Source organism: Hemitrygon akajei, chromosome 18 (genome assembly GCF_048418815.1).
Source record: "Hemitrygon akajei chromosome 18, sHemAka1.3, whole genome shotgun sequence".
NCBI lineage: Eukaryota > Metazoa > Chordata > Chondrichthyes > Myliobatiformes > Dasyatidae > Hemitrygon > Hemitrygon akajei.
Genome location: NC_133141.1, coordinates 50,809,675 through 50,881,763, shown reverse-complemented (window position 1 = coordinate 50,881,763; position 72,089 = coordinate 50,809,675).

Sequence of the window (72,089 nt, the reverse complement as noted above, 5' to 3'; positions counted from 1 at the left end):
TTGAATCACAGAATTTTTCTTTCATCAATTTCCCTACGGGGAAATGTATAGTTACATTGACTCTAGAAGGAATATAAATTCTGTTGATTTGTAAATGCAGATGTTTCCAGGATTTGTTTAGATGAAAATAGCTAGTTACTTCCTTTGCTTTAAAATATTTATCATTAGATGTGTGACGTATCATTGTTCACAATTATGTATTCAATGAATAGTGGGCAGTTTCATGTATTCATCATTTTGCATTGTTTTACATTAACTTCTACAGTACCAGTAAACAACCATTAAAAAGACATTAGTTTTATCTCCATTTTTTAAAAAAAACCCTCTATAGTGTACACCTTGTGGTTAATCCATACAAGTTATTATATAATTCATTTCTGTTTCACTCCTTCTAAAATATCCATTAACTTCCATAAACTAGATGTTGTGAGGATTTTGTCTCCATTACCCTTTCAGGCAATAACTTCTAAATGCTTGCTACTGGTTGGATGCCCTGTTATTACCCTTCTTATGAAGGGAAACAGATCCTTCGTGTTCATGTTGTCAAGGCTTCTCACAATTTCGTAAACTACAATTCAATCTCCACTCAGTCTCCTTTGTTTGAAATGAAACCATTCAAACTAAGCTGTCTCTCCTCATAATTATAATTCCACATCCCAATCAAAGTCAAAGTTCAAAGTACATTTATTAGCAAATGATGTATACTACATACAACCTTGAGATTTGTCTCCTTACAGACAACCACAAAACAAAGAAACCCAAAAGAACCCATAAAACAAGACCATCAAACACCCAATGTGCAGACAGGAAAACAAATTGTGCAAACAATAAAAGTAAGCAAATAGCATTCAGAACGAAAGTAAGTCCACAGACACGAAGCCTGGAGCAGCCAGAGCAGGCTGCAGCTTCAGTTCAGCACAGAGCCGAGTAAATGGTGCAGAGCAGTGAGCGGATTTGACCTGACCTCTGCCACTGATCCTGACACACTGCCTTTTCAATATGGCCTGGCATTTAAAACATCCAAACATCCGGTTGCTCCTCGCTCTATGACCTATCGGTTCGATACGCTCTGGACCTGGTACCCGGCACCACATTTCAGTCCATTCCTGACCTTTCCAAAGCAACCTGGCACTTAGATGAATCAAACCTTGGGTCTTTCCTTGCTCTCAGTTTTGGTGGATGAGCCTCGGCCCGACTCTGCCTAGCCTCTGCTCACCTCAACCTTTGACTCTGCCTCACCTCTGCTCGCCTCCCCATTGTTTGTGGTGATCGTTTACCAGAAAAGGTGTTATTGATAAGGTATTTAGTTGCATTGCTGGTTTTGTTTACTGCTGATACGTAGTCACTGGGCTCCACCAGTGCCATCTTAACCAGATGTCTGAATCCAATCAACATCCATTTAAGTTTCCTTTGCTCTTCCCTAATACTTTCACATCTTTAGGGTAGTAACCAGAACTGTACACGGTAATCTAGTTGTATCCTAATGAGGGTTTCAGTCCAGATGAAGGATCTCAACCAGAAATGTCAACTGTCCATTCTCTCCATAGATACAGCTTGAACTGTTGAATTCTTCTGGCAGTTGGCTTTTTGCTCCATATTCTAACATCAGCAATCTTTTTTGACTCCATAGACTTATATTTCTGTAGCATGGCCTCTATTATTGTTTCTAGGCCTTAGCCAATGAAGGCCTTTCTACCCATCCTGCTTTTGAGATTGTCCTTAAAGGATTTACATTGGGCAGGATATTGAGAAGTACTACCTTGTCTATTTTGAGAAGGTTTTGTAGTACCTGGTATACGTATCCATTTATAAGAGCAAACATTTTGTTTAACATCTCATCTAACAGGATGCACCTCAGAGTAACACTCCTCAGTACTGCTCTGAGGTATCAGCAAACATTTGTGATTAATGGTTTGGACTTGAGTCTTAAGAAGGAGGCTAAAGGTTTTTATTCAGTCTAGCCCATTGCAATAATTCTGTACTGCACCAACACGGTTAAAGCTACACACCAGTCTCAACTGAATTTAAAATCTACTCAGTTTTATCAACATAATGATATTCAGCAATTCAAGAAAAAGAAGATTCGTTATCATTTTAAGGGAAACTAGGAACGTGGGTGTATACAAGACCAGCCTTGCCAGCTGTGTACACATCCTGTTGTTTTATCATCCTGGGGAAAAAAAACATTGCTCCTTTAATGACACCTCTTGTTAATTGACATGAATTATTTTGCTTTTTTGGGAATATGCAACGTGTAAACTATCTTCACTGCATTTGTGAATGTGACAATAGTCTGTTTTGCATTTAAAGTTGTGCTTCATGTACAATGATTTGCTTTTGAAACACTTCTTACACACACAATCACACATGTTCACACATGCATGCAGATGCACACAAACACATGTGCTATCAATTTTAGAACATCAATGAATCTTAAGATTTGATTACAGTTAAATCCAGTTATTCTTGAGGGTAAATAACCATGAAAGATCCATTTTTCAGTTTTCTACATAATATTTCAATTCACAAGATGCTATTCACTTAATAGCATAAAATATTGATGCCGTATGGCAGAATAAGGGAGTTGACATTTGTCTCAGATCAACTTGCATCATCTCCTGATATATTCCCCAGAAGAATGGAGAACTGCAAAAGTATATAACTGACAGTTGAAGCAACTACATCTGGAAAAAGGCTTGTAACTTGTGGCTTGATTTATCAGAGTTTCCCTCCATTTCCAAACTCATATAGGGAAAAAGACAACTAAATTATGTTTTCCCTTCCCAATGCTCTGGAGGATAAGTAATCATGAAATAAACTGGCTTGGAATTTTCTCAGTGCCTGCAGAGAAGCACTGCACATTTATTATGTGCTGATTCATTGACAGTTTTGATCATTTGGAAAAGGAATACTGGCCAAGAAAAGGCATCAGTTGTTCCTGAATTTGGTCTACACTGCACAGCAGGCAAAAACTAAAAATAACTTACTATAATTCCTTAGTTTGGAGTTGGGTCAGGGAAGTTGCGTTTTTTGTTACAGCTGTCTTAATATTTGAATTAAGAAACTTTCAAATCAAAGTTTGAAAACGAGAATATAATTCCGTCCTGCCCAATAGAACATTTAAAATTAACACACCCATAGGCTCAAAGTTAAGACTGAGATGAAAAGTTAATGCTGGAAAGTAAGCCGAAGCTCTTATTTTGGGAGGGGGAAGCTGTTGAGTATTTGGGCGGGGTTGGGAGTTGGGTAGGGAAGTTACTGAATGGAATAAGAGAAGGTGATCAATGAATGGGGATGGTTGCAACCATATTAGGCGAGAGACCCATGTGATTGATGAATGAGAAGAATTGGGTCAAATCTAGAGTCATTATCTGGAAGGGCTGTGGAGGGAGGGAGAGAGAGAGAGAGTGAGTGAGTGTGTGTGTGTGTATCTGAAGGAAACTTACAGGGGTATTCACATGAATTAGGCTCTCCACACAGAACTGTTACCTGCTGAAGAAGGACCCCTTTAAATCATGCAGAAGCAAGCTTCACAGTTACGCTGGAATCTGCTTCTGCAAGGAGGACTTACAAACAGCACAGGCATGAATAAAAATCCTGAAAGTTGCATCCAGACATATGGTATGCAAAAGAACACATAAAAAGTCCAAAAAATTCATGAATCTCACTGCAAGCCTCTGGTTTTATTCTTGGCAGTAATTGGATCTAATTGGCAGTAACCATTTTTGTCATGTTGATCAAAAGTGAACAAACTAAACTATTTGAAACACTCCCTCTGATGCCAACACTTTGAAGGTTTGTGGTAGGGGTATTACAAATGCCCTCATGAAATTGACCTTTGCCTTTCACCCCCACTCTTGTCAGTCATACAACAGCACCCTGAGGTGAAGCACACTGCTGAAGCAGGAAAGAAAACAATATGTGACAGGTGAGTTTCCTTACCTTCAACCAACATGTCAAAAAGGAATTTTACAGGGAGCAAGGGTCAGAGAGCTTAAAATATGTTTTATCCATATAAATGGCTAGGATGGACTAAGTAGCGTTTTAACCTGTTTTTTCAATGTTTATTTGCAATGTTATGAACACTGGCATATCAAACCCAGACAAAGGGATGAATACATTATTCCTTTATGGAACCTTCATAGTATGGTTTGCATCCTAGAATAATCAACTGTTATGTTATTGTTTTACTTGATATTAGTGGCATGAAATTATTTATATCAATATGAGAGCTCATCAATGCTGCATTCAAAAAGATGTCACTCCTGACAGTCCTGTACATCTTTAGTACTGTACACATCAGCTTAAATTTCCTGCTGACATTTCTGGAATAAGATTCAGAGCTACAACCTTCTAATTATAAGTGAGACTGCTACAATTGATTTCTGTTATACTGAATAAATTCCGATTTCACCTTTTGTTGAAGTTCATAGCTTCAGAGAGCAAACAAACTAAATGAATTAGTAACAGACACAGTCACTTCTCACATCAAGTAATAACATGTGATGATACGTGAATGCATCAGTCATTAATTTATCAAGTCTTTTTCTGCTTTAACCAAATGGCCAGAAGAAAAGAAACATTAAACCACTTGTATGATTTTCCCATTTGGAAGATGAAACAGCTATGCAGCATTTTCATTACAATTTTAAGAATTATATGATTAATGTTCTTTTAAGATTGGTTTATAAATAACTGCAGGAGAAAAGACAATACATATTGAAAATCATCAGTTGCCACCTCCCTCTTAATGCTTTAATGGAAAATGGAATGTCATAACGATAAATGGTAGAAGCCCTGTACCTCTTCCACCTACAGTATACCCTCCCAGCTTCTTACCTCATCCACTCCCCACCCACCCACCTTTCCCCTCAATTGATCTCACCTATTACCTGTCAGCTTGTTCTCCTTCCCCTTCCCCATCTTCTTATTTTGGCTTTTTCCCTCTTCCTTTCCAGTCCTGATGGAGTGTCTCAGCCCAAAATCTCGATTGTTTATTCCCCTTCATAGATGCTGCCTGACTTGCTGAGTTCCTCGAGCATTTTGTGTGTCAATAAGGATACATAATGCTGGTTTGTATCCTACTCTTACTGTATTAGTTTATCCCTAAGGGTTGAGAAGGATAAGGTCAACACCAGGTCCTGGCCTTGATTTACTTTACAATGGAGAGCTAATACCGTATGTCCAATGTTGGACATTCTGCCGCATCCTTTACACTTGAACAATCTCAGATTTGGTAAGATTAGGTGTCACAGGAATTGGATGAGGGATTAAATTATGACCTCATTACTGAAAGATATTTTCTCACCCACGGAGTGTAGAAGTTGGAATGATGTGTTTTAGTTGTGTAAGATGCTGGTGAAGCCGCATTTAGAATATTTTGTTCTGTCGTGGTCACCAAGCTATGAACCTGGAGAGAGAGCAGAGGATGTTGCTGGGTTATGGAGGGAGGGGTGAGAAGGTTGTGACTTGTTTTCATTAGAGCATAGGAGAATGAGGGATGATCCTGTAGAGGTGCATACAATTATAAGGGACATATAAAGGTGAAGGTGCAGTCTTTTTCCCTAGTTTGAGGAATCAAGAACCAGAGTGCATAGATTTAAGGTTTGATAGGAAACTGAGGGGCAAATTTTTCAACCAGAGAATGGTCAGTATATGGAATGATCTCGTAAAGGAAGTGGTTGAGGCAGGTACATTAACAACATTTAAAAGGTACTTGAACTGATACATGGATTGTAAAGACTTTGAGGGATATGGGCCCAATAGAGGCAAATAAGACTAGCTCAGCTGGGAATCTTTGTCAGCATGCACCAGTTGGGCCAAAGGGCCTCTATCCATGCTGTATGGTTCTGTGACTCGATGACTCTTACTGAGACCTTCCAGGTTACTGTGGCACTGTTTAGACTTCCTGCTCAGTTTATGTTTTCAGGGGTTCTTCCAATGGGACTGTGGTTAACCAATGTGAATAATATGAGATTCTTTTGAGAAACCTAGGTACAAGGGAATGCTTTATGGTTTAGTGAATAAAAAGATACTAATTTTACAGATGAAATGATATAGAGTATTAGTTTTTGTAGCAGAAAACCTGCTTGGAACTTTTGCCTGCATACTTACAGTTCTATACAAGGAGACTCCCAGTGAAAGATTTACAATATGTATGCAGAGCTTTGTTCCAGCCTTGGTGACAAGGAAACTTATACATAGTATCAGAGTTTTTATCATTTACAGTTGTCTGTGAGCAGACGTTTGACATCTATTTATTTATTTGTTGTTTGAGATACAGCACAGAACAGGCCCTTCCAGCCCTTTGAGCCACACCATCAGCAACCCCCGATTTAATCCCAAACTAATCATGGGACAATTTACAATGACCAATTAACCTACCAACTGGTACCGTGGGAGGAAACTCACACATTCTGCAGGGAAGATGTACAAACTCCTTACAGAGGATGCCAGGATTGAACGCCAAACTCCAGAATGCCCTGAGCTCTAATAGTGTTGTGCTAAGTGCTACACTACCACACGGAGCATATTTTTTTTGTTGTACATTGCAGCAAATTTTACTTGGAGTGAACCTGCAACTAGGAATAATCTCCAGATGAAATCATGATTTCACCAAAATTCAGCTTGTCTCTTCTGAATCTGACCCACAACTACAACAAATAATCTTTTCTGGGCTTCAGACTTGCATACAACTCTCCAAAGGTTCACCATTGCATTTTCCCCCTCAGCTTCCCAAACTGGACACGGATCAGGACACCATGGAAACCAGCCTCCCCTCCATGACTCCATGTACCCTTATTGTTGTCTCAGTAAAGCAGCCAGCATATCAAAGACCTGACCCATCCTGGACATTCTCTCTTCTCCCTTCTTCCATCGAGCAGCAATCACATACCACAAGGATCAAGTACAGCGTCTATCTTGTTGTTAAAACCATAAGGCACTGCAGCAGAATTAGGCCATTCAGCCCATCGAGTCTGCTCTGCCATTCCATCATGGCTGATTTATTTTCCTTCTCAGCCCCATTCTCCTGCCTTCTCCCCATAACCATTGATAACCTTACTAATCAAGAACCTATCAACCTCCAATTTAAATATACTCAATGACTTGGCCTCCGCAGACATCTGTGACAATGAATTCCACAGATTTACCACTCCCGTATGGGATGGTCTCTTAGTATGATAAGATGGACTCTTCTCCTCACAGTCAACTTCATTATAACCTTGCACCTCATTGTCTACCTGTTGTGCACTTTCTCTGTAACTGTAACGGTTTATTCCACACTCTTTATTGCTTTATCTTGTATTACCTCATTTACCAGTTTATCAATTTAAAACTCCATGGTCACAATGAAAAAAAGAACTGTACTTGACTAAGACAATCTCCATTCTGAATTAACACTTTACATAAAGCCTTATTTTGCAAAGCAAAAGTTATTGACAGATTAAATTTTGTTTGTATATCTATTGATTTTTATGCACCTGACAGATACCCTAAAGCTTGTCATGAACCCCTTCCCTCTATTTTCCCTCAACTCCTTGGCAACTTTTTAAGTAGTTGATTTCCTGCTTCCAAGGGATCATGTCATTTAATGTCTGAAAACCTTTCCACTCACTAGCACTTGCAACTATGCAGTAACTGAAAGCTTTTCAAGAAGTTCCTAATGTAAAATATGCAGCCAAGATCTTGCAATTTCTTTCCAGGTGGAAAATACAATTGTACATTTTCAATGGACTTTTCACCTATTCCCTGCAAACTATGGCATTTTGGAATATCTAAATGACTCCAATCCAGTTTCTATATATCTGTACTTTAAGGCTGTGAAACCTATCCTTTTCTCTGCTTTCCTCAAACCTCACTACATGCACAAAAGAACAAAATACTCCAGAGTATTATTTTAAAAAAATGGCATTCCGGAGTGAGCACACATTGAAAGGGAGGAAATATGGGTCATTTTGAATTTGCTCGTTTATCAGGAAACAATGCTTTTAGCTTGATTGCCTGACTCATATCCAGAATCTAACAGTGAAATTTATTGGAACAGTAAACCTTCATTTTATCTCAATTTGCACTTTGGACACTTGGATTAAGTTCAAATTATAGCCATTGCCTGAACATCTGATTCACTAAAATATTTACACTGCACCAAAATAAAGACAATAATGCTGCCCCCACCTCCCCCACCCCACAATTGGCAGATCACACTTACACATTCATTCAGGACACCAAAGTGCTACATCTGCCCATTTACCTCCAACCTCACCTCCTTTCAGGGTCCAAAACAGGCCTTCAGGTGAAGGAACATTTCACTTGCAAATCTGCTGGGGTCATCTATTGTGTCCAGTGTTCATGATGTGTGCTTTTCTACTTTGGTGAGACCCGTTGTAGGATGGGGGACCACTTTGTCGAGCACCTCCACTCCACCCTCCAAAATCAGAATTTCCTGGTGGCCAAACATTTTAATTCCAATTCCTATTCCTGTTCCAACATGTCAGTCCGTGGCTTCACCTTGTGGAATGATGAGGTCACCCTTAGGGTGGAGGAACTATACCTTTTATTCCATCTGAGTAGCCTCCAACTTGATGGCATGAATATCGATATCTCCTTCCAGTAAAAAAAAATCCTCCCCTCCCCTATTCTTCTGTTCCCCACTCTGGCCTTTTACCTCTTCTCACCTGCCCATCATCTCCCCCTAGTTCCCCACCTCCTTCCGTTTCTCCCATGGTCCACTCTCCTCTCCTGTCAGATTCCATTTCTAGCCCTTTACCTTTCTTACCCACCTGGCTTCATCTATCACCAGATTTTAATCCTTCTCCTCCCCCCCCCCACCTTCTTTATTCTGGCATCTTCCCCCTTCCTTTCCAGTCCTGAAGAAAGGCCTCATTTCTCATTTCCACAGATGCTCTGTTCCTCCAGCATTTTGTGTGTATTGCTTTGGATTTCCAGCATCTGCAGAATTTCTCATGCAGGATGCATATTTTTAGAATGCTGTACTACTAAGATTGATGGTTAAATACATTGTTCAATAGTTATTTGGAAACTTGGTTAAGGTTTTTTACCCCATTGGAAAATGTTGGATGATATCCATCTCCATCATAAAAACAAAGAAAGCTTAGAGAATTGAAATGAGATTTACCAAGTGTTAATAGACAATATGCCACTTCTTCAGGGGTTTGCATTGAAGTAGTATAATCAAAGGTTCTTGTGTTAAAACCAGAAGTTAGGAGGTTGCAATCATCTTCGCTTCTCAGTAGTATGTTTGCCTTTTACACAATCCTTAATTTGCAACTCCTATTTGGTTGTACACTTAGCTCCCCATGCAATTCGGATTAAAATGTCCTATTATGTGGTGCTTTGTTGATAGTTGTCAGGGTTAATTATTGAGTCTAGAAAGATGAAAATCTGTGAAATCAGATCTATCAGGTATTGCTGAACTGGGGATGGCTGTTGTCACCCCATTGGATGAGAGCCCATAAATATCACAATCAGAGACCCGTCATCTGTAATCAGAGGGCACCATTGACAACGTGCCACACATGAGGTTGCTGAACAAGACAAGAGCCCATGGTATTACAGGAAATAATCTTGTATGGATAAAAGTTTGACTGACTGTTAGAGGAAAAGAGTAGGGAAAAGTGGGCCTTTTCTGGCTGGCTGCCATTTTTGCAGGGTTTGGTGTTGAGCCACTACTTTTCATATTATATGTTAATGATCTGAATGATGGAGTCAATACATTTGTGGCTATGTTTGCAGATGGTACAATGATAAGTGGAGGGGCAGGTAGTGTTGAGGAAGCAGGGAACCTGCAGAAGGACTTGGACAGCTTCGGAGCATGGACAAGTAAGTGGCATATGGAATACAATGTAGGGAAGTTTATGGTCATGCACTTTGGTAAAAGCAATAAAGCCCTAGACTGTTTTCTAAATGTAGAGCAAATTCAGAAAGGAGACTTACTGCAGGATTCTCTAAGGTTTAACTTGCAGGTTGAGTCAGTGGCAAGAAAGGCCAATGCAATGTTGGCATGAGAGGACTGGAATATAAAAATAAAAATGTTTTTATAACATCTGAGGCTTTATAAGGCAACACACACAACACCCACAAAATGCTGGAGGAGCTCAGCAGGCCAGTGGATGTTTCGGACCGAAACCCTTCATGAGGCGTTGGTCAGACCACATTTGGAGTATTGTGAGCAGTTTTGGGCTAAGAAAGCATGTGCTGGCATTGGAGAGGGTTGAGAGGATGTTTACAATAAAGATCCTGTGAATGAAAGGGTTAATGTATGAGGAACATTTGATAGCTCTGGGTCTGTACTCGCTGGAGTTTAGAAGAATGAGGGGTGGGGGATCTCACTGAAACCTACCAAATATTGAAAGGTCCTGGACTCTCCCATTAATGGATGTTTCCACTTGTGGGAGAGTCTAGGAGCAGAGGGCACAGACTTAGAATACAAGGACATCCCTTCAGAACGGAGATGAGGAAGAATTTCTTCAACTAGAGCGTGGTGAAGCTGTGAAATTTATTGCCACAGATGGCTGTGAAGGCCAAGTCATTGGGTATACTTAAAGTAGAGTTTGATAGGTTCTTGATTAGTAAGGGCACCAACAGTTATGGATGAAGTCTTGAGAATGGAGTTTAGAAGGAGAATAAGTCAGCTATGATCAAGTGATGGAGCAGATCTAATGGGCTGAATGGCCTAATTCTGCTTTTTTGTCTGATGGTCTCATGCGTCAGAAGCATGATGTGCGGGTCTGGTGCATTATGATGTTGGTGTGTGTTTATGGTGGGGAAGGAAACTAACGGTTAAGTTAGGACTGGTATTATAGATGCAGAATCCTAATGACAGAAAGCAAGTACATAAATTAAAATTAGTCTTCAAAGATAAGTTCTCAGATCTAGCTGGGACCTGCGCAGGGAAGCTCACTTTAACACTTATTCTTACCAACAAAGCAATAAGATAGAAAATTAACTGGGTTAAGGTTGGCTGATGACAGCTGCACTCAGGACCACGCAGACCATGGGAAATCATATAATTACTATGTATGCAAGTTGATATGAAAAACTTATTGACACTACTTATTGACTAATAACTTACCCATGCACATTGATATGTTGCTCACTCTCACTGCAAAGTAAAGGTGCCAATTAATCTCACCCTCCGCATACGTGGTTTTATTTAATTGATATGTAGTTATAAAAACACAACAAATTAACGACAAGTAGGAACTCGAATGTGAATATCACCAAATCCACTGACAGTTACAAGGCAACAGGATTTGGAGGAAGGGAGAGAGTCAGTGACAGAAAAGAGTGAATCAGTACAGAGAAAGCCATCATGACGCTAACAAAGGGTTCGTGAGTAACATTGGACAGTCAACAGTCAGAAACGCACAACTAGCAAAGCTAAAGTAGAAATAACGTGACGATGGTCTTAGTCAAAAAGTTGGCAAATTTTTGAGTGCTAATGAGGACTGCGAATCATATATCTAGAGGTTGAACTGTATTGTAACATTAATAACGTGGATGAGGAAAAGAAAGACTCCATGCTTCTTAGATTAATGGGTGCTAAAGCATATAGGCTCTTACACAACTCCTGAAAAGCCAGCAAGCAAGATGCTCATTGAAATTGTTACAATTTAAAAAAATTATTTGAGCTCTAAATTGCTAGTAATAGCTGGGAGATTTAGATTTCACAAAAGGAACCAGTCAAAGGATGAACTCATTTCTAAATACACTGCAGAACTGCATAAACCTTCCCAATACTGTGACTTTAGAGATGGACTTTCTGAAGCATTGTGGGACAGGCTTGCATGTGGCATGCATTGTCAAAGCACTCAAAAAAGGCTACTGTTAAAAAAGAGACTTAACCTTAGAACGGGCATTGCCCATTGCAATTTCATTAGAGACTGCTGCAAAAGTTGTAGCAGAACTACAGAAAAAAAGCTTAGAATGCGAAACACACAAAGTGTCCCTGAATGGTGCAAAAAACCAAAAAAATTTTATTGATGTAGCAAATCCTCCCATGATGTTGGTTCAAAGAAAAAGTTTGCAGGAACTGTCACAGACAAGGCCACATAGAGAGAGTGTGCAAGTCAGCGAAAAGCACAACCAAAGAGAAAAATCAGAGTGAAAAGTTTCAAGCACAAAGCCAAATAAGTGCATAAAGTTACTGAATGTGCAACTGAATCAGCCAACACAGAGTCAGACAAAGGTGAGGTGTTCTGCCTAGAAATGCATAGCAATACTGAAGCAGATCACAAAATAATATGGATCACAATAGCTGTGTCTGGTGTAAAACTGAAAATAGAGCTGGATACAAGGTGAGCTTTGTCTATAATTTCAGGGCTGACTACAACAGAGTATTTTCTAAGCTACCATTAGAAAAGACCTCAGTGATGCTAAAGGCCTACAAAGGCAAAGAAGTGCCTCCCAAAGGCAAACTGAAAGTAAATGTGACATACCAAGGCAAACCACAGCAGTTAGAGCTTTAAGTGGTGAAAAGTGGAGGGCCAGCACTTTTCGGATGTGAATGGTGGAGAAAAATCCAACTGGACTGTCACACAATCAAAGCTCTCAATGTGTCATCAGCATGCAACTGCAGCCCAAATGGTAGCACTAACCAGAGACTGTCACGGCTTCTTAATTCCGATGAGAAGGTCTTTGACAAGGGTATTGGTAAACTCAAAGACGCGAAGGTCAGAAATGAACTAGATGAAGCAGCAACACCAAGATTCCATAAATCGCATCCAGTGCCTTACAGAATATGTCCTAAAGTGGATGCTGAGCTTCTGAACTTAGAAGTTTTTCTCATTCTCTTAAAGGTGGAATGGAATGATGGGGCCATGCCCGTTGTCCCGGTGACCAAGAAAGGGAAGGACAGAGCTGTTTGGATATGCAGGACTTCAAAGTGAGCATCATCCCTGTGCTGCATACCCTGCCACGAACAGAAGACATATTTGTCTCTTTGGCAGGCAGAGAGAGGTTTTCAAAGATTGACTTGTCTCAAGCCTATCTGCAAATGGAGATTGAGAAGTTAAGCAGGAAGTTCCTCCCAATCAACACTCATAAAAGACTATTCCAGTATAATCGTCTCGTCTTTGGTGTCACATCAGCTCCAACAATTTGGCAAAGAGCAATGGACCAAGTGCTCCAAAATATGCCAGGAGCACAATGTTATCTTGATGACATCATTGTGATGGGCAAGAATAATGAAAAGCACATCCAGAACCTTGGTACTGTGCTTCCCAGGCTGAGTGGGTATGGTCTGCACGCAAAGAGAAAGAAATGTGTTTTTCAAGAATGAAGTCTCGTAGTGTGGACAAGTCATTGACAAGCATGGTTTACATAAGTCACAAGAGAAGATTGAAGCAGTGCTGCAGGCACCCAAAATGGAAAATGTGTCACAACTCAGGTCATACTTGGGCTTGTAAACTACTACCCCGGTTTCTCCCGAACATTGCTACAATGCTGTACCCATTGAATGTACTGTTTCAGACAGGAGCAAAGTGGGAATGGTCAGGAAGATGTGAAAGAGCATTCAAGGAAACAAAGAGACTAATAACATCTGATAAACTGCTTACCCATTATGACCCATCTCTGCCCATCAGACTGGTGTAGGATGCATCCCCTTATGGTATTGGAACCATTTTGTCACACATTATGAATGATGAAGCTTAGCGTCTGATTGCATCTGCTTCAAGATCACTGACGAGAGCAGAATACAACTACACACAGATTGACTGAGAGGCCCTTAGTCTAGTATGGGGAATTAAGATGTTCCATCACTACCTCTACGTACAAAAGTTTGCTCTAGTAACAGCCCCGTGTCGATTTTCAATCCTAGAAAGGGAATCCCAGTGATGTTTGCTAACTGGTTACAACATTGGGCATTGTTCCTCGGAGCCCACTCTTGTGACATAGATTTCAAGGTTCCAAACAACAAAATAATGCTGGTGGCTTATAACATCTTCAACTATTGGAAGCTGAAGAAGAAAAGTCTTCATACTGTGACCCAACAGAAGTGTTACACATAGCATTGGTGGACCAGTTGTCGATAACAAACTCTGAAATACAAAGAGAAATAACGAATGATCCGCCATTGTCAAAAGTCTATGAAATCACCATGTGAGGATGGCCAACCCAATGTTTCCATAGTTCTTAGCGAGACATGACCAACTGTCGGTATGTCAAATAACCCTGACCTGTGGATCTCATGTCCCTCTAAACTGCACACCAGAGTGTTAGAGAACCTGCATGAAGGACTCCTGGGTACAGTCAAGATGAAGATTCTCACCCAGAGCTATCTGTGGTGACCAGGAATAGATTGACAGATTGAAGATTTGACCAAAAGCAGTTTGGGACACCACAAAGTTCAAAATGCACCCCCAAAGGCACCATTACACCTGTGGAAGTGGGCATCTTCACCACGGCAAAGAGTGCATATAGACTTTGCTGGACCATTCATAGACTCAATGTTTCTGATTGCTGTGGATACTCATTCAAAGTAGCTGGAGGTTATACCAATGAAGTCAACCACATCAGCAAAGACTGTCCTGGCTCTGAGGACTATCTTCGCCAGAAATGGCTTTCCAGAACAAATTGTGAGTGACAACGGATCACAATACATGTTAGAAGAGTTCAGACTATTCATGAAAAAAAATGGCAGGAAACATTTTAAGTCAACTCCTCACCACTCAGGAATGAATGGGATAGCTGAAAGGTTTAACCAAACCTTCAAGAAGTCCATTAAAGCTCTAGACAGGGAGGACAGTTCTCTACAGCACAAGGCGGAGAACTTCTTTTTTTGCGTATTGGAACTCTGTTCGTGCAACGACAAATCAGACACCTGCAATGCTATTCATGAACTGGAATCTGAGATCTCATATAGACCTCCTGAAACCAGATCTATGGAGAGAAGTGCAGAATGAACAGTTCAGCCAGTTGCCAAGTGAAGCAGCAAGGAGCTTCGTGATTAGACAGGAAGTTCTAGTGCATGATTACCGAGAAGACAAGTGGACACCCGATAGGATAGCTACAAGATCTGGACTACTGATGTATACAGTGGAGGTTGGAGATCAGACATGGAGCCATCATGTGGACCAGATACTGGATGCTCAACTGAAGAACACAACTGATATGACTGCATCCAATAAGATGGATGCATTACAGCCACTGGAGTTACCTTTCAGTGATGATCATGTCACTAACAGCAACGTGACATCTGCAACAGAGAAAGTTGTCTTTGATAAGACACCTGTCAAACCTGATGTCACTCCACAGGTCCAGAGGTGCTATCGGGAAAGCAACAGAGAGCCTCCCAAAAGACTGAATCTTTAGCATAGTGAAGTTAGTTATAGACTGTTATTGTGAAAGCATATATATTTGAGTATGGTTCGTTAAAGGGAAATTGAATGTTTTGTTACAGTCTTGAATGTTTTGTTGCATACAGTTTTATGTTGCATTAATCTCAAGGGGGGGTGAAGTGTAATGTATGGATCTATTTCTTTTAGTGCCATGACTTCCCTTAACAATACTTAATGACTTACTTACTTACCCTTGCGTATTGATCTAGTGCTCTCTCTTGCTGCAATGTAAAGTTTCCAGTTAACCTCACCCTCCACCTGTGTGCTTTATATGTCGTTGTAAAGATACATTTGTGATCATCAGAAGTTCCTGACAGAATTTCCAAAGTGATGCAGTTTGACTCAATGACCATAATAATCATGATCATCTCTGTAAAGATATCAATTATCATTCATGTAGCACTGACACTGAAATAATGTTACATGATTAAAACTCGTCATTTGACTGTATTCCTAATGGGAATCATAACCCTGCATTAAGGAGCAAAATATATATCCTCTGATATTTCCAAATGAATCCGAACCCTTTGATATTGAAACACCTTCCTGCATGAATACAGATTATGAACAAACTGTGAATGCCAACACTGGCAGAGTGTTTAGATGCAAACTCCGCTATGAAGAGATTGGATTACGTTCCTTTATCCCAAAAGTAATAGTTTTCTCTATTGTGTTTATTTCTTCTAGAAACTTATAACTATGAACAAAATCCATCACAGATACCAGATTTATTGAAGGAACATTACCATTGAGATACTGTATCTCGCAAGATGCATTGCCGATTCTTTTCCTTATTGAGGAAGGTTAAATAGTCTAATAACAAACACCCTTGAAGCTGAAGAGAAAAGGTGGAAAGGAAATGAAATCATAAACCTTGAGAAATGTTTCTGGATCTGAAATGACAGCTCCATTTGTGTTTCCACAAAAGCTGTCTGGCCTGCACAAAATTTTCAGCTTTTCTGTTTTTGTTTAAGATTTCCATCATCCTTTGTTTATTTTAAATTGACTTTTATTGACTCTGAGATTAGTTTTAAGATTTTCAGGGTTTAAAACATTGGTTTCATAAATACAAAGCTGAATAAGTGGTCAGAAATATGGCCAATGGAACATAATGTAGAAAAATGTGAGTGTATTGACATTAAAGCACAAAATATAAAATAAGTCACTGAAGGTCAATAAGCAGGTAGGCAAATAACATGTGAGGACCAAGAACGTACAGACAAGGGAGGTGCAGGAGTGCTTACAGGACTGCTTTGAATCGGTGGACTGGACTGTATTCAGGGACTCATCTTCAAGTCTGAATGAGTACACCATAGCTGTTACTGACTTCATTAAAACCTGTGTGAATGAGTGTGTGCCTATGAGAACTTACTGTACATACCCAAATCAAAAGCCGTAGATGAACTAGGAATTCCATAGTCTGATGAGGGCTAGATCTGTGGCATTCAAGTCTGGTGACCCAGGTCTGTACAAGAAAAGCAGCTACAACTTACAGAGGACAATTTCAAGAGCTAAGGAACAATTCAGAACAAGCTTCAATGCACGTCAGCTCTGGCAGGGTTTGCAGGCCATTACTTACTACAAAGCAAAACATAACATCATGAATGAGAATGATGCTTCACTCCTAGATGAGCTCAACGCCTTTTATGCGCACTTTGAAAAGAAGAATAAAACTACAGTTATGCAAATCCCTGCAGCACATGGTGGCCTTGTGATTTCTGTCTCAGAGGCTGACGTCAGCTGCCTTTCAAGAGGGTGAACTCTCGCAAGGCAACAGGCCCCAGTGGAGTATCTGATAAGGCTCTGAAAACCTGTGCCAACCAACTGGCAGTGTGATCAAAGACATTTTCAATCTCTCATTGCTACAGTTAGAAGTTCCAACCTGCTTCCAAAGGGCAACAATTATACCAGTGCCCAAGAAGAGTAGGTTGATCTGCCTTAAGGTTTATCATCAGTAGCACTTACATCTATGGCGATGAAGTGCTTTGAAAGGTTGGTTATGGCTAGAATTAATTCCTGTCTCAGCAAGTGGACCCACTGCAGTTTGCCTATCACCACAATAGGTCGTGAACTCATTGGCTCTTCATGTGGCCTTGAATCACCTGGACAAAACAAATACCTATGTCAGAATGCTGGTTTTTGACTACAGCTTAGCATTGAACACAATTATTCCTACAGTTCTGATCAAAAATCTTCAGAACCTAGACCTCTGTACCTCCCTCTGCAACTGGATCCTTGATTTCCTAACCAGAAGACCACAATCTGTGCGGATTGTAAACAACATCTCCTCCTCGCTGGTAATCAACACTGATGCACCTCAAGGATGTGTGCTTAGCCCACTGCTCCACTCTCCCTATACTCATGACTGTGTAGCTAGGCACAGCTTAAATGCCACCAATAAATTTGCCGATGACAACAGCTATTGTCAGAATTCCGGATGGTGATGGGACGGTGTACAGGAGTGAGATATACCAGCTAGTTGAGTGGTGTCACAGCAACAACCTTGCACTCAACATCACTAAGACTAAAGCACTGATCATGAGCTTCAGAAATGGTAAAGCGAGGGAACACACACCATTCCTCACAGAGGGATCAGCAGTAGAGAGTGTGAGCAATTTCAAGTTCCTGGGTGTCAATATCTCTGAGAAACCAACCTGGACCCAATATATCGATGTAGCTACAAAGAAAGCATGGCAGCGGCTATATTTCATTAGGAGTTTGAAAAGGTTTGCTATGTCACCAAAAACACTTGAAAATTTCTACAGATGTACCATGAAGAGCATTCTGACTGCATCGCTGTCTGGTATGGAACGCACAGGATCGAAATAAGCTGCAGGGAGCTGTAAACTAAGTCAGCTCCATCATGGGCACTAGCCTCCGTAGTATCCAGGTCGTTTTCAAGGAGCAATTCCTCAAAAAGGCTGCGTCCATCATTAAGGACCCTCATCACCCAGGTTATGCCTTCTTCTCATTGCTGCCATCAGGAAGGAGGTATAGAAGCCTGAAGGCACACACTCAGTAATCAGGAACAGCTTCTTCCCCTCTGCCATCCGATTTCTGAATAGGCATTTAACCCTGAATGCTACCTTACTACTGTTCTATTTCTGTTTTTGCACTACTTATTTAATTAACTACTTAGCATATAGTTAATTACTGTAATTTACTGTTTTTTCTTTTATTACGTATTGCATCATACTGCTGTCGCAAAGTCAACAAATTTCACGACATATGTCGATAATGCTAAACCCGATTCTGAACCTCATTATGAGAGGAAGCCTTTTTTTTGCAATTGAATAGGGCCTTGGTAAGACTGCAACTGGAGTATTATGTACAGTTGGGTTTTCTAACCTGAGGAAAGATATACAGTACTTGGTATAGACAGAGTGCGGTGAAGATTCACTAAACTAATTTCAGGGATAGCTGATTTGCCATATGAGAAAAGATTGAATAGACTGGGTCTGTGATCTCTGCTATTTAGAAGAGGAGATTCACGGAAATGTACAAAATCTTTAATGGTCTGAGAAGGCTGAACAAATGGAGGATATTTCTCCTGACTGAGGTCTAGGGAACACAATTTCAGATTAAGTAGTAGACTGGTTAGGACTGAATTAAGGACAGGTTTCTTCATTCAGAGGTAAGTGAACCTTTGGAATTCTCCACCCTTGAAGACTGTGGAGGCTTATTTATTCATTCAACATGGAGAATCATCGATTTCTTGGCATTGAAGGAATCAAGGAATGTGGATATAATGCTGAGATATGAAGATAAAGTAGAAAATTATCTACGAATGAATGGTGGAGCACATTTAAATGCCAGATGGTTTACTTCTGTCCCTGTTTTATATGCCAACTTCCTATATTATTTAAAGATGCTAGCTGGTACATGAGAAATTGAAGCATAGAGATCCAGAGCCAGGTGATTATGAACAAGATGAGCAGATGGAAGATCTCCTGAATTGTTCCTATTCTTAAACAAATGAAGAACATTGGCTACTCTCCTCCAAGATCTCACCTGTGGCTAAAGAGGATGCAAGGATCATTGTCAAAGGCCCTATCAATCCTTTCTCGTGCTGCTCTCAATAACCTGCCTAAGGGTTAATGTTTTCGCCCAGAGGGTGGCCAATATATGGAATGAACTGCCAGAGGAAGTGATTGAGGCAGGTGAATGGTACATTCAGCAGTATTTAATAGTAAACTCGAACAGGTACATGGATAAGAAAGGTTTTGACGGATGGGGACCAAAGCAGGCAAATGGGAACTAGCTTAGATGGAAATCTTAGTTTGCATGGACCAATTGGCTGAAGGATCTACTTCTGTGCTGTATTGCTTTATATCTCTATGACTCTATATCACAGCACTGCATCCACAGCCTCGTCTATCATGTGAACAGAAGAGGCTTTTCATACATATTCAGTTATCCAATCCAGTCCTTTATGAACTTCCATATAAAAGAGAAGAGGCAATGTGGAACAAATGAGTCATCACATCATGTGACATTAGTCACATTTCTCTTTATCTCATAGGTGTTTCTCCTTCACAGGAAGCTGTTACAAGTACTGTAAGAGCAGAGCAAACAGGAAATAAAATCACAAATGTAATGAATTACATATTGAGGCTGTACTGTAGGTAAACACTGCAAGAAAAATATAGTAGTTAGGCATGAATCTATTTACTTCACAGTCAATTTTACTAATGTTGGCACCAAAAGCAATTATGTCACCTGAACAAGAGAAGGCTCGATGAGGCAGGCGACCTACTCTGTCTACAATTTGAAAACTTTTACACTCAGTGGCTACTGAGTGTATTTCTGTATATTTGTGGTTTTCTGCTGCTGAAGTTTATCCACTTCAACGTTTGACATGCTGTACATTCAGAGATGGTCTTCAGCATGCCATTGTGGTAATGTGTTATTTGATTCACTCCTTCCTGTCAGCTTAAACCACTCTGGTCATTTTCCTCTGACCTCTGTCATTAATAAGGTGTATTTGCTCACAGAACTGCTGCTCATGGGATTTTTTTTTGTTTTTTGCACAGTTCTCTGTAAACTACAGAGACTGTGCATGAAAATCCCAGCAGATCAGCAGTTTCTGACATACTCAAACCATTTCGTCTGACAGAACAATCATTCCACAATCAAAGTCACTTAGATCACATTTCTTCCCCGTTCTGATGTTTGGTCTGAACAACAACTGAACCGCTTGACTATGTCTGCATGCTTTTATGCATTGCATTGCTGCCAGATGATTAGCTGATTAGATATTTACATTAACGAGCTGATGTACAAGTGTACCTAATAAAGTGGCCACTGAGTGTATTTTCACATCTGACCGAAGAAAAAGTGGATAACAAGACTTTGAGCACAGGGTGGGAAAGTAGGATAATGTGTAAAAATAGACAAAAACAATGTGAGACATTGGATACATTTTTTTTAAAACAACCTTTACCATTGACTGAATTAACTAAAATGGAATTCTGCAGTAAAAAAAGAATATTTCTGTTTAACTCTGAATAAGGTGTGATGAATTTTTATTTTAGTGCTTAGTGGGTGCTAGCAACAGTGAGCACGAAGACAGACAAACTTTGAAATTAGGATTAGCTGTCCTTTGAAAAACCTCTATATTTAAATATCCTGAAGACATGTGATTGTGTTTTCCTTCACAATTAAAAAAAGTATTGCTTTTCAAAAAATCTTTCAATTCAAAAATTCTCTGTAGTATTGTTTTCCACCTGTCTCTCATTCCATTCTATTCAATGATGGGATGTTTCACATTCCTGATGATCTCCATTTACCACCCTTATGGACTATATATCTGATCAACTGACGGTCAGTGACCTCAGCAGGATTCATTAAAAAAAAGTGCGGCATCAAAGTTCCCTCAGTACTTTCCTTAGCACATTTTCACTGGTTAGTAACTTGATGGAGAAGATCCTGAGAGGCAGGATTTATGAACATTTGGAGAGGTATAATATGATTAGGAGTAGTCAGCATGGCTTTGTCAAAGGCAGATCATGCCTTACAAGCCTGATTGAATTTTTTGAGGATGTGACTAAACATATTGATGAAGGAAGAGCAGTAGATGTAGTGTATGTGGATTTCAGCAAGGCATTTGATAAGGTACTCCATGCAAGGCTTATTGAGAAAGTAAAGTGGCATGGGATCCAAGGTGACATTGCTTTGTGGATCCAGAACTGGCTTGCCCACAGAAGGCAAAGAGAGGTTGTAGACGGGTCATATTCTGCATGGAGGTTGGTGACCAGTGGTGTGCCTCAGGGATCTGATCTGAGACCCCTACTCTTTGTGATTTTTATAAATGACCTGGATGAGGAAGTGAATGGATCGGTTAGTAAGTTTGCTGATGACAGAAAGGTTGCAGATATGGATAGTGTGGAGGACTGTCAGAGGTTACAGCGGGACATTGATAGGATGCAAAACTGGGCTGAGGAGTGGCAGATGGAGTTCAACCCAGATAAGTGTGAAATGGTTCATTTTGGTAGGTCAAATATGATGGCAGAATATGGTATTAATGGTAAGACTCTTGACAGTGTGGAGGATCAGAGGGATCTTGGGGTCCGAGTCTATAGGACACTCAAAGCTGCTGCACAGTTTGACTCTGGTTAAGAAGGCATATGGTGCATTGGCCTTCATTAACCATGGGATTGAGTTCAAGTGCAGAAAGGTAATGTTGCAGCTATATAGGACCCTGGTCAGACCCCACTTGGAGTACTGTGCTCAGTTCTGGTCACCTCACTACAGGAAGGATATGGAAACTATTGAGAGAGTGCAGAGGAGATTTACAAGGATGTTGCCTGGATTGGGGAGCATGCCTTATGAGAATAGGTTGAGTGAACTCAGCCTTTTCTCCTTGGAGCGATGGAGGATGAGAGGTGACCTGATAGAGGTGTATAAGATGATGAGAGGCATTGATCATGTGGATAGTCAGAGGCTTTTTCCCAGGACTGAAATAGCCAACATGAGAGGGCACAGTTTTAAGGTGCTTGGAAGTTGGTACATAGGAGATGTCGGGGTAAGAATTTTACGCAGAGAGTAGTAAGTGCATGGAATGGACTGCCAGCGATTGTGGTGGAGGCAGATACAATAGGGTCCTTTAAGAGACTCCTGGATGGGTACATGGAGCTTAGAAAAATAGAGGGCTATGCGTAACCCTGGGTAATTGCTAAAGTAAGTACATGTTCGGCATAGCATTGTGGGATGAAGGGCCTGTATTGTGCTGTAGGTTTTCTATGTTTCTATGTTTCGATTTCTGATGGCCTGTATATGTGATATATTTCTTGGTGAAATGGGGAAATTTGTTTGGGCATCTCTTGTAAATATTCAAAATTATTTCAATACATAATTATCTTAAGTTATCCATAAGTTGGCAGAGATCATTTTTTTAAAAATGTAATCCATCTCCCAGTGTGTTGCAAACAGGATGCTTTGGCCAAGTAAAATACAATTATCCTGGTGAGTTTAGTCTACACATACTGCAGACAAAGGAAATCAGTTTTACTAACTCCATAATCAAGTTCGCAGATGACACCACGATGGTTGGTCTGATCAGAGGGGATGATGAGATGGCCTATGGGGACGAGGTCCAGCACCTGACCCTTAACATCCAGAAGACCGAGGAGATCATTGGGGACTCCAGGCATGCTAGAGCCACACTCACGTCCCCATCTACATCAATGGAGCTGTAGTGGAGTGTGTATCAAGCTTCAAATTCCTTGGTGTCCACATTTCCGAGGATTTCACCTGGTCCCTGAATTCTTCCATCCTGATCAAAAAGGTGCAACATGTCTTTATTTCCTGTGGAGCATCAAGAAAGCTCACCTCTGTCCCAGGATACTGACGGACTTTAACCGCTGTACTATTGAGAGCATACTCACCAACTATATCTCAGTGTGTTATGGCAATTGTCCCGTATCAGACCGCAAAGCATTCCAGCATGAGGTGAAAACTGCCCAGCAGATTATCGGCAGCCAATTTCCCACCATAAATGCTGCCTGGGCAGGGCGAAAAGCATTATCAAGGATGCAGCTCACCCTAACTATGGACTTTTTACTCTCTTCCCATCCAGTAGGCGCTACAGGAGCCTCCGCTCCCGCACCAGCAGGCACAGGAAGAGCTTCTTCCCTGAGGCTGTGACCCTGCTGAACCTCACATCACAGCGCTAAGCAGTATTGCACCCATATTGTACTGGCTCAGTACTTTTATATTTGTGTGCTGTAGCACTTACTTTTTATTCGCAGTTATTTTGTAAATAACACTATTCTTTGCATTTCTGGTTAAATGCTAACTGCATTTCATTGGCTTTGTATCTGTACTCGGCACAATGACAATAAAATTGAATCTAATCTGATCTAATCTAATGTTGAAGATGAATTCCTGGAGAGGATATATGATAGATTTTCAAAGGAAACAACCATGGAGCTGTCCTTTGTATATCTAATACTAGAAAACAAGGAAGCTAATTAATAAATACAAGAAATTCTGCAGATGCTGGAAATCCAGAATACCACTCGTAAAATGCTGGAGGAACTCAACAGGTGAGGCAGCATCTATGGAAATGAATAAACAATCGACATTTCAAACCGAGACCCTTCTTCAGGGCAGAAAAGGAAGGGGAAAGACGCCAGAATAAAAAGTTGGAGGAAGGGGAAGGAGGCTAGCTGGAAGGTGATCTGTGAAACCGGGTGGGTGGGAAAGGTCAAGGGGCTGGAGAAGGAGAAATCTAATAGGAGGGAAAAGTTGACTAATAGAGAAAGGGAAGGAGGAGGGGATGCAGGGGGAAGTAATAGGCAGGTGAGAAGAAGTAAAAAGCCAGAGTGGGGAATAGAAGTCAAGGAGAGTGGGAGGGAAATTTATTTTAATGGAAAGAAAAACCGATATTCATGCCATTAGGATGAAGGCTACCCATACAGAATATAAGGTGTTGCTCCTCCACCCTGTGAGTAGCCTCACCTTGGCACAAAAGGAGGCCATAGACCGACATGTGAGAAAGGGAATGGGAATGGGAATTAAATGTTTGGCTACCGGGAAGTTCTTCTTTTCATGGATGGAGCAGAGGTGTTTGACAAACCACCTTCCCAATTTACGACAGGTCTCACCAATGTCAAGGAGGCCGCATCGGGAGCATTGGGCACTATAGACAACCTCAGCAGATTCGTAGGTGAAATGTTGCCTAACTAATGATATTGGTGTAAAGGGGGACCAGGAAGGAGTGAACATTATCTAGTGCAATTTTATATTAATTTCAAAAGGGGTGTAGTTCCATCTGAAGCAATGATTTTGAATTTAAGAAAAGTGAACCATATAAGCATGAGGGGCAGGTTGGATGGAAGCTCAGTGTGTGAGGAAATATTCTAAGTGGAGATCTGGGGAGGTGGAAAGAAAACAAAATTCAATGCTATGTGATATATTCCTCCTCAGTGAAGTTGGAGAGGAATGATATAATGCCTTGGGGTGAGGTAAATATTTGTTTGTATTTTGGTTTCTCAACCTGCCTAGTTTTGTCTTAAACTCTTATACACCTTTAGACACTTGATTATCACATGTCAACACTGAATACTGAAACCTGGACTTATATTTGTTCTGTGGAAAGAGGGTGCATTAGCTCTGACATTTCTTTGGCAGGAGGATATTATTGCTCACAGGATGATTCCTGAGGACACAGCGTGCAGGATTAGAATTGGGAGGAGCAGGATTCACATTGTTTCATCCAGATTTACTGCTTTGTTTGCCTTTTGAGATCTCTAATTTCAAAGAAGTGACAGATGCCATGTTTGCTCCTCAGTAATCAGCAATCCTGGTAAACCCCTTATTTACTTCTTTGGTATTCTGTTTCCTACATTATCTCTTCCTTTATTTGGTTTCACAACAATTTCTCCATTTAACTCAAGCATGGTGTTTATTCCACAATCACACGTCTCCAGTTCATTTTCACTTACATAACAGAGCAGGTATCAGTTCTGGCTCGGCTATTTGGTAATCTGAGTTAGTGGTGTTGATTTAATTCCTACTCTTTAGATTGGAGTGAAAACATGAGGCAGCCAGGCAGCTATTTTTGAGTCTTTCTGATGAAATGTTAAACTAAGGGTTGGCCTGCCCCTCAGGATGCACGTACATTATCCATTTGTACAGTCATAAAGAACTACAGCACAGAAACAAGCCCTTCGGCCCATCTAGTCTGTGCCAAACCATTTAAACTGCCTGCACCCAATGACCTGCACCAGGACCATAGCACCACCATATCCCTACTATTCATATTACATGGAAATATAACATGGGCAGGGTACAAAAAGCAGCACAGCAGCAACAGGAGGATACTTGAATCAGCTGTTGAACAACAACAACAGGCTTTCGGTCTCCAGCTACAGTGCCATGTTTTGATTAAAAGGTTACACTACACTGTATTTCTATTTTGCTCTGTTTTTCGATTTTAGGTAATTGGTTTTAGATAATGTTTTTGGATTTCAGAGGTTTTTGGATTTTGGAACTAAAGATAAAGGATGCTCAACCTACAATTCAATACCTGCAGTCGCTGAAATGAAAATGCTGGACACGTTTATTAGACCAAGTTGTTTAATTTCTCTTCTGGCCATGTGTTCACCTTTCAATTGCCTGGGTGCATGAGGTCTACCTGGGGAGGAATTCATAAAATGCATTTAAGGAGTTTTCTGAAGCAATCTGTAGAGAATCCTACCAATGAGGAGCTATACTTAAGAATGATCTCATAGAGTCATAGAGAAGTACAGCACAGAAACAGTCCCTACGGCCAATCTAGTCCATGCCGAAAACATCTAAACTGCCCACTCCCATTGAACTGCACCAGGACCATCACTCTCCATGCCCCTACCATCCATGTACCTATCCAAAACATTGAAATTCAGCTTGTATGCATCACTTGTGCTGGCAGCTCATTCCACACTCACACAACCCTCTGAGTGAAGAAGTTTCCCCTTGTGTTCCACTTAAATTTTTCAACTTTCACCCTTAATCCATGACCTCTGGTTATAGTTCCACCCCAAAAAAATCAGTTGCAATTTCCCTATCAATACCCCTCATAACTTTGTATACCTCTTTTCAAATCTCCCCTCAATGTTCTACATTCTAAGGAATAAAATCTTAACCTATTCGATCTTTCCTTATAACTCAGGTCCTCCAGACCTGACAACCTCCTTGTAAGTTCTCTCTGCATACTTTAAATCTTATTTACATCTTTCCTGTAGGTAGGTGACCAAAACTGCACACAATTCTCCAAATTAGGCCTTACCTATGTCTTATGCAACTGCAACATAACATTCCATTTCCTGTCTTCAATACTTTGATTTATGAAGGCCAATGTGCCAAAAACTTTCTTTACGACCCTATCTACCTGACCCGCCACTTTCAATGAATTATGGATCTGTACTCCCAGATCCCTTTGCGCCATCGCACCCCTCAGTGCCCTACAGTTGACTGTGTAAGACCTACCCTGGTTGGGCCTGCTAAAGTGCAACACCTCACACTTGTCTGTATTAAATTCCATCTGCCTTTCTTGAGTCCATTTTTCCAGCTGGTCCAAATCCCACTGCAAGCTCTGACAGTCTTCCTTGCTGTCCACTACACCCCCATCTTGGTGCCATCCACAAATATGTTGATCCAGTTAACCACATTATCATCCAAGTTGTTGATATAGATAACCCAGCACTGATCCATGTGGCACTCCATTAGTCATAGGTCTCCAGTCAGAGAGACAACTATCTACTTACCACTCTTTGGCTTCTCCCACCAAGCCAATGTCTAATCCAGTTTACTCTCATCTTGAATGCCAAGCAAGTGAACCTTCCTGACCAACATCCCATGTGGGACCTTGTCAAATGCCTTGCTAAATTCCATGTAGAAAACATCCACGGCCTTGACTTCATCCATTTTCCTGGCAACTTCCTCAAAAAACTCTATAAGAATGGGTTGACATGACCTACCACGCACAAAGCCATACTGACTATCCCTAATCAATCCCTATCTAAATACTAAACATTTGGTCTCTTACAATACCTTCCAATAACTTTCCCAATCCTGATGTCAGTCTTATCGGCCTATTTATTTTTCGGTTTTATTTTTAGAGCCTTTCTTAAACACTAGCTGTCCTCCAATCCTCCTCTACCTACCTGTCACTAAGGATGATTTAAGTATCTCTGCTAAGGCCCCTGCAATTTCTGCACTTGCATCCCACAGGGTCTGAGAGAACACCTTGTCAGGCCCTGGGGATTTATCTACTCAAATTTGCCTCAAGACTGCAAACACATCCTCATCTGTAATCCAGAGGACCAATTTTCATGAGGAACAGTTGCTGAATTGCAATTATGTTTTATTTTATTTAGAGATACAACACACTCTGCTAGTGTTTAGCTCTTGATCAAAAGCAATTTGGTTATGAGTACATAGTAGTGGGAGCTTGCTGTGAAAATGATGGCCAGAGATTTCCTGCGATATGCATTAGTATTGGCTTGGCTATGAAAGACAAAGGGTAGCAGTAGAGTGTGTTGTTCTGACTGGAGGTGTGTGATCACTGATGCTGTGCAGACATCAATACTGGAACTTCTGTTGCTTGTAATAAGTGATTTGAATGAAAAGGTATACAGGTGGTCTGATCAGTAAGTTTGCAGATAACACAAAAATTGATGGATTCTTATTTGTTGTTTCCATAACAATTTTGTTTTACCAGTGAGGATTGTTAGCCCTGAGCTGAATCCCTGAACTTGGAGGACCAGTGAACCACTTTTTGTCCTCTACCTTTGACCTGTTTGGCATGGGTGAGCAGACCAAGAGCCAAAGCCCTAACACCAGCCAACATAGCTCTCTGAAACATTGAGGCATGCAAGCCTCCACAACTCCACAAAGTTGTCGTCCTCTTGGAGGAATGCTGTTAATAGCTCTACTAATTAAGTTTCAACATTGAGTCATTTTGGAAGCTTAATCATCGCTTTGATATTCTTAAAGCATTTATTTACTCATTCATGTGCATCTTGGATGCCTTAGTTCACAACTGTTTTCTTCTGAAGACTAAAGCATTACAACCTCTATGTTAGGCAAGAAAGAACAATGTAGTAAAAGATTGGTAGAACTACCTGCAATGCAATTTGCAATCCTGAAATCCTGTGAGTTTAATATGCACAACCAAAACTACTGTGGCTAGTAGGATGTTCCTGCTACTGCACTGATGATTTATCTGTAAAGAAGGTAGGCACTGTAATTACTTTGACATTGCCTATGTGACTCACAAGTGAATAGCAATGGGTGCGATTTAAGATTAAGAAAGCCATTTAAACCATATTGTTGAATAAAAAAAAAATTCAAATCAAGATGTTTATTTAGTTACTAGGCATGGTCAGAAATCTGAATTAAAATCAGACATGAAGTAAAATAGTAACAACAGCTTGAACTATAACAGTAATTAACAGCTTATCGGTCTACTCCTCTGCAGTATGCACCTTAGGGAGGTGCTATTTACTTTTGGTATTGTAGTTAGTTCTGAGTAATTGCCTCTCAGTGAGCTGCAAACTACTGTAAGGAACATCTGTTTTGTGTCCAAAAATTACCAACATGATCACTACAAGAGGCAATTTTACAGTTCACCATGCAGGTAATGGATATGAGAAATAATATTTTTCAGTTAATGCCCAATTTCAGGGAGTAAAATGGAGCACTGCACTTGTAACTGCACCGGTCCAATGAAATGACGACCACGCAGCATACAGATGTCCTTGAAGATTTATTTTATTTCTCGCTCTCTTTCTTCAGTAGACACCGTGAAAACTACAAGAAAATAAAGCTCATAAGTTTAAAACATACATCTCTCAGTCTTTTAAAGTCTCTCAAGCTAGTGTCCACTGATAAACAGGCCCAAACGTGTTAGCACAACAGAAGTGTGCTGAAATCAAATAAATCACTAAAAACATATCACACTGTCCATTTACAGGCACATTAACAACATTGTACAGAATATAAAAAACAATTACCATGTGCACCTCTTGAACCACGTGCAGAATAAGGTTATTTTAGGGCCACGTGTCTTACTCTGCTTCCATGTTGGTTCTGACCCATAATACCACGGTCATGCCTTTATTAAACTGTGGTCATGTGACCCATTAAACTCTGGTCCTTAAATAAAACCTTAAACTAAAACCTTACATAAAATATTTTAAGATGATAAAATAATCATGAATTTGTGCCAAAAACAGGTAAACATCTCAATGAAACCTGTCTCTCAGACAGTTACAGCACTGAAAAGGCTTATTCACCAGTATATACCAGATGCAAGACCCTTTGCACCTCTGATTTCTGAATTCTCTATTTAGAAAATAGTTTATGCTTTTACTTCTTCTAGCAAAGTGCACGACCATATATTTAACCTGCACTGTATTCCATCAGCCATTTCTTTGCCCATTTTCTCAGCCTAAGTCTTTCTGTAGACTCCCTGTTTCCTCAACACTAACTGCCCCTCCACTAATCTTTGTATCATCTCCAAAATACCACAAAGCCATCAATTCCGTCATCCAGATCACTAACATATAACATGAAAAGTATCAGACCCAACTCCAACCCCTGTGGAACACCACTAGTCACCAGCAGCTAGCCAGAAAAGGCCCACTTCATTCTCACTCTTTGGCTTCTCCCAAACAGCCAAACTTCTATCCATGCTAGTATCTTTTCTGTAACAACACCATGGGCTCCTATCCTGTTTGGCAGCCTCACCTTGTCAAAGTCCTTCTGAAAGTACAAATGAACATCCACTGATTTTCTTTTGTCTATCCTGCTTGTTACTTCCCTGAAGGAATTGCAACAGATTTGTCAGGCATGATCTCTTTTAAGTACCCCAAGACCCGATCCTTAACAATGGCCTCTAAAACCTTAACAACCACTGATGTATAATTAACTTACATAAGACTATAGTTTCCTGCCTTTTTGTTTCTCACCCTTCCTAAAGAGAGACACATTTGCAATTTTTCCATTCCTCTGGAACTATTCCTGAATCTAGTGATTCTTGAAAGATCATTAATTATGCCTTCACAATCTCTTCAGCCACCTCTTTCAGAACCCTGGGGTGTAGTCCCTCTGGCCCTGGTGACTTATCTACCTTCAGGCCTTTCAGCTTCCCAGGAACCTACTCCTTAGTAATACCAATCACACTTCTGCTCCCTGATTTTCTTGAATTTCTGGCATGTTACTGGTGTCTTCCACACTTATGACTGACACAAAATACTTATTCAGTTTTTCCACCAATTATTTGCTCCATATTACAACTTCTCCAACATCATTTTCCAGTGACCAATGTCCACATCTGCCTCTCTTTTGTTCTCTATATATCTGAAAAATCTTTTGGTATATTTTCCTTCGGGTTAAAATAACAATTTATCTTTTCTTATCTTACCTTATCTTATGTAACCTCATCTTATTTTACCAAGAGAAAAGGATTAAGGATTAAAAGGGGAATTTTGAGGACATATTTAAATGAGTGGTAGAGAAGGTCCTATTCACACGGGAACTTAAAATATAAGAAATTTGGTAAGAAGTTGATCACAAGAGAAAAGATGGGATACAAAATTATGCATAAAGATTAGAATTCTGGACTAGGGAAAGAGGAAACTTTTGTGAGGATTATCCTTTTGAGCTAAAAGAAAGGTAGATAGCAGCAGTCCAGGCAGCCATATTTTTGTACTCCTTCATGGAGGAAACTGTGTGAGAGGTTTGTCATGACTGCTTGTTGGAAAGAGAAACTGAAAGTTACTTTTCCATTTCCACATGATACTGAAATAGTGACCAAATTTCTGTGCACTAGGGGGGCACACAATAAAATAGGTGGAAGTCAGCATGGTTTCCTTAAGGGAAATCTTGCCTGAAAAATCTGTTGGAAGGATGAACTGGTATTGGAGAGGGTCCAGGGGAGTTTTACGAGAATAATCTCAGAAATGAAGGTTTAGCATATGAGGAGCATTTGATGGATCTGGGCCTGTACTCATCGGAGTTTAGAAGAATGAGGGGGGATATCATTGGAACCTACCAAATATCAAAAGGCCCAGTTAGAGTGGATGTGTTTCCAATAGTGGGAAGGTCTAGGGCCAGAGGACACAGCATCAGGATACAAGGACATCCATTTAGAACAGGAATGCTGAGGAACTTCTTTAGCCAGAGGGTAGTCAATCTGTGGAATTGTCACAAGCAGCTTTGGAGGCCAAGTTATTGGATATGTTTAATGCAGATTTGATAGGTTCTTGATTAGTAAGCACGTCAAAGATTATAGGGAGACATTAGGAGAATGTGGTTGAGAGTGAAAATAAATCACCTGTGATCAAATGGCAGAGAATATTTGATGGGCCAAGTGGCCTAATTCTGCTCCTATGTCTTATGGTCTAATAGTTTAATCTTTTACAAACAAAATTAATGAACATTTCCTTCTCTTCAGAAGATCCCTGATTACATTGACAAATGCTCCCTGTCTCCAAGCGTCAGAGTCAAGTGATTCAGGGAGTCCCTGAGTTATGAACGTCCGACTTACGGACAATTCGTACTTACGAATGGAGGGAGGAGAACACCATCCGCCATTTTAAGTCTTTGCCGTTAACCCTGTGTTGAGTGTGTAACTTTGTTTTTGGCTTAAATATTTCTCAGCAAGATTCACCCTGATCCCCCTTTTCCAGTCAGCACCTGTCCCATTTAACCTGTCTTAGTGCGGGTGGACTTTAGCACCGGGAGCAACCTGCCATCCACGGCTGCTGCTGTATTTTTTTTTATTAAGAGAGATTGTGAACAATAGCCAGATCGGAAATGCTGATCAAGTCAACTAGTTCCTAAAGAGGACTCTGATAGGCCAGTCAGACGATTCACTGCTGCTCAGCGATAGAACATAAAATCCGCAGTTTTCTGTTTCATTGACAGAAAATGATCACGATTGAAAAAAAAGTGGAAATAATAAAGCGATTGGAAAGAGGTGAAACGCCATTGGTCATTGGAAAAGTGTTAGGCTACAGTCGGTCAACGATCGGAGCAATTTTAATGGAGCATGCTTCAATGGGCCTTTTGGCCAAATTTCCTGGACTTCTTGATGGTTGGCAGGGACGCAGTGGATCAAAGCGTCTATTTCCACTTGTATGTTTCTGACCTGAGTTTCTGAGTTAAGCAGTTATGGAAAAATGTAACCCCAAGATACAATCATGACAGAGAAAGTGTGGCAATAACAGGAGATATGCGCAGACACTAATTTTAATGTTGCATTGTGTGCTGATTTTTTGAGATAAATGTAATCTTTAGAAGTTCGTGGTCTGGCATAGAAATAGATCAGGTGTGTAATTCAGCTTTTGTCTATAATTGTAAAGACTTTGAGCTTATTTTTTATGATATTTAATTACATATTGTTACTAGGTATGCAAAACTTGCAATAGTTTAAGAGAGCTGTAAATGTTGCTATTTTTCAGAACAGATGTCTCATTGAGGCCTGTTGACAATTCCAGGTGGATGTAAAACATCCCATTGCACTGTGTCAAAGAACATCAGGGCTACCTCACCTTGCATCAATCAATAAAGCACATTTTCAGGTCATTATTATTTTGCTGTTTATGAGAGAGCTTGTTGTGTGCAAAATGGCTGCCATGTGTTCTATAAAACAGTAATGATTACACTTAAAATGCAATGCTGAAAAAAGATGTGGAAGTCACTTTATAAATATAAAGCATTCTATCCGAGTTCCTCTGCACTGCATGCTCAGAGCTGTGAGTAAGGTATAATTATAGTTGACATGTTTACGTAGCAGTTTCCTATGATAATGCAAACATTTCTGAAGTTATTTTAACAAAAAATAGTGTGACAAAGATGTAATGCTGAAATTCTGCAGACAAGAAACACCTGTAAATGCAGTAGAGGATATTTTCTCTTCTGTTTTTAGAATTAAATGCCTTCTATCTGGTTTGTGAATGGAATTATTTTTCAGTTTATATACAGCAACTGTTGCTTAGCATTATACCTACAGCATCCTGGATCTATACTGATGGTGCAACAACTATGTGCTACTGATTTTCTAAAATTAAACTAGATAGGCAAAAATAATTACAAGCTCAAAGATGATACAGTGCAGTTTAGCAGGAGATAAATTTCAATGCAAACCAATAAAAGTCACAGAAAAAATATTCTGCCTGTTTAGTAACCTATCTCTGTTGCAGTTGTTACCTTATTTACATTTTTGCCAGACGGAGAAACTGTCCAACTCTCAAACCGGCTGTCGCCTGAGCTATCAAATGATTTTATCAGAGCCCTTATCTTTAAGTGGTGAACCTTCAGAACCCACAATTATAGTTCCGTTTGACAGATGCAGTGCATCTCCTCTACTCCTTAGTGATATAAAAGCTCTCTGAATTGAGCCATCCATGAGTAATTGATTAGAAATTACCAGGTCCACTTGCTGCCTCTGGCTTGGCAGAGTTTCAGAAGTATTAAAAATCTGGTGGTAAGGCTGATTTGAAACAACCTAACAGCAAAACAGAATTATTTTTATTTTTATTGCTCCCATTATCATCAGTCATTCTATTCCAATGAGTGCACATTTCAAGCATTAGTAATCTCCATTTCCAGCAGTGAAGAACATGTAACTCCTGGAGCATACTTTATATCCAGTTCATTAATGTATTCAGAGGTGAAAATTAGAGTATATACCAAGTACACTTAACAATCTCATATAACACATGCCCCAGCTATCAAGGAATCTTTATTATTAATTTATTCAAATACCCACAGATACTTAACTATTCAAACTAATTTAAATAACTGTCAAAGTTTTTACAATTAAAATATAGTATGTATTTACAATGCAATAACATTCCAACATATAAATCAAAGGATTAAAATTAACTAAAATAAGTCAAACACTATGTACTTCTGATTTCCTACACAGTCAGCAGTGCTTTTGAAGTGAATGGGGCTCCCATCTATGCCTCAGTCCTCCATTGTGTACAGCCAGGGGCTGGATTTGATGCGCTAACCAGTATTGTTGCAGTTGTAGAAGATGAAGTAAAAGGTGAGAGTAAGCAGATTTGAGGGCTAGACACTTTATACAGAGCGTGATTGAAATTTTGAATGTGCTCCTAGAATAAGTAGCAGAATCAGATGTACTTACTTATGCTTAAGGGTTATTTAGACAGACACTTATATGGGTAAAGCACTCGTGAGACCACACTTGGAGTATTGTGTGCAGTTTTGGGCTCCTTATTTTAGAAAGGATATACTGACATTGGAGAGGGTTCAGAAAAAATTAATGAGAATGATTCCAGGAATGAAAGGATTACCGTATGAGGAATGTCTGGCAGCTCTTGGGCTGTATTCCCTGGAGTTCAGGAGAATGAGGGGGGATCTCAAAGAAACATTCCAAATGTTAAAATACCTGAACAGATTAGATGTGGCAAAGTTATTTCCCATGGTAGGGGAGTCTAGGACAAGAGGGCACAACTTCAGGATTGAAGGACATCTATTTAGAACTGAGATGCGGAGCAATTACTTTAGTCGGAGGTTGGTAAATCTGTGGAACTTGTTACCATGAGTAGCTGTGGAGGCCAAGTTATTGGGTGTACTTAAGGCAGAGATAGATAGGTTCTTAATTAGCCAGGACATCAAAGGATGTGGGGAGAAGGCAGGGGAGAGGGGATGACTGGAAGAATTGGATCAGACCATGATTGAATGGTGGAGCAACTCGTTGGGCTGAATGGCCTACTTCTGCTCCTATATCCTATGGTCTTATGGATATGGACCTAATGTAGGTAAATGTGATTAGTGTAGAAGGCAAAAGCTTGGCTGGAGTTTCAAAGTTTAAAGTACATTTATTATCAAAGTATGTATACCATATACAACTGTAAGATTTATTGTGACTGTGATCAAAGTCGCTGAAGAGACACGGAAGTTGGTGATACAGAATTCTTTCTTCATCACGATAGGCAGGCATTCTCATAGAGACACTCATGGTAGATTTTCACAAACTCAATGTGCATCACATTTTTATGCCCTTAAAGTCAATGGAAATGGAAGGCAGCTCAATACAGTTTCAATAGTTGCAATGATATTGTTTACTTCAATACTTTAGGTTGACATTACTTCCATTGAATTACAGATCTATAGTGGGTGACGCCTCTGATTGTTCCAGCACCTTTGTCACAAAATTATTCACACAAATAGTCTAAAAGCTTCAGAAGACAGAGAACCAGACATCCAAAATGAACGTTGTCAGGGCTGCCTCTAAGTACACAAAAGCTGTTGGTTGCCTATACCTGTAGCCATGTTTGATATGCTAAGTGATGTTAGCCTGGTCTGTCAGCTTGAATTTAAGTCACAATGGTACAAATAACTTAGCCTACGTTATCTGGCTTGATGTGAGCCAAGTAACACAACCCCATTGAATTAATGTTTGGCTGATGCGTACGCAAACGTCTCATGTTCACCATTTTGCTAACCATATGTCTTAGTCTGTGGGCCAGCCTGTTTATTTGTAAAGGTGTGCTTTTAACTTTAATTTACTGCTTGCAATTTACATTAAGAAATGAAAAGTGGTTCTTGCTTGAATTATTACCTGCTATATTCACATAACTCCAGAATACTTCTGAACAAGATTCATCTTGTGATGGCCAAAGGGTCTAATTTGGTGTTGTACTACTTTATGAAGTAACTGGGCCTTCATTTTAGTGAACCATTGGCCTGCTGCTCATCTCAAAATGCAAGATGTGCTAAGGTATGAAAAGCATGTCTTCTCTTGCTTCCAGCTTCTGAAAATTTTTGTTGCACTATCTATCTTAAACTGGGATCAAGAGGTATCTGATTTGCATCTGGACCACGATGTTAAGGTATATTGTTAATGTCTGTGATATTAGCAACTTCATTTCCAGTACTGGAGTCATGAGTCACAATTCCTGATGTACATTTTGTACCGGATTCATTAATATATTCAAAAATGAAAATCACTGTAGAAGCCAAGAACACTTACTAATGCTTAATAGTAAAGTCAAAAATCTATTTATAGCATAAAAATCTAGAATGATGGTAAAACTTAAAATTGATTTTTAGAGTCACATTGCTTCTACAGGCTAACAAACTGGCTCATCCTAGAATGTTAAATAGCACGTCAGACTTGTGTTACACTATTCAAAGAATAAATGTTAACCAAGATAAAGAGAAAGACTATGGTTTGTTGAATACATATTCAGTTTGGAGTATGAATACTGATCAGTTTGGAACACATCCAGGCAGTTGCAAAACCGACTTGTCAACATGAATCAGTTCTATTCTCCAGGGTACAATGTGCTAAGTAAACACAGTATGAAACACACCCAAAGCCTGACATTGAAAATCAGCCACTGATTTGTGTAACAGGAAGAATTGTTCTTGTTAATGAATTCTTCATAATTCTGAGGACATGAATTCCAAAGATCATTTGTTTTGGATGGAGTGGACAATCTACATACTGTATGGATGGGAGGGGTATGGAGGGCTATGGTCCAGGTGCAGGTCGAGGGGTGTAGGCAATTGGAATATTTTGGCGTGGACTAGGTGGGCCAAAGGGCCTTTTTCTGTGCCATACTTTTTTATGACTCTATGATTCTATCATAATCACATGGAACAAGCTGAAGTCTTTTCCCATCTGTTTATTGCTCAAATGTCATTTCAGTATCTGTGTCCATCTCAGCTTGACACTTTATGTTAATCAGGCACAGTAGATTGGGAAAATATTGTCACATCTTCTTTGAAGCTTGAGCAACTTGCCCAATACAAAAAAAAATCTCCATATCCAAAAACACAGGAAAATAGGACCAGTCCTTAAAGCCGGGCTCACCATTCAATATGATCGTGGCTGATCTATGCTGGCCTCTATGCCAGTTCCCCATAACATTCCATCTTAAATATATTTAATGATGAAGCCTCCACCACCCTCTAGGACAGAGAATTCCAGAGACTCACTACCATCTGACAGAAGAAATTTACACACATCTCAACTTTCAATGGCCGGCTCTTATTTCAAAACTATGTCCAGACTCTGCTGTTAGTAAGAATATCTTAATATTTCCCCTGTCAAGCCCTGTTAGAATCTTGTGCTTGAATAAAGTCACCCACATTTTACTTAACTCTGTTCCAAACTGTCTAGTCTCTTGATAGGTCAACCCTCTGATCCAAGAAATCATCATGGTGAATGTTTTGTCAATTAAGTTATAATATATTTTATTAGGTAAGAAAGCAAAAAGATGTGCACAATACTCAAGGTGTGGTCTCACCAATGCACTGTGTAAGTGTAACAAAAACTCCCTATTCTTAGACCCTTTCATAATAAAGACCAACATGCTGTTTACCTTCACAACTCCTGGGTGTATCTGCTTGTTAACTTCTTCAGATTCATGTACCAGAAATCACATTTGCAATTTAGATAATAATCCACCTAATGATTCTCAGAAATTCATAACCTCACGTATCTCCAGATTAAATCCTATTTGTCAGGTTTTAACACCATCACTCAATCTGTCTACCGTATATTCTGATGCAGAATAACAATGTCTTCAGCACAATATGTCCTTCTCTTGAAGCCCTCTCCCTTTCTATTTAGCTTAAACCTTTGTCTACAATTCTATTTATATGATTCACTCAGATACCAGTCCTAGCATAATTCAAGAAAAGCTCATAGCCATGGAATAACATTCTCCTTCCTCACCACTAGTGCCAGTTTTTGATGAATTAGAACTCATTTCTACCACAACATTCGCCTTTCTAATCTCGTTTAATTTTTACATGTTGTTCAGGTATTAACAGGGAAATTATCACCTCTTTTCAATTTTCTTCCAAACTCCTCATAATCGCCCAGAATAACCTCCTTTGAGTGAAGCTAGAGAAGGAATCAGATGCACATCTGTAATGGCAGGGTTTGCAAGCCATAGTTTCCTACAAGGTGAAATGAAACATCGTAAGTGGCTGTGATGCTTCACTCCCCGATGAGCTCAAAGCCTGTTATACACAGTTTAAGACGGAGAATAAACCTGCACCTGTGTGAACCCCTGCAGTATCTGGTGACCTTGCGATATTTGGGTCAGAGGCCGACATCAGAACATCTTTCAAGAGGGTGAATCCTCGCACGGCATCAGGGCCCAAAGGTGTACCTGGCAGGACACTGACAACATGTGCTGACCAGTTGGCTGGAGTATTTAAGATCTTCAGTCACTCACTGCTGCAGTCAGACGTTCCCGTCTGCTTCAAAAAGACAACTATCATACTGGTGCCCAAGATGAGCAGGGTGAGCTGCCTCAACAACTACCACCCAGTAGCACTCACATCGACTGTGATGAAATGCTTTCAGAGCATAGTCATGGCAAGAATTACCTCTTGCCTAAGGACATGCATCCACTGTAATTTTTCTACTGCCACAACAGGTCTAGAATGGATGCAATCTCACAGGTTCTCCACTCGGCCATGGACCATCTGGACAACAGTAAGATCTACATCGGGCTGCTGCTTATTGATTACAGATCCATCATCTCATAGTACTAATAAACAAACTTCAAAACCTGGGCCTCTGTACCTCCCTCTACCGCTGGATCATTGACTTCCTTATTGGGAGACCACAGTCAGCGTGCATCAGCAATAGCATCTCCTCCTCGATGACAACACTGGAACGTCTCAGGGATGTGTGCTTTGCCCACTGCTCTGCTCTTTCTACACTCATGATTGTGTGGCTAGGCACAGTTCTGAAGCCATCTACAAATTTACCAATGGTATAACTGTTGTTGGTAGAACCTCAGATGGTGATGGGGAGGCATACAGCAGTGAGATAGATCAGCTGCTTGAGTGGTGTCGCAACAACAACCTTGAACTCAATGGTAGTAAGACCAAGGAACTGATTGTGGATTTCAGGAAGGGGAAGTCGAGGGAACACATACCAGTTCTCATTGAGGGATCGACGGTGGAAATGGTGAGCAGCTTCAAGTTCTTGGGGGTCAACATCTCTGAAGGTCTGCCCTGGGCCCAACATGTTGATGCAAATTCAAACAAGGCATGCCAGTGGCTATATTTCGTTATGAGTTTGAGATTTGATGTGTCACCAAAGACTCTACCGTGACTGGCTGTGTCACCCTCTGGTATGGAGGAGCCACTAAACAGGGCTAGAAAAAGCCACAGGGGGTTGTAGACTCAGCCAGCTTCATCATGGGCACAAGCCTCCCCACCATCCAGGACATATTCAAAAAGCTCAAGAAGGTGGCATCTGTTATTAAGGATCCTCACATGGCCTCTTCACATTACTACCATCAGAGAGGAGGTACAGGAGTCTGAAGACGCATGCTCAATATTTTAGGAACAGCTTCTTCCCCTCAGCCATCAGAATTCTGAATGATCCATGAACACTACCTATTTTGCGTTCTTTTTACTTACTTATTTTTTAAAATTTCTTATTTCAATTTAGTATTTTTTTAATGTACTGCTGCCAGAAAATAAATTTCATAACACACATCAGTGATAATAAATATGACTCTGATTCTGATTCCTGGTAGACTTAATGCCAGTGTGGAGGCACCAACACTGGATTTCCCCCCACCCCACTTCCATTTTAATTTCTTCTCCAGCCCAGAAGAGATATTTATAACCCTAGCACCAGGCAGGCAATTTGTAATTTTCAACCATCAAATTATCACAAGTATTACTCCCATTATTTCTGTAGTGCTTTACACTTGCCTTCACATCACTTCTTCAAACAAATACATCACAACTGTGCATAACATGGATGGACATACGGATATAAGAAACAGAAACAGAAGGACGCAATTTAGCCTCTCAAGTTACCTTGCCAAACAACACAACCACAGCAGGTTAATGTCACGTTCCTACAGAGACTCTAATGTCCATATATCAATTTACATCTTGAATGTATTTTGCAACTGAGTTTCAACAGCCTTCTTGAACAAAGAAGTTTCATTACACTCTCAGTGAATAAAAAACCTCTTTGCATCTCAGTCCTGAATGACTGAGCCCTTATTCTGAAACGGTGAACTCTGATTCTAAGCACTCTAGCCAGGGGAAATATTGTTAAGCCCTGTAAAAACTTTGTACATTTCAATGAAATCACCTTTCAGTCTTCTGATCTCAAGTCTGCTTAACTTCTGCTTTGGGACAAATCCCGGTTATAAGGATCCTCCTGGTGATGCCTTATTACATTCTCTCTACTGCAAGTATCTTCTTTGGATAGAGTTAGCATGCTTATAAACAACATAGGCACTGATAAGTAAGAAATTGTCTGCAGTAATGAAGCGATCATTTTCAATTATCATATCAAAGCATCATCCCAGAATATCAGAAAATAATTAATTTTAACGAGAGTTATTACTTCTGAGAGGATACAAGCCAAACCAATTTGTGTTTTTTTTTGCTTTCAGGCTGCAATCAAGACTTTGTATTGTAATGGAGAAAATATCATAAAATGTCCACAGCAACGTTATTGATGCATTGATGCATAGAGTGGAAAGCTTATCCAAAATGTCATTTCTGGTCACTTTCTATTTCATATGGATATAGGAAGGGGTTGAACAACTCAGTTGTTCAACCCCTCAGTTCTGTCTGCTTCATCGTTAAATTGTTACTAGGCTTTTCCTCAACTTCATTTACCTGCATTTAAAGGTTCAGAGGTTCATTTAATATCAGAGAATGTATACAGCATACAACCTGAAATTCTTACTCTTCACAGACATCCATGAAACAAGAACCCTATCAAATGAATGAATGAAGCATTGAAGTCCTGAAGACCCCTCCCCTCCCTTCGCACAAGTAGCAGTAAAAACATTGACCCTTCCCCCACTCGCACTAGCAGAAACTCCGAGCCCCCCCACCATGCAAGCTACAGCAGAAGCCCCCCCCACAAAGAGACCTTGTTCTAGAGCCCATCAAAACTACAGTCCACAATCGAGCCCTTCAATATCTCAGACAGGCTCTCTCTTTCTCTCCATCAAGGGAGAGGGAGGTCGCTCCTGCAACAGCAAGAGCGGAGATCAACAACTCACTGTTCTGATGTTACAATCTTCCATGTCGCTTCTCCAGGCCCCCCATCATGAGGACCAACAGGCTCTCACTCTCCAACAAAAGAGAGGGGGGGGAGAATCAATCAAGTAGAGGAGCTTATCTCCGACAGTGGCTGGCGATTAGCAAACATACCGCCTGCTGCCTCGCTGTTCCAGTCTCAATGTTTAGGTCTCCTGAAAGGTTTCAGTCAGCGAAATTGGTGAGGAACTAAGTTGTCCACAGGGCTGCACCCTGACTGCTAACCTCCCAGCCCTGAGGGCACACATCTTCCAAGCCATTTCTGGAGATGGTGAGACACTAGGCCACACAGTTGGTCCAAAAACCTATTGCTTGCAAAGAACTGTAGTTTGAACTGAAGGTCACAGCCTCTGATAGAACTCCAACCATATTTAAAAGAAATGAAAGACGTAAGAGAAGAAAAATTAGCTGTTTCATAGACGAACTGGAAGAAGTCGCCAGTGTCTACAAAATCTGCTTGCGCCATCTTTCCTCGCTCCTCCCATATGATCCATCTTCCTAATAACCATAGCTAAAGCAAATATATCAGTCTTGATCTTAATAATTTAAATTGACCTAATGATAATTGTTTAGTTGAAACAACAATATTATAACAAAAATATTTTTAAAATAATGGATTTATATGGAAAAATGTCATTACAGCAAATGGTCTCAAAATTAGACATCGTTTGAGCTAAATTGCTTCTGACCTCTGTCACAAGTTTACATATCTGAGAATACATTTTAAGAAGGACTTACATGGCAATTTTCATCTTCTGAGAATATAGGGTGGGGCAGATAGAGTGAAGCTTAGTCAACCTGTTAGGGTGCCTCAGACAAGGGGCCAAAATTTGAGACGGGCCATTCAACAAATGTTGGAAGTACTTCACACATAGGGTCAAAGGCTCAAAGGTTCATTTTATTATCAAAGTATGTATGCAGAATACAGCTCTAAGATTTGTCTTCTCCAGATAGCCATAAATATAAAAAACCATTGAAGGAGATGAAAGAAAACATAAATCCTTCCCCCACTGTATGAAATTAAAAAGAAACAAAAACTTGCAAGCTCCAAATCCCCAAACCCTCCCTCACACAAAAAATAACAGATTACCCACATGGAGAAACAACAAGAACATCAAACCACAAACCCCCATCCCACCAATCAGCAACAAGAAAGAATGGGTGCGAGCACGAGAAAAACATAGAACTTAAAGAGGCCAACGTGTACTACAGTCCAATCCACAAATCTCAAAATTTTGATAAGATCTCTGAGAGCATCAGAACACAGGAGCCACACTGAGGGAAGCGAAGCGAACAAGCAGCACCTCTGAGGGCAGCGACTCGAACTAGTGGCCTTTCTGAGGGCACTGACTCAAACCTGTGGCCCCTCCGAGGGCAGCAAATTGAACCAGCAGCCCTTCGAGGGTATTAACATGAATCAGTGGTTCTCTGAGTGGCCTCCGAGCATGAACCAGCTGCTTCTCCGAGGGCAGCAACATGAACCAGCGGCCTCTCTGAGGGCACCGACTAGAATGAATGATCCCTCCGAGGGCAGCTCCTCAAACCAGTGGCCCCTCCGATGACAGCGTCTCTAACCTGTAACCCCTCAAAAGGCAGCGACTCAAACCAGTGACCCCTCCGAGGGCAGCAACACAAACGGGCAGCCTCTCCAAGGGGAGCGACTCGAACCAGCGACCTCTCTGACAGCATTGACATAGATAAGTCGTCTCTAGGAGGGCAGAGACTCGAATCAGCAATCCCTCCGAGGGCAGCAACTCAACCCAGTGACCCCTCCGAGGGCAGCAACTCAACCCAGTGACCCCTCCGAGGGCAGCCACTCAAACCAGAGGCCCCTCTAAGGGCAGTGATTTGAACTAGCGGCCTCTCTGAGGGCAGTGACATGAACCCAAGGTTCCCTCCAAGAGCAGAGCCTCGAACCAGCTGCCCCTGTGATGGCAGCAACTCAAACCAGTCGACCCTCCCTGGGCAGCAACATAAACCCAGTGGATTCTGTGAGAAACTCTTGCTCTCCTTTTGCCTCGATGTTTCAATCGTTCTTGGCCCCTCATCTCAACTCTGAGCTTCTCCACGTGGTAGCTCGCACTTGCATTTCTCTCCTGGAGTTCTCTCAGGGACAGCGGAGTGCTAGCTCACTCCATCAATTTACAGACTGTCAGTCCCAGGCTCCAACAGTTTTAAAAACAAAATTAAGATAAAAAGAATCAGTCAAAGATGAAGAAAAACTGAAATGATTGACTATCTGGAAGATGTCACCTGAGGAATCGTTTGCTGACGCCATCTTGACATGTCAATAAGTGGTGGGAAAAAATAACTCTCCTGCATAATATAAAGGTGCATTCCTGTAAAATTAATAATATTATTATGCCATCAGTAGACGTTTAGGAAGTCCCTCCATTATTATTGCAGTAGTATACCACCCCAGAGTGCCACAAGAGTGTACAGCAGAGCTACTGATATGTACGAGTGCAATAGAACAGCAGACAGAGCATTGACTCTGAATGTAAAGAATGAAAAGGCATTGAACAGATTATTCTTCTGAATAATTTTTTATCATGAATAAAGTTTATTTTGTTTAAAAAAGATGTTTATTTCTCAAGGCAATGAATGGATATAGAACCAAGTTGGGAAAATGGGATTAAGACGAAGGCTTCAGGGACTGAATGTAAAGTCAGATACCACTGAAATGGTCTCTTTAGTCCAACTCGTCCATGTCGACCAGAATGGCCATCTAAGTTAATCTCATTTGCAATATTTGGTCCATGTCCCTCTGAAACTTTCCTATTTATATACCTGTCTAAATGTCTTTTAAATGTTATTACTGTACTTTTCTCAACCACTACCTCTGGCTGCTCATTCCATACATGTATCACACTATGCATGGTAGAAGTTCTCCCTCAGGTTCCTATTAAACCTTTCCCATCTCCCTTTAAACCTAAACTCTCTAGGTCTTGATTTCCCAGTCCTGAAAAAAAAACATGTTCAATTACCCTATTTATGCACCACATGTTTTTATATACCTCTGTAAGAGAATGCCCAAGTCTCCTACACTGCATGAAATAAAGCCCTAGCCTAAACAAATTCTCCCTATAACCCAGCCTCTTGAGTTCTGATAACATTCTCACTGGTCTTTTCTGCACTGCTTTCAGCTTAATGGCATCTTTCCTACAGCAGATTGACCAGCACTGAACACAATATTCCCAGAGTAGACTCACCAACATCTTGTATAACAGCAATATAACATAACGACTTCTATACTCAGTGTCTAAACTGATGAAGCTCAGTGTAGTAAAAGCCTTCTTCATCACCCTACCTAATGGTGACACAACTTTCACAAAAGTTTGTACTTGTACTCCTGGGTGCTGTGGCCTTACAACACCACCGAGGGCCCTGCCATTCACTGTGAAAGTCTTAGCTGCTTTGACTTCCCAAAATACAACACCTTACTTACACTTAAACTCTAGTCATTTGTTCCAAAGCTTTTAGATCCAACTAATTACATTTATCATGTAGTTACTATTGATGCAATTATAAAGAAGGCAAGACAGTGAATATACTTCATGAGGAATTTGAAGAGATTTGGTATGTATAGATGTACCGTGGAGAGCATTCTGACAGGTTACATCACTGTCTGGTATGGAGGGGCTACTGCACAGGACCGAAAGAAGCTGCAGAGGGGTGTAAGTTTAGTCAGCACCATCTTGGATACTAGCCTACAAAGTACCCAGGACATCTTTAGTGAGCGGTGTCTCAGAAAGGCAGCATCCATTATTAAGGACCTCCAGCACCCAGGGCATGTCCTTTTCTCACTGTTACCATCATTTAGGAGGTACAGAAGCCTGAAGGCACACTGTCAGTGATTCAGGAACAGCTTCTTCCCCTCTGCCATCCGATCCCTAAATGGACATTGAATCCGTGAACACTACCTCACTTTTTAAAAGTATATTATTTCTGTTTTTTGAATTATTTTTAATCTATTCAATATACATATACTATAATTGATTTACTTATTTATTATTATTTTATTTATTGTTTTTTCTCTTCTATATTACCTATTGCATTGAACTGCTGCTGCTAAGTTAACAAATTTCACGATACATGCCGGTGATAATAAACCTGATTCTGATTCTGATTCATCATGCAGGAAGATTGTACCCAGTCAGATCCCACATCTGGCAAATAAGATACACAACACCGTAATCTGGTTTGTTGTTTTGTCAGGGATGAATGCTAGTCACAATATCAGAATTCTTTAAAGTTTCAATACTTGCCTGATATTTTATGCAGTGACCTGAACAGGCAAGAAGGGGCTTGTATGGATGTTTTATTTGCAAGACAGCCTCTTGATCAATAACGTCAGAACAACACCAAAGTGCTGTCCTTGATCCAATACCAGAGAGGTGCTATAACCTACAAACTTTCAAGTCAGAGATAACAAAATGTGAGCATCAAGGGAAAGCACATGTTTGCTGTCATTGTGCGGTGAACTGATGTTGGAGCTTCAGTAGAGCAAGAGACCCCTTAATGATATTCACTGGAGCTGCTGAACGAAAACCTCCTGACTCACACGTCACAAACCAGTGTCTGAACACGTTCTTTACCTGAATGCTAAGTGTGCCCAACAGAGTGATAAGCAGAGATTTCAGGAGCAAGGCGACAATATAAACCTGTTAGACCTTGGCAGAACAGGGACCGAAGAGAAACAAGAACAGAAAAACAAATTGTCTAAGGTTAACTTTCATTGGAACTCACAGTCATATAATGACTGTATAACTACAGGACTCCTGTAATTGAAAATAATGTAAAAGTTGGGTGTTGATTTGAATTCACTCCAAGTAGATTACTTCTTGATTGCAGATGAAAGGAAGACAACCAATGAGATCAGCACCATAACATTACCAAAGAAAACACCACAGGCCTTGGCATGCCTACCTGCAAATGATCTTTGATACTTGCTTCTATAGACTCTTGTTCAGTAAAGGCTCATTTTCAGAATTCTGTATGATGCATTAGCTTATGAGCCATCTCTCACCAAACAAAAGCAGTTGTCAGTAATAACATTCACTACCAGCTCCAGCACATTACCACAAGCTTGCAGAAGAGTGTTCAGAAACCAAGATTTAATCTCAGCAGGAAGCTTATGATCTATCAAGTAGTAGTGACCCCAGTCCTCCAGTAGGTAAGCTATACCTGGCATTTCAGATTACTAGACTGGTACCACCAGTGATATGTTCACAAACTCTTCCAAGTCCATTGGGAGGATAGACAATGTCAGTGTCTTCTTGCCATCCAACATATCCAGCATTATGGTTCTGATCATTAAACTTCAGTAGGAGGGCCACACGATCTGATTAGCAAGAGATTTACAAAAGGACAGTGAAAACACTCTAAAGACATTCTCAAAGTATTCCTGAGAAAATGTAACTGCACCACTGACATAAGGAAAGTTTTGGCTCATGACTGTTCAGAATATCCACATATCCACACAGCATGAATAACTTCACTCATCACAATTCTGAATTGATTCCACAATCTACAAACTCACTTTCAAGGACTCTACAACTCATGTTCTCAGTATTATTTCTTTCTTATTTGCACAATATATCTTCTTTTGCACATTGGCTATTTGTCAAACTTTGCTTATACATAGCTTTTTATAAATTATATTGTATTTCTCTATTGTCCTGCAAATACCTGTAAGAAAATGAATCTCAGGGTTCTATATGGTAACCATATACACACGTTGATAATAAATTTACTTTGAATAAAGAGGAGCATCCGAGAAGGCACTGACAATGAGATCATGCAGACCCGACACACAAAAAGTGAAAGGAGTCCACAACATAGTGGACAATCCATCCACTCATCGGGTAAGGATAACTGCCCCACCTCTGCTGGAGACTGTGAGTACTATTAAGTAATTCACCCTTCCTAGAGTTCCCAGAAATGCAGTGGGAGCAAGTCATCATTGATCTTGAGGGACAGCCCAAGAAGGAAAAAGCACTGCCATATTAAGACAGAGTGTCCTTGCACCCATTTACAGAAAAGCACAGTCTTTACCAAAGGATGAATATAGAGTCCAACACAGAACTGCACCTTCATTCAGCACAGATTTCAGATAATTACTCTGCAGCAGAAATGCATTCTTAGTTGGGTATGAGTAGGTCGCTTTAATAGATGTATATTGCTTATCAGATCTGTCTTTGATTATGGATGTGTTGCTTATGGGTCAGCCTCACCAGCGGTCCTAAAGCCCTCTGGATAAAGTTCAAGCTCAAGCATTGAGATAATGTTGTGATGCTATTAAATCATCCCCAATTTCGGCATTCCTGGTAGAAATGGGTGAAGTGCCTTTATATCTATGCAGATTGTAGTTAGCAATGGTTTAGTGGGTTAGTGGGGTTAGTGTAAGAGGACATCCAATATTGGCAACATCAGTAGAGTGTTGGGAGTACTGCATTCATAAAGTCTTCAGTTTTGGGTGGATGGGAAATGAATGGGCACAAAATCTTGAGTTGTTTAATGTGGAATATGGCCCCAGTGAACTCCTTTCTGTTGCTCCACGATGGTTTTTCCCTTTGCCTGTGGTTGATTCAAGCCTTCAAGAAAAGATCAAGATGAAGAATAATTGTATATCAGTACCACAGGTATTCAGCAATATATGCAAGGCAGATATTGTGGATTCTTACCTATCTACACAGATGGTTCAAAGGATCCAATGAAAGGTCGTTCAAGAGTTTTATTTATGTTCCAAAATTTCAGGTGACTATTAAAAAAATTATCAAAGTATCAGTATTTGCGTCTGAGATGGTTGCTATAACTTTAGCCTTGGAATGGGTCGAAGAAGTATGCACTGATTATGTAATTCTGTGCTCTGATTCATTCTCGGTTTTGACATTCTTCTTGAGATTGGATAACATCTGTGGAGGCTGCGGGGTCTAGGGTTGTGCATATACTTCTTATGGGTCCCTACTCATGTTGTGGTTGAAGGAAGTAAGGTGGCAGACATTCGAGCCAAACAATCACTAAAAGTTAAGGATGTACAGTACATGATGTGGTGTCTTTGCATAAAGGGAAGGTGAAAGCCACTATTTAAAAATTCTATTCGATCACTGTGGCCAACAAAGTTGGGATAAGGAAAAGAAAGGATGGCATTTATATAAAATTCAAAGGATGGTGGGAACTCAAATGGGAGATGAGTCTTAAAGGAGGGAAGAAGTTATACTTCCACATTTACATTTTGTACATACTAGATTGAATAGTTCTCTGTTCAGAATTAACATGCATGATACAGGCATTTCTGGAGACTGCACTTGTCAAGAAATGGTTGAGCATTCATTGTGTGAATGTAGTTCCTATCAGGTGCAAAGGAAACATCTAATTGCTAAACTGAGATCTTTGGGACAGACACAGTTTAACCTGGAAAGTTTATTAGAATATCACTGACATTATAATGTATATAAGTGTATATCTGGCTTTCTGTAAAGATTAGACTTCTTGATATTATTTAAGTTTTTTTGGGCAGGGGAAATTTAGTGGGTGTACTTCCTGTCTCTTTGCTCCACATTCCAACTCAGTAGGCCCCTCACTAACCCTAACTTGTACATCTTTGGAATGTAGAAGGAAACTAGATCACGCTGAGAAAACCCTCATGGTGATGGGGAGAATATACAGACAGTGGCGAGAATCAAACCTGATCTTACAGCTGGCACTGTAAAGCATTGCACTAACCACTATGTTACCTCAGGCTTAGATCTCAGCTTAGATCATTATGTGCAGCAAAGACAAGAGGATCAGACAATATCCCAGATGTAGCATTGAAAACATTGGGGAAATTAAAAAATGACAAATCAAATCTGATTCATCAAAGTTCAATGTCTCTTCAGTAAAGTGATTGAAGAAATCATTGACTTGCTTTCAAGCCACATTGACTCAGACATATCCTGCTCACCAACGTACATTTTGGTTTTCACCAAGGCCATGTACAGACAAAGAATTTTCAGATTCTATCATTACCTTAGTCCAAACATGGACCATAGAACTAAATTCTAGAACTAAATACCACACTAAATCCAGTGTGGTATTAAGAACTAGACTCAATGTATAATAATCTAACTGTTCTAGTTATTCTTTGCACAAATGAAGAAGACTGTTGCCCTTGGATTTCAATCATCCCACCCTCAGAACACCCTTACAGTTCAGTTATCTTGGCCCAACCACTTTCAGTTGCTTTATCAGAGACCTTCTTTCATGATAAGATCGTAAGTGGACATGCTTACAAAATGTTGAATTCTATTTTGAATCTTCCAGTCTATGACATGCAGCAAGACCTAAACAACATTTTGTGTGGCTTGTGGGTGACAGACAATGTTCACACCACAAAGGTGGCAGGAAATAACCATCTCCAACAAAAGAGTATTTAACTTTATGGCCGTGACACTCAATGACATTGGCAATGCAATGTCAAATCCTCCATCATCAACCTGGAGTTTATATTGCTTAAAAACTAAACTGGCCAAATCACATAAATCCATAGTAACATGTGCAGATCAGAGACTGGGAATCTTATAGCGAGTAATTCACATCTTGACATTCCAAACCCTTTTCACTATTTGCTGAGCACAAGTCAAAAGTGTGACAGAAGAGTCTCTACCTGCCCTAACAAATCTCAGGAAGATCAATATGACCCAAGGCAAAGGAATCTGCTTGATTAGCACTCTATTCACCATCCAAATCATTTTTTTCCAGACCTGTACATAGTCACTGCAAAGTACGTACATACCTACAGACTCACCGTGATTACTTGCCCAGGCCAGTTAAACAACTCCTTCCATAGCTGCAGCAATGATCACCAAGAAGAGCAAGGAAAGAAGCACACACACACTATTCCAAGTCACACACTATTCCAACTTGGATATACATCATCAATTTCTCAATATAATTAGCTGTAAATCCTAGAACTCTCTACCTAATAGCTCTGTTGGAGTAACTTTTGCAGTGGTTCAAGGCAGAGCAGAACAAACTTCTCAAGGGAATTTAAGTTCTGTCCTGGCCAGTAATGTCCTGATCCTGGAAAGTAAATAAATGCTATGGTCACACTTTAATGACTAAGGGACAGCTGGCTTTTAATGTTGCCATTCAGTTTCTCATGGCTGGTTACAATGGGACAGTATGATCTAGGAGAGATGATATCTCCCGTGATTTTACATGCATTTTGCAATTTAGCTTCCAGCTACGAAAATTTAAATTGATGTAAAAAGAAGTTGCTTATTCTGCTGCATACAAATGAGGGAAGTGGGCCTGGTTTCAAAATAGTATTGATAAAGGACTACTGTAATCGGTTTTGTTGTAGAACAACTCCACAGACTCGTTTAAATCCACTTCACTAGGTGGGACCATGATTTAACACCTATCTGAAAAGTAAACTCCAGAAATGTAATGTGCATTTATTTATAAATATCTGATTAATTTAGGTACATAATATCTGGAGCATTTCTTAGACTTATACCCTCACAAATTGATACAGAACTCAGAGAGCAACCATTGAACTCTGAAAGACAAGATTCTCAAAGTGCTCTTTTAATCCCAGTTTGACTCCTGTTCTGGAGCTGGTGCTAATGCAATGTCAAATTTAACCAGGAAGTCTCACACCACACCCTATGGGATCAGCTTGGCATGAAAGTCTAGAGTTATATTGTAACTGAAACAATGGTATACTAATATTCCATTTTTGTTTTATAACAGTTTAAGATCCCACTGAAATAGACTGCCACTGCCTTCCATTTTATATGTAAACTGGAAAGAAAATGTAAAATAGCATAATTAGGCCATTTGGCCCATCTAACTGCTCCACAATTTAAAACAATCATCACAGACCTTTTATCTCAGCACATTTACCTGAAGTTAACCACATCCCCCAATTTCTCTAATATATAAAAATCTTCCCATCTCTGTCTTGAACAAATTAAGTGACTGAATTTCCATCACCATCTTGGATAAAGCATTTTAAAGACCCATTACTCAGAGTGAATAAAATTCTTCGATCTTTTTCCCGAATGACTTACCCTTTATTTTGGGTCTTGTGTACAGCTAAACAGGTTTAGCATTAACCTTGCTCTCAAGACTGATAAGAATTTTCTTAATTTCAGTAAGGCCACAGATCCAGTCTACCTAATCTCCCTCACTCACTACTAGAGGAATCAATCTGACGGACTACTATCGCAATCTCTCAGCTGTAATGTGTACCTTCAAAGTATTCCATAAGTGGTTTCATGAAAACGTAATATAATCAGGGAAAAGTGTACATTTGCAATAAAGGGTAACATACTATTTGCCTTTCCAATTGCTTGCACTACCCTCGCATGATTTTTTTCATAATTTGGTTTTAGAGTCAGGCACTTCTGGCAAGATCACCATTTCTTGCCCATCCCTAACAGCCTTTGGAAGGTGTGTTGAGCTTTCTTCCTGAATTGTTGATGAAAGGTCTCAGACTGAAACGTTGACTGTTTTCCCCTCTCCATAGATGATGCATAACATGTTACATACCTTCAGGATTACACATGCATTGCTGCAAGTTTACAACATCTCTTTGTTCTTGAAGTGTTGTGGATTTCTTGCAAAAGTTGTCCTAATGTGTGCCACTCACAATGGTGCATAACTCAGGGGCAAACTACAACTGGTGGAGCACCTACCAATCTTGTTCATCTTGGTGGTAGAGGTTGCAGACTAGGAAGGAGCTGTCTTCACAGCTTGGACATTTTATAGATGGTACACACTTCTGCCCTGTGTACTGGTAGTCAAAAGAATGAATGATCAGGGTGGCTACTGAGGAACCAGTCATATGAGCTGTTTTGTCCTAGAAGATGTCATGCTTATTGAAAATTCCTATCAACTAGGCAACTGGAGAATGTTCCATCATCATAAACTTGGCCACAAGAGCCATCAATTCCATCAACCAAATCACTGACACACAATGTAAAAAGAGGCGGTCCCAAAACAGACCAATGCAGAACACCACTAGTCACCGGCAGTCAATCAGAAAAGGCCCCCTTTATTCCGACTCTGCCTCCTCCCAATCAGCCAATCTTCTATCCATGCTGGTATCTTCCCTGTAATACCAAGGACTCTTAACTTGTTAAGCAGCCTTATGTGTGGTGCTTTGTCAAAGGCCTTTTGAAAATTCAAGTACACAAAATCCACCAATTCTCCTTTGTCTATTCTGCTTGTTATTTCCTCAAAAAATTGCAACAGATTTGTTAGGCAATATTTTCCCTGACGGAACCCACGCTGACTTTGACCCATTTTATCATGTGCCTCCAAGTACTCTGAAGCCTCATCCTTAACAATCAACTCCAACATCTTTCCAACCACTGAGATCAGACTAACTGGCCTATACTTTCCTTTCTTCTACCTTCCTCCCTTCTTGAAGAGTGGAGTGACATTTGCAATTTTCCAGTCCTCCAGAACCATGCCAGAATTAGTAATTATTGAAAGATCATTGTTAATACCAATGTTTATCCAGTCTATACTACATCCCACAGAATTAATGGGAATACTATGAGATCCAGTGTAGACTAGATGATCTGAATAGTCTCCTGTGTTTATTTGCTTAGAGACACATCGCTGAATAGGCTTTATTGGCCCTTCAAGCCATACCTCCAGCAACCCCTGATTTAACCCTAGCCTAATCATGGGAGAATTTACAATGACCAATTAACTTACCAACCTGTACATCTTTGGACCATGAGAGTAAACTGGAGCACCCAGAAGGAACCCACATGGCTACAAGGAGAATGTACAAACTCCTTACAGAGGACGCCGGGATTGAAGTCCAAACTCCAATGCCTTGAGCTATAATGGAGCCACGCTAAGCACTATACTACTGTGGCACTCCATGAGCATATTGTATCAAAATATGACAAGGGAATGAGTAAAAATGCCCTGTTAACACTTTCTTAATAAGAGTCCAGCACTTTTTGTTACAATGAGCGAAGGAAGCGAACGAACTCAAATGCAGGGCACAGGCACGGAGATTCGGTTTGGATGTAAATGCCGAACAGCAAACAGGAGGGATCTTGACACGGAGCCCTGATATGGAGCCTTGACTCACTCAGAGCCTTGACTCAGAGACTTGACACGGAGTCTTGACTCAGAGAGACGGAGTCTCATAGGTAAACCTTGAAACTGGAGCTAAACTTAAACTTAGGTCAGGAAACGTAGTTATCTCACAGTTATCCCAACAAACTGGTGACTAGTGGTTGTGACGCTGGGGTTCTTATACTATAGTTCTAGATGGAAACCAAGTGTGCTGTCATCAAAGTGAATTAGAAGTAATTGGGAAATAAATGGTGGAACCGTGGCATAATCAATGGAAATTAGGAGCAAGATAGGGAAATAAACGATCAGGACCATGACAGTACGAGCCTCCAGGCGATCCACCAGGCTTGTCCGGATAGTCCTGATGGAAATCCTGGATGAGGGAAGGGCCCAGGATGAAGAAGCGGGGAATCCAGGAACATTCCTCCGGGCTGTATCCCTCCCAATCGACCAGGTATTGGAGGCCCCCGCTTTGGTGGCGCCCATCCAGTAATCATCGGACGGTATATGCTGGGTGGTCATCAATGACCCAGTCAGGAGGAGGGGGTTCAGCAGGAGGGCACAAAGGGCTGACAGATACCGGCTTCAATTGGGAAACATGGACTGTAGGATGGATGTGCATAGATCTGGGCAGTTTGAATCTGACCACCGAGGGGTTGATGACACTTTCAATCTCGAATGGTCCCAGAAAGCGAGGGGCAAGTTTCTTGGGCTCGTTCTTGAGGGGGATGTCTTTAGCAGAGAGCCAAACCTTCTGCCCAGGCCGATAATCAGGTGCAGGAACCCAATGGTGATCGGCAATCCTCCGGTTGCGGTCGGCTGAGCAGAGCAGGGCTGTGCGTGTGTTCTTCCAAATCTTGTAGCACCAGCGGATGTGGGCCTGAACAGAAGGCACAGCAATATCATCTTCATGAGCGGAGAACGGTGGGGGGGTGGTAATCGAGGGAGCATTCAAAAGGAGACATTCCGGTGGCGGTGCTGACCGGGGAGTTGTGGGCGTACTCCACCCAATCGAGATGGGTGCTCCAGGCAGACGGGTTGTTGGCGGTTACACAGCACAGTGCTGCTCCCAAATCCTGGTTTGCCCATTCTGTTTGACTGTTCGTCTGCAGATGAAAGCCGGATGACAGACTTACTGAGACACCAAGGGCTTGACAAAAAGATCTGCAGACTTGAGAGATGAATTGGGGACCCCGGTCAGAAATAACGTCTGAAGGAATCCCGTGAAGGCAGAAGATGTGATGGATGAAAAGGTCGGCTATTTCACGAGCTGTGTGGAGTTTGGGAAGGGCTACGAAGTACACAGCTTTGGAGAAGCAGTCCACCACGGTGAGTACGGCTGTGTTTCCATGTGAAAGGGGGTAGTCTCATAACGAAATCCAGTGCAATGTGATACCAAGGGCGGCTAGGGACAGGTCGGGGATGAAGGTGGGAGGCTTTTCCATGGGCACAAACAGAACAGGCAGAGACAAAGCAACAGATGTCAGCGTCCACGGAGGGCCACCAGAAATGTCTCTTCAGGAGGGACAGAGTCCAATCGATTCCCGGATGGCAGGCGAAACGAGACGTGTGCCCCCACTGGAGAACCTGAGATCGAACGAAATCAGGCACGAGAGGTGATTGGAGGGTCCGTTGCCTGGTACAGGTTGAGTCCGTTGCACCTCTTTGACTATGGATTCCATCTCCCACGTAAGGGCAGCCACTATGCAGGATGGAGGAAGAATGGTCTCGGGGTTGGGAAGGCTCTCCTCGGAAATGTATTGATGGGAGAGAGCATCGGGCTTCCCGTTTGTGCCTGTTTTTCCCAGATGACAGCTGAGTGTAAATCTGAACCAGACAAAAAATAATCCCCAATGGGCTTGGCAGGAATTCAGGCGTTTAGCGGTTTGGATATATGCTAGATTTTTCTGATCGGTCCAGACGATAAACTGATGTTCTGCTCTCTCCAGCCAGTGCCTCCACTCCTCCAAACCAAGCTTGACTGCCAATAGCTACCGGTTCCCTACGTTGTAATTTCGTTCAGTGGGGGACAGCCGGCGAGAAAAGAAGGCACAGGGATGAAGTTTTTGGTCAGGGCCTGAGCGTTGGGAGAGGACCGCTCCCACCCCAGAGTCGGAGGCGTCGACCTCCACAATGAATTGACAAGAGGGGTCTGGTTGGACCAGGATGGGAGTGAAGGTGAGACGCCTCTTCAGCTCCGAGAAGGCAGCGTCCGCTTTGGGGTCCCAGTGAAAAGGGGTCTTAGGAGAGGTGAGTCGAGTGAGGGATGCTGCCACCCAGCTGTAATCCTTGATGAAATGGTGATAAAAGTTTGAGAACCCCAGAAATCGCTGGAGTTGCTTGAGTGCTGTGGGCGTAGGCCACTCCGCCACTGCCCGGATCTTTTCGGAATCGGCCCTCACTTGCCCGCTCTCAATGATATATCCTAAGAAACTGACAGAAGGAACATGAAACTCACATTTCTCAGCTTTTATGAATAGTTTGTTCTCCCAAAGCCTCTGCAGAACCTGACGGACATGGTGAATGTGTTCCAGAAGACTGCTGGAGAAGATTAAGATGTCATCCAAATAGAAAAACACAAAGTGGTCAATAAAATCTCTAAGGACATCGTTTATCAGGGCTTGGAAAACGGCGGGGTTATTGGTGAGGCCAAATGGCATGACCAGGTATTTGAAGTGACCAGACGGGGTGTTGAACGCTGTTTTCCACTCATCTCCCTCCCTTATCCTGACCAGATGACAGGCACTTCGTAGGTCCAACTTGGAGAAGATGGTGGCTCTGTGAAGTGGTTCAAAAGCAGAGTTGAGAAGGGGCAGTGGATATTTGTTCTTTACGGTTATGCTATTTAGACCTCAGTAGTCAATGCAGAGATGCACAGAACTGTCTTTCTTCCCCACAAAGAAGAAACCTGCGCCAACAGGGGAGGACAAGGGTCGGATAATGCCTGCCGCAAGAGATTCATTTAAGTAAGCCTCCATTGCTTCCCTTTCTGGCTGGGACAAGTTATACAGCTGACTGGTGGGTAGAGGAGCACAATCATAAGAGTGGTGTGGAGGCAGGGAAAGAGCCCGTTGTTTGCTAAACACTTCCCCCAGTTCCTGGTACTCTGCTGGAACCTTGGATAAGTCCGGGGATTCAGCGGCCAACAAGGCCACGGTGACTTTCACAGGGGAAAGGACCGATTGAAGACAAGTGGAGTGACAGAACAGGCTCCAACTGGCTATCTTCCCGATGGACCAGTCGATGTGAGGATTATGGTGGACCAACCAGGGATACCCAAGAACGATAGGAGCTTGAGGAGAGGAAATTAGTTTAAATTGTACCTGTTCCCGATGGTTCCTAGAGAGAATAAGAGAAAGGGGTGGTGTGCAGTGTGTGAGCTGGGTTAGAAGTCTACCGTTCAGTGCCCGTGCTTCCAGAGGGATACTCAACGACTCCCGGGGAATTCCAGCCTGGGAAGCTATGTCTTCATCCAACAGGTTTCCCTCAGTGCCAGAGTCCACTAGAGCTGACAGAGGCAGGGACTGTTGGTTATAACTTAAGGTTTGGGTGACAGAAGGGAATATTGTCTGGCTCACCAGGATCCCCCTTTCTACTGGTGAGCCCTCCCTTTTAGCCGGAGGGAACAGGTTGCACGGAAGTGGCCAGACTGGCCGCAATAGAGACACTCCCCCGCTCTCAGTCTCCGGAGCCGCTCTGTGGGAGAAAGACGGTTCTGTCCCAGCTGCGTGGGTTCCTCTCTGGGGTGGTGGAAACGGCCAAGCTGGGAGCTACTCCAGGAGCAGGCAGAGAAGAGAGGCTTGTGGGCTGGTGGGAGACGGTACAGGGTGCTGTGGAGTGGCCAAAGGGGGTGGATGACCGGTTCTCTTCCTCTGGCATTCTCGAAGACGATTGTCCAGCCTAGTGGCTAGGGAGATCGATGAATCCAGGCTGTCAGTGTCATCCCTTGCCACCAACTCGTCCTTCACCATGTTGCTGAGGCCATTCCGGAAAACCCCTTGGAATGCCTTATCGTTCCACCCCGAGTCGGCCGCTAACATCCAGAACTCCACGGAATATTCGGCGACATTGCAGGAGCCCTGACGGAGGGAGAGTAGACGCTTAGCGGCATCTTTTCCACGGACGGGTGGTCAAAGATCTTTCTCACATCTGTGGGGAATGAAGAGTAGATTTCCGGCTGATTATCCCAGCCTGCCATACCCAAGCTAAGACACTTCCCCGCAACAACCCCATGATATAAGCTATCTTTGACTTATCCATGGAGTACGTGGATGACTGCTGTTCGAACACCAAGGAGCATTGCAGAAGGAAGGCCCGGCACTTCCCCAAATCCCCAGCATAGTGTTCCGGTTCAGGTATGTGTGGCTCTCTTGGCAGGGGAGTTGCTGACATGTAGGGGTTTGCCACTACAGGCTGTCTGGGCTGGTTAGACAGAGTTCCAGGAGAGGATGGGGTAAGATTAGTGGATACACGGTCCACCTGGTCACCGATCTTCGTTACGTTTGCGGACAGGGAACGGAGGTTCTCCACGACCACCCAGAGAAGTTGATCATGCAGACCCAGTAGGGAGCCCTGGCTGGCGAGGGCTTGTTGCAGGGTATTCGTGTCCGCTGGGTCCATTTTTGGTCAGTTCATTCTGTTGCAATGAGCAAAGGAAGCGAACCCAAGTGCAGGAAACAGGCACGGAGATTGAATTTGGATGCTTACACAGAAGTAAACACCAAACAGCAAACAAGAGGGATCTTGACAAGGAGCTCTGATATGGAGCCTTGACACTGAGTCTTGACTCAGAGAGACAGAGGCTCATAGATAAACCTTGAAACTGGAGCTAAACTTAGACCAAACAGTTCTAAGTGGTCAGGAAACGTAGTTATCTCACAGGAAAAAGACCAACGAACTGGCGACTAGTGGTTGTGACGCCAGAGTTCTTATACTGTGGTTTTAGATGGAAACCAGGTGTGCTGTCATCAAAGCAAATTAGAAGTGTTTGGGAAATAAATGGTCAGAACCGTGGCACGATCAACAGAAATTAGGAGCAAGATAGGGAAATAAATGATTGGGACCATGACACTTTTCCAACTATGGATATTAGACTAACTGGCTTCTTGCTCCCTGCTTTCTCTCTTCTTTCTATTTTAAATAGTGTTGTTAGAAATACTATCTTTCAAAGTGCAGGAACCATTCAAAAATCTATGAGATTTTGGAAGATAAAGATAAGTACACTTATTACCTCCATAGGTATTTCTTTCAAAACATGCCATCATTAACTTCTGGCAATATATTGCTTTTCAGTTCCATTAATGTATATTGATATTGGTTTATTATTGTCCTATGTACCAAGGTACAGTAAAAACATCTTGCACGCTGTTTATACAAATCAAGTCATTTCATTACACCATGCATTGAACTAGAATAATGTAAAACAATAACAATGTAGAATAAAGTGTAAAAGCTACTGAAAAAGTGCAGTACAGGTAAATGAAAAAGTGCGAGATCATAATAAGGTAAATTGTGAGGTCTAGAGTCCACCTTATAACACACGGGGACCATTCAATAGCCATATATCAGCGGAATAGAAGCCTGCAGCTACATACTTCCAGGCTTTTTAACTTCTCCCCAATGGAAGAGGAGAGAAGAGAGAATATCCATGGTGGATGGGTTCTTTGATTATGCTGAATCAGAATAGTGAGGCAGTGTTCAAGAGTTCATGGACAATTCAGAGAAGCAATCACAAAGGGGAAGATCTTGTTTTTAAAATATTGGGTGAGTGTCTTCAGGCTCCTGTGCCTCCTCTCTGATGGTAGTAATAAGAAGAGAGCATGCCCTCGATGATAAGGGCCTTAATAATGGTTGCCACCTTCTTAAGGCATTACCTTTTGAAGTGGGGAGGCTTGTGTCCATAATGTAGCTGGCTGAGTCTACAACCCTCTGCAGCTCTATCAATTTTGTGCATTGAAACCTCCATACTAATCGATGACGCAGCCAGTCAGAATGCTCTCCACAGTACATCTGTAGAAATTTGCGAGAGTCTTTGGTGACATACCAAATCTTTTCAAATATCTAGTGAAGTATAGTCACTGGCAGACCTTCTTCATGATTGCATCCATATGTTGAGCCCAAGATATATCCTTTGAGATGTTGATGCCCAGGAACGCGAAACTGATCACCCTTTCCACTGCTAACTCTTCAATGAGGACTCGCGTGTTCTCCTGACTACCCCTCCTTGAAGTTCATCATCAGTTCCTTGGTCTTGCTGATATTGAATGCAAAGTTGTTGTTGGATGCCACTAAATCAACTGATCTACCATACTCCTGTATGTCTCCTCACTGACGTCTGAGATTCTACCAACAATAGTTGTGTTATCAAATTTATAGATGGCATTTGAGCTGTACCTAGCCACGCGTCATGAGTGTAGAAAGAGAAGAGCAATGGACTAAGCACACATTCAAGAGGCGCCCTTGTGTTGATTGTCAGCGAGGAAGAGACGTTATTACCAATCTGCACTGACCATGGTCTCTCGATGAAGAAGTTAAAGGTCCAGTTGCAGAGAGAGTTACAGAGATCCGTGTTCAGAAGCTAGTTCATTAGCACTGAGGGGACAATAGTGTTGAACACCAAGCTCTAATCAATAAACAACAGCCTGAAATAGGTATTGCTGTTGTCCAGGTGGTCCAAGGCTGAATGGAAAACCAGCGGTATTTTGTCACTGTAGACCTTTTGTGATGGTATGCAAACTGCAGTAGGTCCAGATCCCTGCTCAGGCATGAGTTAATTCTAGCTCTGACCAACCTTTCAAAGCACCTCATCACAGGAGATGTGAGAGCTACTGGGTGATATTCAAGGACGTCCTTTAGAACAGAGATGAGGAGAAATTCCTTTAGCCAGAGGGTGGTGAATCTGTGGAATTCATGGCCAGGCAGCTGTGAGGCCAAGTCATTGGGTATATTTAAAGCTGAGGTTGCTAAGTTCTTGATTGGTAAGGGTGTCAAAGGTTATGGAAAGAAGGCAGGAGAATGGGTTGAGAGAGATACTAAATCAGCCATGATAGAATGGTGGAGTAGACTTGATGGTACAAATGGCTTAATTCTACTCCTATGTCTAATGTTCTTATTGCTAAACTTAACCTGCTCTTTTGGACACAGGTATGGTGCTATGGAAACCTTCAACATTTGTAATGTGAAATTGAAGATGTCCGTTAACACTCCACCAAACTGGTTAGCACAGGTTTCCAGTGCACAGTCAAGGCCTGACACCTTGTGAGGGCTCACCCTCTCAAAAAACAGGCTGACGTCAGCCTCCAAGACAGTGATCATAAAGTCACCAGATGTTGTGGGGAGTTCCACAGGTATAGTTTTATTCTCCCTTTAAAAGCATACTTAAAAAGCATTGAGCTCATTGAAGAGTGAAGCATCATAGCCATTTATGCTGTTTACTTTTGCCCAGGGCTGTGTGCTCAGTCCACTGCTGTTCACTCTGCTGACCCATGACTGTGCAGCAATACACAGCTCGAATCACATCATCAAGTTCGCTGATGACACGACCGTGGTGGGTCTCATCAACAAGAACGACGAGTCAGCATACAGAGAGGAGGTGAAGCGGCTAAAGGACTGGTGCAGAGCCAACAACCTGTTTCTGAATGTGAACAAAACAAAAGAGATGGTTGTTGACTTCAGGAGAGCACGGAGTGACCACTCTCCGCTGAACATTGACGGTTCCTCTGTTGAGATCGTTAAGAGTACCAAATTTCTTGGTGTTCACCTGGCGGAGAATCTCACCTGGTCCCTCAACACCAGTTCCATAGCCAAGAAAGCCCAGCAGTGTCTCTACTTTCTGCGAAGGCTGAGAAAAGTCCATCTTCCACCCACCATCCTCACCACATTCCACAGAAGATGTATTGAGAGCATCCTGAGCAGCTGCATCACTGCCTGGTTCAGAAATTACACCGTCTCAGATTGCAAGAGTCTGCAGCGAATAGTGAGGTCAGCTGAGAAGATCATCAGGGTCTCTCTTCCGGACATTACAGACATTCACACCACACGCTGCACCCACAAAGCTAACAGCATTATGAAGGACCCCATGCACCCCTCACACAAACTCTTCTCCCTCCTGCCATCTGGCAAAAGGTACTGAAGCATTCAGGCTCTCACGACCAGACTGTGCAACAGTTTCTTCCCCCAAGCTATCAGACTCCTCAATACCCAGAGTCTAGACTGACATCTACATCATTTATTATTATATTGAAATTTGCCCTCTACTGTGCCTATTGTCTTGTTTGTTTGTTTGTTTGTTTATTTATTTATTTATTATTGTATTGCCCTGCTCTGTTTTGTGCACTTTATGTAGTCCTGTGTAGGTCTGTAGTCTAGTGTAGTGGTCCCCAACCACTGGTCTGTGGCCTGGTGGTTGGGGACCACTTGTTTAGTGTAGTTTTTGTGTTGTTTTACATAGCCTTGAGCTGTCTCACAGTCTAGTGCAGTTTTGTGTTGTTTCATGTAGCACCATGGTCCTGGAGGAACGTTGTTTCGTTTTTACTGTGTACTGTACCAGCAGTTTATGGTTGAAATGGCAATAAAAAGTGACTTGACTTGACTTGACTTTACTAATACAAAGTAACGGCATGCAAACCCAGAGTTGCTGTGCCTCCAATTGTGTCTCAAATTTCATGCAGCCTTTTCGCTTTCACAATGCTCATACCTGGACTTCTTCTAGAGTTCTGGATTCGCAGTCTGGAACACCATAGATCTAGGCTTCAGCAGACTGTGAATCTTCCGGTTCATCCAAGGCTTCCGGCTTGCATATGTCTGGTATGCTCTCAAAGGTACACATTCACTCACACAGGTCTTGATGAAGTCAGTGATCATAAGCCATACAGGGACAGGTGCAAAATTTCAGCAATGTCAAGTTATTTTCACTCATGGTTTTAAACTAATTGGTTTACCTAAGTGCTCAAGTTTTGTTCAATCCAGAATATATATGTTTAACAGTTTGTTTTAATTCTCCAGTTCAGTATCATGTCATCATGCATTGTACGTTCAGAAATGTAAATATATTACCTGTGCAGGGTGCTTAATTGATATTGTGTACCCAGTGTGTATCTACTGTAAGTTCTTAGAATGTAACCATGTTCACAGGTTGATATTTTAAGTCCAACAACCTTGACAATCAGTATGTGCTGACTTATCGGTTTACACAAGTTTCATCTGTTTGTACAGCATGTTTCATTTTTTTTGGTAAATGGGACAAGTGTGGTTTATATCTGTTGGCTGCTTAGGGAAACACCATGTTAAAGCTCAGTTATTACTTGTTTAAAAGCCAGTCCCATGTTTTTATCTTCTTCTTGTTTACTCTAATCTTTGCTTTTCATTTGAAGATTGCAAGAAATGTTGATGTTCTCAGCCACAGTGGATTTAAGTAAATCTCAACTGTAGAATTCAAGAATATACTACATGGCAAATGACTATAATAACGACAGCATGTTCAAGTAAATTGTGTGAATTTGCTGTCAATGCAAACCTTAGTCATTAAGAATTAGCAAATTGGTAAATTAGCTTATTATTGTCATTGTACTGAAGTACATGCAAAACATTATTCTTTGTGCCATCCACACAGATCATTTCATTACTTCAGTGCATCGAGGTAGGGCAAAGGAAAGACAGTAACAGCATGCAGCATAAGGTGTTACAGTTCAGACAGAATGCAGCGCAAGCAAACAATAAGGTGCAAGGACATTGCAAGGTCGGCTGAGTTCAAGAGTCTATCTTATTGGCCTGGAAGATCATTCAATAGTCTTATAGCTGTGGGATAGATTCAAAATAATGAAAGGAACCAGCATGAGCCACACGTATTTCTGAGGTCGGAAGATTTGCAACAATATTGTCATTTAAATTTGATCCTGAACCATTCAGAGAAATGAACATACACAAAAATTAACTTTCAGAAATTAACCTCACTGAATCGAAGTGAATTTTCACATTGTACATTTTCTATAAGGTGGTCTCCAACTTTAGCCCTTTGCTATAAGGCCATCGACCATAAGATATAAGGGCAGATTTAGGACTCTCGACCCATCAGGTCTGCTCCATCATTCAATCATGGCTGATTTATTTACTCTCTGAACCCTATTCTCCTGCCTTCTCCCTGTAATCTTTGACACCATTACTAATCAAGAATCTATCAATCTCTCAGGTGGTGGGGTGGAGATACATCCCACCAAAGGAGGTGTAAAGGTCTCGTTCCCTCCGTTAGCCTGCAGGTCACCCTTGGGCAAAGTGTAGCGCCTACTTAGCCTCCCAATCAGTGTCCCATGAGGCCTTGGGAGCAGGTGGTGGATGGTCATATGAATAGCTGGTGCATATCACGTCCTGGTTATGCAGCCACTGACACCTGGCAGACAATCTCTGAAGAGTATTGATAATAGCTAGGGTTGCCCATCTTGTAAAGACGCTGCCCAGAAAAAGGCAATGGAAAACAATTCTGTAGAAAAATTTGCCAAGAACAATCATGATCATGGATAGAAAAAAGAATAAGAACCAAAGTGTGAAGGGGGGTCTTTCCCACAGACAACAATCAGATTAAAGACAGATGGAAGACCATGGTCGCCCATGTCATACAACACAGCACATAATAATGATGATGTGTACCCAATGACTTGGCCTCTTCAGAATTCCACAGATACACCACCCTCTGGGTTAAGAAATTCCTCCTTGTCTCGGTTCTAAAAGGACAAGCTTGTATTCTGAAACTGTGCCTTCGATCCTAAAACCTTCTACTATTAGAAACATGTCCACATCCACTCTTCTAGGCCTTTCAATATTCAGTAGGTTTCAATTAGATCCCCCATCATTCTTTTAAACTCCAATGAGTACGGCCCCAGAGCCATCAAACACTCCTCAACCCCCTCCTCATCTGATATTTCTCAGCCTGGTGAAAACTTGTTTGATTTTACTGCTCTTGACCATTGGCCAGGAAATGAAACTACCCTGATTCAGCTGAGATTCCACTGAATGTTATAATGAAAAGAAATTGACATTTAAATAAACAGGGCTACCAAATTCCAATTCCAAAACTCTCTGAGTTTGCACATTCCAGGTTGTTCTGCCCTTTACAAAACTAAAGCCATGGATTCCCCATTTATGTTTTCCTCACCCCATGTAACTTTAGGTGTAGATCATTGCTGACTATTCTGCAGTTGCCTGCAATATATTTCATGGTTTTTGGTATCAATAATACTCCATGTTAAACTGTCAAAGGATGCACTCAGTAAGCAGATAACAATTCAGATCTGTGAAACTGCCTGATTCTGACCCTGCTTCTGATCATTGGATATTGAAGCTTTGTTTCTGCCTTCATTATCTCTGGTTGTGAATATTCCATTGAACTTCTGCCTTTTCTTGTTCTACTCTTGCAGACCCAAGGTCATCCAAAATGTTATTTTCCAAGCTCATATCCCAAGTCCCAATCCCGTCATGTGCCCACTCACCTTCATTTACATCCAAATACATAATACCTCAATTTTTCAGATTCTATCCTTGCATTCTAACTGATTTGTGGCTTTGTTGCTCCCTATCTCTGTAATATCTTCTAATTCTACAAACCCAGGATTCTTTTGCTTCTCTGTTCTTGCACCTGAAGCATCTCTACTTTTACTGACTCCGTTGTTAGCAACTGTATTTTTGATCCTATGACCTGAAATTTAGTGAATGTGTATATTTGAAAGATAAGCATTCCAGTGATATTGATTATAGAAAAATTGTGTTGATTTATTAGCAAATTCTTCGTTGATTATCCCTATGATTGTCTTGATTCTACTTCCTTGCACAGATAGCAATTTCCATATTTCCTTATGACCTGGAAGGAAGCCATACAGCTCATCAAATCTATACTACCTCATTGAGCAATCCAATTCCCCTCACCTATTTTCCCTGTAAACTACTTGTCTCACAGACTCTACTCCCCACCTTCTCAGGGAGCAATCTGCAAACCCATGCATGTGTGAACGTCAACACCTGGGGTTAGGATTGAACCAAGGCTGATGGAGCTGTGAGTCTGTGGCTCAACAAGCTTCACTGCTGTACTGCTCTATGCCTGTGCAAATTCAAATAGTCCATTAATAAAGATTTAAGAGGGACCTCAGGGGCAACTCTTTCATGCAGATGGTGATGAGTTTATGGAACAAGACGCCGGAGGAAGTGGTTGAAGTAGGTATAATAGTACCATTTAAGAAGCACTTGGATAGGTACATGGAGAGTGGGGTGGGGGGAGCCATAGAGAAATATGGACTGAGCACAGGTAATCGGGACTAGCTGAGTGGGCACCATGGTCGGCATGACCTCATTGGGCTGAAGGGCCTGTATCTGTCCTGTATTTTGATCAATGACTCTGTAAATCTCTAAAGAAAATGATCAAACAATTTTCTACTGTTAGCATAGTCAGTACTCTTCCTTCTGTTGGGAAAGCAATTGATATAAAAGGGTATTATCTGATGGCTGGCAGCGTGGCACAGCAGTTGGTGCTGCTGCCATATAGATCCAACAATCTGGTTTCAAAACTGATCTCTAGGCTTGTCTATGTGGCACTTGCATATCATTCCTTCTTTTACCAGATGTTCCAGTTTGTCCTCCATCATAAAGAAATCCTGGTAGGAGTTTTAGTTACTGTAAGTTAATGCAATGAAGTCGAATGAAAATTGAAATCAGAAGAAACTGGTAGGTAACATGATAGAATAAGATACACAGATATGCAGAAGTAAGGAAGGAAAAACTGAACAGATGAGCTTGCTATGCTCTGAGATGGACTAAGTAGCTTCATTCTCTGTGATAATTGAGAGAGATCCCATTTCATCAATGTAGTAATTCTTCCTGTGTATGCATTCAAACAATATGACTGGAACAAAATATTTTAAAATATATTATTGTGGAAGTTATGAGTAATTTCAAAACCTATTGAATATAAAAGAGGATTTGAACAGGCCGTACAATTCAAACCTGAGACTACTTACTGGCAGTGGTGATGCCAACAATAGAATTGTACAGATGGTGAATTCACTTCTGGAATTTTTGTGATACTTTAGAAGAACTTATGTGTGCTAAGAAGTTAAAACAATAATGACACTTTCTCAGCATAATTGATATTGGTATCATTATTGAGGTGGAAATGTTATACTTCCATTACAATGCCTGTGGTTGATTTTCAGTTTACTGTGGAAATTCTCTGTGGTTAAATGAAAAGTGAAAGTGGTGAGCAAAGCAGTAATTCAGTGAATGGGCTATATAGCCTGAGGAGTTTTAGGATGGAAATGCTAAATTAGTGGCAGTAGCACACTACAGATCAGGAAAGTGTTTAAATCAATCCCAGGGCTCAAACTTTTCAATCTCTGTTTTCTTTCCACTAGGGCACCTATGCTCAAAGTACATGACTCCTGCAAGCACTATTCTTCGCCAAGCTGTCCAGGTCCCTATGCATTCTTGGGATCACTCTCCTGCCCAATTCCCTTTATACTAAGACAGCACCATCGTCCCTAGAAGTTTGCTGAAGTTGTAACTACTAGGCTAATTGCTCCAGTCGAAAAAGTCACCAGATTTCCTGCTCCTATGGATTGCTGCAAACTGAAAGGGCTAAAATGTATGAATGCGCAATGTTAAATCTTAAGGCTGATTTATACTTGTGCGTTCGGGCTACACCGCAGCCTATGCCGTAGCTCTGATTTTCACTTCTGCGTCGCTCTACGCCGTAGTGAGTATTCGTTGGTGTGTGCCAAAACGCTAGTTGACGGTGGGGTTTCTATGCCACTGTGTTGAGTTTCTTCGTGAGAGACATGGACAAGGAAATGCATTTCAAAGATTTTCGCATGTCGACAGGTAGATTTGACGATTTGGTTCATATATTTTGCATCGGTGTACACGCAGCCTACAGACATGGCGGAGAAGAAGTAACCGGAAATGCGTAGGAGGAAATGCAATGCTACCAAGCGGACCAATCACAGTTGTTGCAGTCTGTGTCACTGCGACACGTGAGTGAGTTTTTTGGGGAGGTGCATGTCACCCTACGGTGAAGGGTATAGCATAGGTACGGTGTAGGGTACATGGTACCTATGGCATAGATGCGACGCACGTATAAATCAGCCTTTAAAGGAACACTGGATTAATACTATAAGTAGGGGAAGGGTGATATTTCAGGGTAACAGAGAATAAGCCAGGGACAGGATTAATTGGAGAATTGGCACAGATCAACTGAAGATGCTCACAATATTCTAATGTTTACTATGGGTACTGGTCAATTGAGAATGATACTGGTATGCAGGTCACCATCCAATCAAAAATGTAAAAAAAATTCTAAAAAAAAGTAGGGCACAATTGTTGTGTATTTGATATTTCAGTAGTATTTGAATAATTTTTTATATATATTATTTGATTAAGCATTCTTGTTCATTTAAATAATTCATTGAGGGTTATATGTAAAAAACGTGAACCGTATACATCATTGCGCTACCATGTGATATGTGCTCACCTCACTTGAAGTAAATAAGAAGTTAGACTCACATTTCATACTCCTGTGTCTTCCTTTGAAGTAGTTTAATGATTTGAAGTTAAAAAGCATAACCACAATTATTGGAAAAAGTAATGTGAATTGAATTAATTATAAAACTACATTTTAAAGTAGCCAGGAGGTGTAAAGTTGGTATTTTCTACACCTCCTGTCTTGTAGCTGCCTTCCCAGATTAAACAAGTTATGGTCATGAAGTCATAAGGCCATACAAAGCACAAACAAACCCTTCAGCCCAAGTCATCTATGCTAACCAAATTGCCTGCCTGATCTAGTTCATTTGTTTGAGCTTGGACCAAGTGTCTCGAAACCTTTCCTAGCCATGTACCTGTCCACACATCCTTTAAATATTGCAAATGCATCATGTCTACTATTTCTTCTGACTGCTTTGATCCACATAACCACTATCTTCGGTATGGAAAAAGGTTGCCTCACAGACCCCTTTTTAAATCTTTCCCTCTCACATTAAACCTATGCCCTCAACCTTTAGATTCCCCTACCCTGCAGAAAAAAAAGACTGCAATCTTTATGCCCCTTATTATTGTTTATACCTTTATAAGGCTACCCCTCAATCTCCTATGTTCCTGGGGAAAAAGCCCCAGTCTATTCTGTCTCTCCTTATTCTGCAACTCAAGCCCGCCAGTCCTGCTAACATCCCTGTGAATCTATTCTATACCCTTGGATCAACTTGAAGATGCCCACAATATTCTATTGTTTACAGTGGATCCTAGTCAATTGAGTAAGATACTGGTATCCTACTACTAGTGACGTCATTCCTTTTGCCAAGTGACCTGAGTGTAATCTCATTAACATTTTGTACAGCTATAACATGACATCCCAATGCTCTGTTGTACAACATTCCCAGGGCCCTGCCATTTACTGTATATACCCTAGCCTGGTTTAATTGACTAAAGTACAACAATTTACACTTGTTCAAATTAAATTTCATCTGTTTGGCCCACTTTCCCATCTGATCTAGATTGTGTTGTAATCTTAGACAACCCCAACCTAGTGGTTCTTCCTCCAGTACCTCATCTACTTAACCATTAATTTTATTGATACATACTGACTAGATGTCTGATCACAGCGCAACAAAACAAACTGTAGGAAATGTTTCTCATTTGTAAGAATTCTCCTGCCAGAATACAAGAGGAGCAGTGGACAAATGGAATGGTTCTCCTGTTCCAGTTGTTAGCTAACTCAGAGACTGAGCCAAGGGATCACTTCTCGTCTCTACCCAATCTGGACAGCTCAGTGAGAAAGTCCTACTTCTGGACCATGAAGGAAGCTTTCTTTATAAATTTTTGATTGGAGAAAGGCTAACTGAGGAGATGCGAAAGGATTTAGAAGGAGTGGATTGGGACAATTTGTTTTATGGGAAGGATGTAATAGAGAAATGGAGGTCATTTAAAGGTGAAATTCTGAGGGTACAGAGTCTTTATGTTCCTGTTAGGTTGAAAGGAAAGATTAAAAGTTTGAGAGAGCCATGGTTTTCAAGGGATATTGGAAACTTGGTTCGGAAAAAGAGAGAGATCTACAATAAATATAGGCAGCATGAAATAAATGAGGTGCTTGAGGAATATAAAGAATGTAAAAAGAATCTTAAGAAAGAAATTAGAAAAGCTAAAAGAAGATACGAGGTTGCTTTGGCAAGTAAGGTGAAAATAAATCCAAAGGGTTTCTGCAGTTATATTAATAGCAAAAGGATAGTGAGGGATAAAATTGGTCCCTTAGAGAATCAGAGTGGACAGCTATGTGTGGAGCCAAAAGAGATGGGGGAGATTTTGAACAATGTCTTTTCTTTGGTATTCACTAAGGAGAAGGATATTGAATTGTGTAAGGTAAGGGAAACAAGTAGGGTAATTATGGAAACTATGATGATTAAAGAAGAGGCAGTACTGGCGCTTTTAAAGAATATAAAAGTAGGTAAGTCTCCGGGTCCTGACAGGATATTCCCTAGGACCTTGAGGGAAGTTAGTGTAGAAATAGCAGGGGCTCTGACAGAAATATTTCAGATGTCATTAGAAACGGGGATGGTACCGGAGGATTGGCGTATTGCTCATGTGGTTCCATCGTTTAAAAAGGGTTCTAAGAGTAAACCTAGCAATTATCGGCCTGTAAGTTTGAAGTCAGTGGTGAGTAAATTAATGGAAAGTATTCTTAGAGATGGTATATATAATTATCTGGATAGACAGGGTCTGATTAGGAACAGTCAACATGGATTTGTGCGTGGAAGGTCATGTTTGACAAATCTTATTGAATTTTTTGAAGAGGTTACGAGGAAAGTTGACGAGGGTAAAGCAGTGGATGTTGTCTATATGGACTTCAGTAAGGCTTTTGACAAGGTTCCACACGGAAGGTTAGTTAAGAAGGTTCAATCGTTAGGTATTAATATTGAAGTAGTAAAATGGATTCAACAGTGGCTGGATGGGAGATGCCAGAGAGTAGTGGTGGATAACTGTTTGTCAGGTTGGAGGCCGGTGACTAGTGGTGTGCCTTAGGGATCTGTACTGGATCCAATGTTGTTTGTCATATACATTAATGATCTGGATGATGGGGTGGTAAATTGGATTAGTAAGTATGCAGATGATACTAAGATAGGTGGTGTTGTGGATAATTAAGTAGGTTTACAAAGCTTGCAGAGAGATTTAGGCCAGTTAGAAGAGTGGGTTGAAGGATGGCAGATGGAGTTTAGTGCTGATAAGTGTGATGTGCTACATTTTGGTAGGACTAATCAAAATAGGACATACATGGTAAGTGATAGGGCATTGTGGAATGCAGTAGAATAGAGTGATCTAGGAATAATGGTGCATAGTTCCCTGAAGATGGAATCTCATGTGGATAGGGTGGTGAAGAAAGCTTTTGGTATGCTGGCCTTTATAAATCAGAGCATTGAGTATAGAAGTTGGGATGTAATGTTAAAATTGTACAAGGCATTGGTGAGGCCAAATTTGGAGTATTGTGTACAGTTCTGATCACCAAATTATAGGAAAGATGTCAACAAAATAGAGAGAGTACAGAGGAGATTTACTAGAATGTTACCTGGGTTTCAGCACCTAAGTTACAGAGAAAGGTTGAACAAGTTAGGTCTTTATTCTTTGGAGCTTAGAAGGTTGAGGGGGGGACTTGATAGAGGTATTTAAAATTATGAGGGGGACAGATAGAGTTGACGTGGATAGGCTTTTTCCATTGAGAGTAGGGGAGATTCAAACAAGAGGACATGAGTCGATTGTTAAGGGGCAAAAGTTTAGGGGTAACACAAGGGGGAACTTCTTTACTCAGAGAGTGGTAGCTGTGTGGAACGAGCTTCCAGTAGAAGTGGTAGAGGAAGGTTCAATATTGTCATTTAAAAAAATTAGATAGGTATATGGACAGGAAAGGAACGGAGGGTTATGGGCTGAGTGCAGGTCGGTGGGACTAGGTGAGAGGAAGCGTTCGGCACGGACTGGAAGGGCCGAGATGGCTTGTTTACGTGTTGTAATTGTTATATGGTTATATAGTTATAAAGTTTGTAAGGTGCATTGAGAGGTCTTACATTATTATTTGAAACCATCCTCAGAAACAGTAAATTCCTTCCTTATTTCAGTGCTAAGCAGCCAAGGGCTGATGGAAATTTGATTTCTATTGTATGTGCTAAAGGCATGATAAACCTGCATGAGCTTGCTTCATTAAGCTGATTTCTTTTTAGAAGTACACTATAATGTGGGCTTCTTTACTATATCATATTTCTAGCTTCTGTAACCGAGGATTAAGTCTTGGCCCCCATTTCTTTGTAAACTGCAGTACTGCTTCAACAGATAATTTTCTTTGCTTGAGAAACAGGCCCCTCCGGTTAGTAATTTCTTTTGACCTTGTATCCACCGGTCTATCCTCCACAACTGCAGCCTCAGGGAGAGGATTTCCACACCACACTGTTGCGAATAAGGAATGTGCCAGAACATGAATGAACTTTGTGAGGAATGTGGGCTTGGTCATGGCCTGCACAGTCTCCAGGGTAAACTGGCAGGTAATTGTTTCCTCTT